The 72,089-nt window shown below is 41.9% G+C and overlaps 1 long non-coding RNA gene across 1 annotated transcript; it reads left to right on the top strand.

Moving 5' to 3' along the window:
* The first annotated feature begins 25,010 nt into the window (after positions 1–25,010).
* LOC122448451 lies at positions 25,011–40,995 on the top strand. Its single transcript, XR_006271618.1, has 3 exons — positions 25,011–25,139; positions 37,349–37,359; positions 40,985–40,995. It is a non-coding gene; the product is annotated as an uncharacterized LOC122448451 (long non-coding RNA).
* Positions 40,996–72,089: the final 31,094 nt, after the last annotated feature.

The raw sequence follows: 72,089 nt of genomic DNA, 5'->3' as shown, positions 1-72,089 counted from the left end.
TGCTGGGAAAGATTGAAGGCAGGACGAGAAGGCGATGACAGAGGATGAGATGGCTGGATGGCGTCACCAACTTGATGGGCATGAGCTTGAGTAAGCTACGGGAGTTGGTGATGGACAGGGAGGCCTGGCGTGCTGCAGTCCATGGGGTCACAAAGAGTCAGACACGACTGAGCAACTGAACTGAACTGATAAGCACAAGAGAAAAAAATAATTAACTGACTGCTTTACTTTAATTATTATTTTAAAACAACCACTCGTTCATTAATTCACTATTTTTATGCAATGAATATTTATTTATTCAGGGATAGCTGTGTATCCAATAATATGATAAAGTTCCAGAAATAATTGACAGTTAAGAGCACCATTTGCCATTTGTTTGATTACATTTAACTCTTTGAACATTCTCTCTGAAACAGCTTAATGGACATGTAACCTGGGTGTCAGCCAAAATCTTCTAGCTCCTTAAGATCTCAGTAACACACACTCAAACCCTCTTTGCATGCTATGGAAATTTCCAAATCCCTACCACCTGAAAATGTACAAATGTCTGAGCTACATTTCTCTAGACTTTTCTGGCCACTATTTCCAGCCTCCAATGAATTAGATACCTTCTGCTATGTAACCTTGTGACTTTTTTTCAAAGCCAAGTATAAATTCATTTTCTTTCCCCGATCTCCAACTTGACTGCCCAAAAGTCCCATTTACACAAGACCTTGATATGTATGGCAGGCTTGGAGGAAGTAATGTTAACATCATAGCAACACAAACAACTTCAAAATGAATACTTGCCATCTGAGCTTAGAAATCCTTCTGTTCCCTTTCAGTGGGGCTCAGCCATTGCATCACCTCTTTTCCTATACCTGTTCGTTTTGGCCCTGTGTCCCCTAATTCATGTGTGTTCCTTTGCATATATAACAAAATAGTTAAGAAATGCGGATTTGGAGCTGGGCTCTGAACCCAGCCCTGCTCACTTGCGTTGGCAGGTGGGTTCTTTACCACTAGCACCACCTGGGCATCCAGTGCACCCAGCCCTGCCTTTTATAACCCAAGTGATCCAAGCCCTTCACCTCTGTGGGCCACAGTCTGCTCATCAGTAAAATGGAGGTCATCCCAGTTCACAGCATCATTGTAAGAATTAATGAGTCAAGATCCAACCAGTCCATCCTAAAGGAAATCAGTCCTGAATATTCATTGGAAGGACTGATGCTGAAGCTGAAACTTCAGTACTTTGGCCACCTGATGTGAAGAACTGACTCATTGGAAAAGACCCTGATGCTGGGGAAGATTGAAAGTGGGAGGAGAAGGGGACAATAGAGGATGAGATGGTTGGATGGCATCACCGACTCTATGGACTTGAGTTTGGGTAAACTCCAGGAGTCGGTAATGGACAGGGAGACCTGGCGTGCTACAGTCCATGTGGTTGCAAAGAGTTGGACTGACTGAGCGACTGAACTGACCTGAATTGATACATAGGTAGCCTCTGGCATGCGATGAATGTGTACAAGTGTTATTATGCAGAACAACTCAATTAACCTCTCTATTTGTCCCATCACCTGGACTAACCCATGTGTCATATTCTGACCTGAGAAGTATTTGAAACAAATTTCTCTTCCCTATGAGGAATTCTGTTTTCATGTGCTAAGATAATATTTGTTCTCAGCCTGAATGCAAAGTCTGATTCAATAATACAGAACAAGGACTAAGTACGTGGTTTTGAAGACAGATGATCTGGACAGAAGCCTGACACCACTTCTTATGACCCTTTTTTCTCCTCTTGGGCAACTTTATCACTTCTAGTGCCTCAGTTCCTTCATCTATTAAATGGGCCAATAATGCTACCTACTTCATAGGGATGTTCTAAGGATTAAATAAGTTAGCATCTTAAGAAAGTAAAAATTAGCTCAGACTAAGAAAGGAAAAAAGTCTGCCTGGCCTTTCATCAGTCTGGGGAAATAGACAAGAAAACCAGCTGTATATTTCATAGCAAACAATATTCCTCCCAAGAACACACTACAGTAGTAAAACATCATAAAATACTCCCCACTGGGTGACGACTGCTTTCTCACGAGTGAAAGGTCCCTGCTTGATGTACAAACCTCATGCTGATCTCTCACACAGCCTGCTTTGCTTTGAGCCCATCAAGATGCTGCTCCAGTTACATTTTGCCTACACTCCTCTCTTCTCCAAAATCCTATCATATCTGCACAATTTTCTTTTCACACTACACTTTCTCCAGTGCATGCTTCTTGTCAATGAAACAATAATCTGACTTAATGGAACCAGAAACTTGTCCCGGGGTGGTCTTAGCCTGCTCGGGCTAGAACAGCTTAAAATGCTTAAACGAGAGCCTGGCACATGAAAATACTTGATTTTATCTTGCCTGTAATAACAAATATAATAATCCTGGTGATTATTGTATCATAGACTCTGTGAGTAAATGCAATTAAAAGGGCAATGATGTGGTGCCAAACAATGCCGTGAAGAAAATGATTGGGGAAAACAACAACAACAACAAACAAACATGTCCCCATACACCGTTTCTGCAGAAACATAGAGATTTTCCAAAGGCAAATTTCCACTTCAGAGACCTCCCTTGCTGTCACGTGGGAGCACCCTTGGTGCTGGCAGAAGCTGTTCGGTCATTTGAAACAACTCTACAAAGTGCAGTCTGGCCCCACATTTACTTCCCTGGGACTGTGAGTCGGAACCATTAAGACACAGCAGGTTAAGACTTTCAACTTGCTTTGAAATCAGCACTATGACTGATATGAAGTGGAAAAGTAAGCTGACCTTAGAAATGCTTCTCCCTTTTTCCTATGAAAAATATTAAATGCTTATACTTTTAATAATAATCATGATAGTAAAAGTCAGTCGTGTCTGACTCTTTTCAACCCCACGACTGCAGCCCGCCAGGCTCCTCTGTCCATGGAATTCTCCAGGCAAAAATACTGGAGTGGGGTGCCATTTCCTTCTCCAATAATCATGATAATCTTGACATAATGTGAAAGGTTTGGGGGGAAGATTTTAGGAGCATACCAGGCACCAGTTTAGGGTTCAAGGATGACCTATTGAGCAAGGTCCTTCAGGCATCAGAAAGGGATCCTGGGAGCATCTCCATCTCTCTGGCTCACCTGAGCACCATCTCTCACTTGTGTAATTAATATTCATAAAAATAAATTCAAACAACATCCATCAAAAACTCAATTCAAGGTATTGGCATATCCCAATGATCTGTACTGTTCTAGGGTGTGATAGCTTAGGAGTAAAGGATGTGAACCTAATACATTTTTTTGAAAGGGCTATCTTATCTTGAAGATTGTGACTTTGGAGGAAACTAAGGTGATTGGCAATGGAAAGAATCAGAACATGTGAAATTCCTTAAAAATGTGTTGACTTAATTTTGCCTATGTTACACATAACAAAAACTTTACACTTAAAAAAAGACTCAATTTGAAAGATTTGAGTCAGTATCTAGCAATGTTTGGCATGTAATAAATTCTCAACAAATATCTGTTGAATAAACACATGTGTGCTTCAGACAGAACACAACCTTCTGGAAATGTGGACAGGAAAAAAAAAATGTTGATGAGGGCATGAGAAAGGGCGTCCAGACAGCAATGTAAAAATAGTTCAGATATAAATAGACAAAGCCTGCTCTAGGGGCACTGGAATAAAAGAGTCTGTAAAATTCGGGTTAGACCAAGCAATTGAGCTCACTGACTGGGAGCTCACATGTGCTTTCCTTAAGTCTATGAATGTTCCCCCGACACTGCAGACACAAACGTCCAGTATGTAGCTCACTTCCAACCTCAGCAGATCCTCAAACTCTAACCAGGTGTCTTTGTATAAACACACCTGATATTCAACTTACAAGGTCTTACTAAGTTAAGAAACAACTGTTTTTCACAGAAAATACATGAAAAAACAGTTGGTTCACTAACTTATTATTTGTTGCATTCTTGAGCTATTTGCTAATGTATTTTGGCTTAGGGGTAGTATTTATAGTACAGCAAAAGACACAAAGAACAGTAGAGGGAACACCCAATGTAAGAAATAAAGCAACTATCCAATCAAAATTTTGTCTCTGATTACAGACTCCTCTCTCCCCATCAGAGGAATCAACAATCCTGAACTTGGGGATTTTTATTTCCATATCATCCCTAAGCTTTTTAAACATTTGCACTGATCCCTCTTAAAGTATATACAATATGCATTGCATATTTTAGACTCTTTGCGACCCCATGGACTACAGCACACCAGGCCTCCCTGTCCATCACCAACTCATGGAGCTTACTCAAACTCATGTCCATTGAGTCAGTGATACCATCCAACCATCTCATCCTCTGTCGTCCCCTTCTCCTCCTGCCTTCAATCTTTCCCAGCAACAGGGTCTTTTCCAATGAGTCAGTTCTTTGCACCAGGTCACCAAAGTACTGCTGTTTCAGCTTCAGCATCAGTCCTTCCAATGAATATTCAGGACTGATCTCCTTTATGATGGACTGGTTGGATCTCCTTGCAGTCCAAGGGACTTGCAAGAGTCTTCTGCAACACCATAGTTCAAAAGCATCAATTCTTTGATGGTGCTCAGCTTTCATCACAGTCCAACTCTCACATCCATATATGACCACCAGAAAAACCAAAGCTTTGACTAGATGGACCTTTGTTGGCAAAGTAATATCTCTGCTTTTTAATGTGCTAAGTTGGTTGTAACTTTTCTTCCAAGGAGCGAGTGTCTTTTAATTTCATGGCAGTCACCATCTAAAGTGATTTTGGAGCCCCCCCCCCAAAAAAAAAAAACAAAGTCTGTCACTGTTTCCACTATTTCCCCCATCTATTTGCCATGAAGTGATGGGACCAGCTGCCATGACCTTAGTTTTTTGAATGTTGAGTTTTAAACCAACTTTTTCATTCTTCTCTTTCACTTTCATCAAGAGGCTCTTTACTTCTTCTTCGCTTTCTGCCATAAGTGTGGTATCATCGGCATATCTGAGGTTATTGATATTTCTCCTGGCAACACTGATTCCAACTTGTGCGTCATCCAGCCCGGCATTTCACATGATGTACTCTGCATATAAGTTAAATAAGCAGAGTGACAGTATACAGCCTTGATATACTCCTTTCCCGATTTGGAACCAGTCTGTTATTCCATGTCAGGTTTTAACTTTTGCTTCTTGAGCTGCATATAGATTTCTCAGGAGGCAGGTCAGGTGGTCTGGTATTCCCAGCTCTTGAAGAATTTTCCACAGTTTGTTGTGTGTGATACACACAGTCAAAGGCTTTGGCGTAGTAAATAAAGCAGAAGTAGATGTTTTTCTGGAACTCTGTTGCTTTTTCAATGATCCAGCAGATGTTGGCAATTTGATCCTTGGTTCCTCTGCCTAAATCCAGCTTGAACATCTGGAAGGTCACAGTTCATGTACTGTTGAAGCCCAGCTTGGAGAATTTTGAGCATTACTTTGCTAGCATGTGAGATGAATGCAATTGTGTGGTAGTTTGAGCATTCTTTGGGATTGCCTTTCCTTGGGATTGGAATGAAAACTGACCTTTTCCTGTCCTGTGGCCATTGCTGAGTTTTCCAAATTTGCTGGCATATTGAGTGGAGCACTTTCACAGCATCATCTTTTAGGATTTGAAATAGCTCAGCTGGAATTCCATCACCTCCACTAGCTTTGTTCACAGTGATGCTTCCTAAGGCCCACTTGACTTCACATTCCAGGATGTCTGGCTCCAGGTGAGTAATCACACCATCATGCTTATCTGGGTCATGAATATCTTTTTGTACAGTTCTTCTGTCTATTCTTGCCACCTCTTCTTAATATCTTCTGCTTCTGTTAGATCCATACAATTTCTGTGTTTTATTGCGCCCACCTTTGCATGAAATATTCCCTTGGTATCTCTAATTTTCTTGAAGACATCTCTAGTCTTTCCCATTCTATTGTTTTCCTCTATTTCTTTGTATTGATCACTGAGGAAGACTTTCTTATCTCTCCTTGCTATTCTTTGACACTCTGCATTCAAATGGGTATATCTTTCCTTTTTTCCTTTGCCTTTTGCTTCTCTTCTTTTCACAGCTATTTTTAAGGGCTTCTCAGACAACCATTTTGCCTTTTTGCATTTCTTTTCTTGGGGATGGTCTTGATCACTGCCTCCTGTGTAATGTCATGAACCTCTGTCCACAGTTCTTCAAGCACTCTGTCTATCAGATCTAATCCCTTGAATCTAGTTGTCACTTCCACTGTACAATTGTAAGGGATTTGATTTAGGTCAGACCTGAATGATTTAGTGGTTTTCCCTACTTTCTTCAATAAGAACAGCAGAGTTACTACTACCATTATTAAAACTATTACTATTAATGATATTAAGAACTAACTAACTTTTCTTAATCTGGCTCAGATCATGAACTCTGTATTGCAAATTCAGACTTAAATTGAAGCAAGTAGAGAAAACCAGTAGGCCATTCAGGTAAGACCTAAAATTGAATCACTTAAGATTACGCAGTGAAAGTGACAAATAGATTCAAGGAATTAGATCTGATAGAGCGCCTGAAGAACTATGGATGGAGTTCATAACATTATACAAGAGGCAGTGATCAAAACAATCCCCAAAAAAAGAAATGTAAAATGGCAAAATGATTGTCTGAGGAGGTCTTATAAATAGCTGAGAAAAAAAAAAAAGTGAAAGGCAAGGGAGAAAAGGAAAGATACACCCATCTGAATGCAGAGTTTCAAAGAATAGCAAGGAGAGATAAGAAAGTCTTCCTCAGTGATCAGTGCAAAGAAATAGAGGAAAACAACAGAATGGGAAAGACTAAAGGTCTCTTCAAGAAAATTAGAGATACCAAGGGAATGTTTCATACAAAGGTGGGCACAATAAAGGACAGAAACAGTATGAACCTAACAGAAGCAGAAGATATTAAGAAGAGGTGGCAAGAACTCACAGAAGAACTATACAAAAAAGATCTTAATGACCCAGACAACCACGGTGGTGTGGTCACTCACCTAGAGCCAGACATCCTGGAGTGTGAAGTTAAGAGAACTTTAGGAAGCATTATTACAAACAAAGCTAGTGAAGGTATTGGGACTTTAGCTGAGCTATTTCAAATCTTAAAAGATGATGCTGTTAAAGTGCTCCACTCAATATGCCAGCTAATTTGGGAAACTCAGCAGGTGGCCACAGGACTGGAAAAGGTCAGGTTTCATTCTAATCCAAAGGAAAAGCAATGCCAAATAATGTTTAAACTATTGTACAATTGCACTTATTTCACATACTAGCAAGGTTATGCTCAAAATCCTTCAAGCTAGGCTTCAACAGTATGTGAGCTAAGAACTTCCAAATCTGGATTTAGAAAAGGTAGAGGAACTAGAGATCAAACTGTCAACACCCATTAGATCATAGAAAAAGCAAGAGAATACCAGAAAAACATCTACTTGTGCTTCATCGGCTACACTAAAGCTTTTTACTCTGTGGATCACAACCAGACCACCTTATCTGCCTTCTGAGAAATCTGTATGCTGGTCAAGAAGCAAGAGTTAGAACCAGATATGGAACAAAGGACAGATTCCAAATAGAGAAAGGATTACATCAAGCCTGTATGTTGTCACCTTGGTTATTTAACTTATATGCAGAGTATATCATGCAAAATGCCTGGCTAGATGAAGCACAAACTGGAACCAAGATTGCGGGAGAAATATCAATAACCTCAGATGTGCAGATGACACCACCCTTATGGCAGAAAGTGAAGGGGAACTAAAGAGTGTCTTGATAAAAGTGAAAAGGAAGAGTGAAAAAGCTGGCTTAAAACTCAAAATTCATGAAACTAAGATCATGACATCTGGTCCCATCACTTCATGGCAAATAGATGGGAAAACAATGAAAGCAGTGATAGACTTTATTTGCTTGGGCTCCAAAATCACTGGGAACGGTGACTGCAGCCATGAAATTGCTTGTTACATTTCATGAAATTACATGAAAGATGCTTGTTCCTTGGAAGAAAAGCTATGACCAACCTAGACAGCTTATTAAAAAGCAGAGACTTTACTTTGCTGACAAAGGTCCATATAGTTAAGGTTATACTTTTTCCAGTAGTCATGTATGGATATGAGAACTGGACCATAAAGAAGGCTGAGCTCCAAAGAATTGATGCTTTTGAATGTGGTGTTGGAGAAGATTCTTGAGAGTCCTTTGGACAGCAAGGAGATCAAATGACTTAATCCTAAAGGAAATCACATTGAATGTTTATTAGAATGGCTGATGCTGAAGCTGAAGCTCCAATGCTTTGACCAACTGGTGTGAAGAGCCAACTCATTGGTAAGACTCTATCGCTGGGAAAGATTGAGGGCAGGAGGAGAAGGGCGACAACAGTGGATGTGATGATTGGATGGCATCACCAACTCAATGGGCATGAGTTGAGCAAACTCCAGGAGATAGTGAAGAACAGGAAGCAGTCCATGAGATTGCAAAGAATCAGACAGGGCTGAGCAACTGAACAACACCATCAGTCAGTTCAGTTGCTCAGCTGTGTTCAACTCTTTGCAACATAGTTACTAATCATTAAATGTTAAGAATTCTGTGAAGTAGATAACTTATTAACTCCATTCATCAATTTAAAAGACATTAGAGGGGAATTCAACCAGTTACACATTGCAGATTTTTTACCTTATAGTATGGTAGCAAATTGTAAAAATTTATATTCCTATCAGGCACATGTAAAAGTTTCTGTTTCTCTGCATTCTCATCAAAACTTGGTACTATCAGATTTAAAATTTGTTTTCAAATGTGTATATAGATTGATAATATTGTGGACTCCCTGGTGGTCCAGTGGTTAAGGGTCCACCTTTCAATGCAGGGGATGCTGGTTTGATCCCTGGTCAGTGAACTAAGATCCTACACACCCCTGGGCAACTAAGACCGCACTCTGGAGCAAATGCTCCATGACCAGAAAGAAGTCTTCATGTGGCAGCAAAAGATTTCATGTGCCACAGCTAAGACCTGATGCCGCCAAAAATAAATAAGTGAATATTAGGAAATAAAGCATCACTTTCTCTATTGAAGAAAAAAAAAAGGATTGATAATGCAAAGGCTATACACATTGACTGTTTGAAATATTTTGAAAGATCAAGAATGAGAGATAGAGACAGAGAGAAATCAGAGTAAAGATGAATCTATTTAACCAAAAAGGAAATGCAGCCAAATAAGTTAGGAGTTGAAAACGCAGTGCAAACACCCTAACTGAAGCAACAAGCCTAACTGATAGTCTTTCACATGCCCTTTCAGCAATAGAGTCATGCATATGCTAATTCTTCTGTGACTCAGTGCTTGTTTGGCCCCCAAAGTGGGGGTTCTGAATTAGAAATCTGAGAATGGAAAATTTATTTTATCTCTAACTCTCAATCCTTCCCTGCTTTTAACCTTATGACTTTTCCATAAACGTTGTGTCCCTAAGCACCTCTGCTTTCTCCTTCTTGTTATGAATAATGTACACAGCACAGAGCAAATCAATAATACTCTTTTTTTAATCCTAAAGTCACCAGCATTCATTCGTTTTCTTTTGTCTCCTTTAGGAGAAAGTAACATTTATTATGTATGCTTGATTGATGGGAAAACACACCCAAACTATGAACATACGAAGATTAAGAAGTCTTTAGTGCAAATTAGACCATACTTTCCCCCTCTCTTCCATCACACCCTCTCCAAAACATCACAATTTTACAACCTTCTAGGCAATATTGTTATTGTTGTTCAGTCACTAAGTCGTGTCTGACTCTTTTGCAACCCCATGGACTGTAGCCCATAAAAGGCATTTCTGTGGCTTGTATGTTGTAGAAATGTGAGCATTTTTGCAAGATAACCATAAAAACATGCTTGACTGGATAAAAGGATTTGCCTTGTTTTACTAAAAAACAAATGCAAGCCATAAAAAGTTAAGTTAGGCACTAACAACAAAATAAATTATATTTTAGTTACACATTCAATGTTTTTATAGCAAATTCCTTTCTCCACAGAAAACCTTCAAGGTATGATCACCGCCATAAAACACTACATACTATTTCTCAAAGGGAGAATTGCAGAACGCTGAAAATCCAAGATCCCTATTAAATTTAATTTATGAATTTTTACTGGCTAAGAACTATCTCCTCTGATCTGGCTCTAGATCCCCCTTTTAATGTCTCTCAGTCCCATCCATTTGGAAACAACCCGAGTTTTCTAAAATACCAACCTGAGCTATCCAATGGGAAAAACTGAGAGAAATCAATACCTCTCCCTGGCATTTCAGTTTCAGACAGAAGCCCAGGCGTGGTGTCACTGACAAAACCACTTAGCCTCGAGGATGGAAAAATAACCCTCCCCTTTTCCTGAAGCAAAGTACATATTTCATGGTAGATTGTGGTTATTGAAAAGATTTTCAAGTGATTTAACTGTTATAAGCTAGGCTTTATTCTTGCGTGAAACCTCTTAAAGGTAGATGGGATCTGCCATGATTAACACACACACACACAAAGAGTCTTTGTACATTTTAAAGACTTTTTATCTTTTAAAGACATTCACTCTTGATCAAACCAAGTTTTATCTATTCGGCATTAGGAAATTAGGAAGCCTTTAAAGTTACTAAAGGCTTACAACAAAGACCCATGATTCTAAGCCCACTCAACAACTTTTAAATAATATTCCAACTAGCAGTACTTGCACTCTTTTTTCAATAGATAATTTTGCAAGAGGTGAAGGTACAGAGGTAAAGAATCCATCTGCCAATGCCGGATATACAGGAGGCTCAGGTTCAACCCCTGGGTCAGGAGGGGCGCCTGGAGGAGGAAATGGCAACCCACTGCAGAGTTCTTGCGTGGAGAAGTCATGGACAGAGGAGCCTGGCGGGCTGCAGTCCATGGGGTCACAAAGAGGCCGAACCCGACTGAGCTCACAGCACACAAAGACGCAGAGGAACGTTATTGTGCAGAAACGCCTTAGCCCTGAGGCAGGCGTCTGTTGGTGCCATCCGAAGCTTGGCTTTGAAACTAACACGGCATTGTAAAGCCGTCATACTCCAGTACAATTTAATTTAAAAATAATAAATAAACAAGAAGCCAAGCTTCATCTATTTATTTGTTTTTACTGATTACAATGCTGTGTTAGTTTCAGGAGTCCAGCAAAGTGCCTCAGTTTACACACATACATGTACACAAATCTACGCCTTCTCAGATTACTTCCCATTACAGGGTATTACAATATACTGAGCAAAGTAATCTGTATTACACAGTAGGACCTTATTGGTTATCTGTTGTATATATAATAGTGTGTCTCTGTTAATCCCAAATTCCTAATTTATTCCTCCCCCAACCTTTCCCCTCTGGTAACCATAAGTTTGTTTGTCTGTGAGTCTGTTTTGTAAATAAATTCATTTGTGTCCATTTTTTAGACACACACAAGTGATAGGTATGATATTTGTCTTTCTCTGACTTAACTCATTAGCATTCTAACGTGTCTATGGGAGGTGGGAGAGGTCCAGAAAAGACCACATACAGGGAAGGAATGGAAGGCAATGGAAGGAAGGAAGAGGGACAGGAGGAGAAGGAACGATGGAGAGCAGAACAAATACCGGTTCTGTTTTTATTTCCTGTAACATCACAGTTCCCCCTGATAAATGAACTCAGTAATAAATCTGACAGTTGTCTTTAAGGAAACACACAGATCTTTTTTTCTTTAACCTATTTTACATTTGTTTCTTTAGAGCTACACTAAACTCCAGAATATCAGCATAGATATATCACTGTTTAGAATATCAGTAAGGAAAAATGAAATCACTACACCTGCTGAATTTTAGCCTAAGTTGGAGAAGATTCACTTTAAAATCAGGGAAGATTCTAGTTAAAGTTGTCTTTAAGACTTCTAAAAATATTTATAAAGTATGTGATATTTCCAAAGATATAGAAAACTAAAAATACACAGTGTAAACAAAATTTGTTTCAACAAATAAAGGCATCTACATCAACAGTATCTAAATCGGTTCTTAAACTGCAATAGCCTGGAATTTAAACTAGAGAACTTTGGCTGATATTGCTTTAAAATTAAATATCCAGGCAGACTGATTTTTTCTTCCTTATTTTTTCCTTCCTTATTATAAGTATCCCACCCCCTGATACTTCCTTATAGTATCATAGTACTCTCCACTTGGCACAGTGCTAAAGAATCCACCTGCCAATGAAGCAGACACAGGAGACAGAGGTTCAGTCCCTGGGTCAGGAAGATCCCCGGCAGGAGGAAAGGACAACCCACTCCAGTATTCTTGCCTGGGAAATTCTAGACAGAGGGCCCTGGGGGGCTACAGTCCATGGGGTCGCAGAGTCAGATGAGACAGCAACGGAGCGTGAGCATGGTGGTATCACAGTCGTTGTATTTGGGGAGCTTCCAAGTTCATTGATTCGTATTCCTCTCTCTTTAGAAAAAGCATGCTTTTGCTCACACTAATCTTAAATGTATGGGAAAAAATAACTCATTTTAAAATTTCTTTATAATGGACTTTGTATTTCTCACAACCTGCTTGTGTGTGTTTGTGTGTCTGTGTTGCAAGGAGAAAGCCAATTCTGACTCATTTTGGAAATGTTTCTTTGACTTGCTTTTCATTGCTTTTGTTATTACAGTCTTACAGAATGGCCTGCCTCAGAGAATCCTGCCCCTCTGCTTGACCATTAAATGACTTTGTTCAGAACCCTGTCCACCTGTAGATGGCAGGAAGGAAGAAATTAACACATCCCCTGCCTGAGGTTTGCCATTCTAGGAGATGTTTGCAAGATTAATGGTCTTTTTACTTTGCTTCCTCACCTCCCCATTACTCTGATCTGTAAAAGAACCTGGCATCCAGACCCAGATAAGACGGTTATTTTGAGACTATCCTGTCATCTTCTCAGTTTCCAGCTCCCCGATTAAAGTCTCTTCCTTGCCTCAGCACCTCGTCTGTCAGATTCATTGGCCTGTCATGCAGTGAGCAGAACAAGCTTGGACTCAGTAACATGTGTGTGCACATATGAGTGTATGATTTAATTTTGTGGGATACAGTGCAGATGATGTGTATAGATTTTTAACATCGTTTTCTTCTGAAGTGTAATTTACAACAGAAATACATACAAATCATAAATGCATAGCTGGGTAACCTTTCTCAAAATTCCCTGTAACCTGAGCTCAGATCCAGAAATAGAAGAAACCCGTTAGCTCAGAGTCTCGGCTGGTAAACTGCAGGGACTCTCACGGAATTCTGGGTCACGTGCTCACTTTGCAGCCCTCACCGACTGCAAAGTCGGTGCTTTGCAGTGCCCCACCACATCCTCTATCAGGACCCTTTGCCATTCTGCCAAATATTTCTCTTTCCCCTCTTTGGGGAGGAGGGTAAGGGAGATGGGAAAACTCAGGTCCCATCCATGTGTCAGCTTAGAGTTATGTTTTATTCAGTGGCAATTTTTAGGGCAGCAGCAGTCAGGTTATATAGAAGTTTGCAACGAACGGCAGGTAGTCTGAACATTAAAAGCATTTTGAGGAATTAAAGAAAACCAGATATATCAAGTTAAGGAATTTAGTGCTTTGGGGAAGATCTAAGAGCCTGGGCTCACTGAAATCATTCCTTTCATATGCATCGCAGCTACAGCAGCCAGTATCCTGCCTTTTTTTTTTTTTTTTTTTTTAGCACCCTGAGTTCCTCAGTGCTCACCAGGAGTGGCTGCAGCCTAATGGCTGCTGGATCACAGGTATTGTTCTCCTTTCTGGTTGTCCTTAGGGCTCAGAAATTCACACTTGGAGAGCCAAAATTGTTGATGATTGTCATATCCTTATTTACTGATGTGATAGGAAATACTCCATCTCTCACATGCCATTACCAACTCAACGTCTTCCTACCTAAAAAGACAGCACCAGGAAAATGCCATCAGTGAGACGGCACCAGGCTAGAGCAAGGGCATTCTGAGAGGCAGCTGCTGGTCTTGGAAGGAAGGTCAGAGGCCCATGTCTGCCCCTCCCCTCTTTCCGCCCCTGAGGCCAGCACCATTGCCCACTGTCAAGTGTTCAGTGACCATATGCAGAAATAAGGGCTTGCAAGCTCCATGCAGTGTAGCCGTGGAGGCCGCCTAGCCCCAGTGCTCCTGGACTGCTGCACACCCAGCTGAATGAGGTTAAGGAAAGCTGGCCCCTCCAGGAGATCCAACTTAAACTCAGGAAGTGATCTCCAGCACCTAACCTAGTACTCCCGTCAACTACAAACTGGCACTTACCAAGAGCATTGCCAGTGATCTCACAGCAACAACAAGTGTGCTTGCCTCTGCCTCTGCAGAGACTGAACTCTGTGCTGCTGCAGTTGCCGCCCTTCAACAGCCCCTGAAGGAAATTCAGGGGGGACAATGAGGCACTTTGTGCTCCAGGGAAACTGGTGGAACAGGTCTTGAGATAGTTAGACACTCTTAGGAACTGATTTCATGATCCCAATCCTTGCATCTCCTCATATCTAAGTGAAGTGAAGTGAAAGTCATTCAGTCATGTCCAACTCTTTGAGATCCCATGGATTATACAGTCCATGGAATTCTCCAGGCAGAATACTGGAGTGGGTAGCCTTTCCCTTCTCCAGGGGGTCTTCCCAACCTAGGGATCAAACCCAGGTCTCCTGCATTGCAGGCAGATTCTTTACCAGCTGAGCCTCATATCTAGAAAAGCACTAAATCCTTTCATGGTGACATCGGCTCCTGGTGACTAACAGAAAACCTCTTGTAAAGTAAGCACTTGATTGTACTGAACTCCCTGTTCACCAAAATGTTTTATATTGACCTTCTGGCATGGCCTCTTTAGAGCAGTCTCTCAGAGCTATCTGAGGTGCTGTCTTCTAGGTTGCAATCCTCACATTGCCCCAAATAAAACTTAATTCGCTAGTCTCACTTTGTGCATCTTTTTAGTCGACACTTTACTTCCATCATGGGAAATAGATGGGGAGACAGTGGAAACAGTGTCAGACTTCATTTTTCTGGGCTCCCAAATCACTGCAGATGGTGATTGCAGCCATGAAATTAAAAGACGCTTACTCCTTGGAAGGAAAGTGATGACCAACCTAGATAGCATATTAAAAAGCAGAGACATTACTTTGCCAACAAAGGTCCATCTGGTCAAGGCTATGGTTTTTCCAGTGGTCATGTATGGATGTTAGAGCTGGACTATAAAGAAACCTGAGCACTGAAGAATTGATGCTTTTGAACTGTGGTGTTGGAGAAGAGTCTTGAGAGTCCCTTGGACTGCAAGGAGATCCAACCAGTCCATCCTAAAGGAGATCAGCCCTGGGTGTTCATTGGAAGGACTGGTGCTGAAGCTGAAACTCCAGTATTTTGGCCACCTCATGCAAAGAGCTGACTCATTGGAAAAAGCCCTGATGCTGGGAGGGATTGGGGGCAGAAGGAGAAAGGGATGACAGAGGATGAGATGGTTGGATGGCATCACCAACTGAATGGACCTGGGTTTGAGTAAACTCTGGGAGTTGGTGATAGACAGGGAGGCCTGGCGTGTTGCGATTCATGGGGTCGCAAAGAGTCGGACACGACTGAGCGACTGAACTGAACTGAACTGAACTGACTTACTTCCATCTCTCCTTGCTTCCACACCATACCCTTCTCCTCCAGAACATTAACTCTTCTAGCTGACCTTTCCCTTCCTTCATTGTGAATTCTCTACATCCTATCCCAGCGGTCATTAAAAAAAAGAAGGTCACTGCTCTATGGTAGAAGAAAATTAGAGTCCTTTAAAGATAGAAAATACTTTCTGACCCTCAAAATCCTGATTTTCAAGATGCTTGGCCCAACTTGCAGCCCAGGAGACTGGGCTGTAGCCCTCATTTTGCCCCAAATAAAACTTAACTGGCAAATCTCAAGTTGTACATCTTTTTGAAGTCCACAGTTATGGCGACCATGAAGGGACCCAGAGTGGACTTCCTTCCTTCGACTGGACTCCATGAGGAGCCGGAGCTTTGCTACCAGCAGTGGCCCCTTGCACCCATCTGCCTCCTCAGGGAATGCAGACGAATTTGGGTAAGTCTCTCCTGATTCTCGAATCTCCCATGTTGGTTGAGATTCTGCTTTATTTGATGGTGGAGCAGGTTACCTGCCCCCTCCCAGCAGGAAAGACACTGGGGCCAGAGGTCCCAGGTAAAACATCCAGGGTATACCCACTAACGGTCTAGACACTGAGTGGGGTTCAGTTGAAAGATACTGAGAAACTCCCACCCAGTCAAAAGATACTGGCTAGGAGACTGGCTGAAAGATGCCCAGGGAATTACCCACCCAGTGGAAAGGTACTGGGTGGGGCGGGGGGGGGGGGTCTCAATTGGGAAAAAATCAAGAAATACCCAGGGCTCAGCTGAAAGATGCCGAGTTTGCTCCGTTGCAGGGGACTAAACGGTCTTGGCTGAGTGGTTAAGGAAGAGGCTGATCTGACACTTTTCCTCAGTTTGACTGCCATTACAGAACTTGTCAGGGTAAAAGTGAGGAGAATATATGAGAGTTTTGCTCTGAAGAAAAGGGACAAGACTCCTCCAGGCCGGTTTCACTTTTCCCAGGTGACTGAGAAATTTACGGGAGAGGTGGACGCCCAGTCCTCATAGCGTGCAGTGGTCCCACAGGGAAACCCACTCATTAATTAATACACTTGTTCATCCGGGGGTCGCGCATAAGAACTGGCCATTCAGCCACCGGAGCAGCCACGATGGTCTTAGACCCCTGGAGGCAGAATCCGAGACTCATAGAGGAGCTGAAACGACTCAGGGGTGACTCCTGGAGGAGTGAAGCTCACAAGCAGCACATGGGCCCACTACACACGTTCACTAGTGATTTTTATCCCTGACAAATCCAGCTTCAAATGGGAAACAGAATCTCTCAAAAACAGAAACAAAGGAGGTGTCAGAAAGCCAGCCTCTGACCAACACTCCAGCCAGGTTCATATACAATACATATGGAGCTCATCCTTGCAAGTACTTAGTTAACTGGAGAAATTATACTAAAAGAGATCTCAACCGAACATGGCCAAATTGGGTTTCTTTTGATATTACAAAATTGATATTTTTGTGTGCACAATTAGAAAAGGCCGGCCATGCTTGCTTTGACTGGTATCTAGAAGCTTCTAAAACTGCAAATGACAGAGTAACAGAAAACCAACTGTTGGTTGCAGAAAACCAGCAAGAAGTTGCTTAAAACTATCAAAACTAAAACAGACTGCTAGCGCTGACTGTGCCAGGTCGCAGGTCTAGTGGAACTGGGCAGTCACATTTGGCATTTATGCCACTTGACTTTTGATTTCTGGGCATCTCTTTGCCTTTTGTTTCATGTGCAGTGTGACTCCTGGCAGGTGAAGTTCTGGTTCGGCTTGGTTTTGTGGGTTTGGTTTGAGCACACAGACGTCTGGTACAAACTGCTCGAGCTAATAGGGAATTGCTCACTTTGAGGTTCCACACTCCATCTGGGAAGCCCTTGAGAAAAAAAAATTGGGGGGGTGGGGAGCAGGGCTGGTCCATCTATAGCTATGATCCAGTGACAAGAAAAATGGCCTTAAAATATTAAATCTTTATTGACATAAGATAGGGAAATGGACAGAAGTCCCCTTATGTCAAGGATTTCCTCCTCTAATCAACAGCCTGGGGCTGATCAGACTAAGACCCCTACTTCCCCAGAGGGACAATCCCTGCTGGGACAAATCTGCCCTTGCTTTCAGGGCCAAGTTGAGCACTATCTGGTCTAAATTTTGGTTATAAAACTATGATCACACACACACAAAAAAAAACTATGATCACAGAGAAATATGACTTTTCACAATGCGGTCACAATATTCTTTAGACTCCAGAGAAAGATTAAAGAAGAAAATTATCTCTTTAAAAATTCTTGCCCTAAGGAAATAATTCCTTCTATACCTTTAGACCAGAAGCTCTCTGGATCACTTATCTAGACCATCTCTAATTCCTGAAACCAAAAGAAAGAAAAAAGAGGACAAAGTCATTTAAAATCTTATTCCAACCATTGTTTACAACTAGTGAGTTTTGTTCTGTGATATCTGATTCATAAGTTTGGAAAACAAAGCTATAGGCTCTCTTGTGTCTATTTGGGTATCTGTATGTCTCAGTGTGTGTGTTTGTTTTTTGGATAATATTGCGGATTACTGAGACCAGTTTGTAAATGAGTTCTAATCTAATTGGCCTTAAAAAAAAAATGAAGCACTAGCAAATCAAATAATTCTAAATACAAGAGAAATTAAACTAAATGAATTTCAGGTTCACATGAACTGGGAAAGATTCAGTATTAAATACCTGATATTAATGTTTGTTTGTTGATCTAACTAGTGTGGACATGTCTAAGAGTAGTTAACATTAAGCAGAATATTTTCATTGTACCTAAGTTTAATATAGTTAAATATTATTGTATCTGTTACAAGTTTGTCAGCAAGGGAATCACCTCAAGTGAAGAAACTTTAAAAATGTGTGATATGAGCCTTTAGATAAACTCTATTAAGAATAATTTTGCTTTAGGAATGTCTATCTAAAATACTCTCTCCAGATTGTGGTAACTTTAACTTCTAAGGGTTGTGCTAAACTAAGTGTTGGAAGTCTATTGAATAGCTAAGTCACTTCCAAATAAAATAAGATTTTGAAACATTTACTACTAAACACTAATTACCTCTTACAGAGAAATGAAAGAGATTTGGGATTAAAAATAAATGATGTTTGGTGCCATCCTAAAATGTTCTGAGAAAGCCAAGTTTTTAGAAATTATCACTGATATTTTTGCTCACCAATCTATAAAATGCTGATATAAAAGTCATTTCTTGGTTGCTTAAGGAAAGTAGGAAGTGTGTTCTCAGTAAAGAAGGAATGAAAAATGGTATTGCATTTTGTGAAGGGAAAAGGAAGTAAGCCTGACTTACAGGTGGCTTTTCAGGACGGAAGAACACAGTAATAGGTACAGAAAGTGATAAGGTTTGTGGAAAGTGAACCATGAGAAGTTTTGTACATGGTTTAAAATAAGCTTAAAATAAATTTAATTAAGCTTACCTTTTAAATAAAGTGAAAGTGTCCAACTCTTTGCAACCCCATGGACTGTAGACTACCAGGCTCCTCCATCCATGGGATTTTCCAGGCAAGAGTACTGGAGTGGGTTGCCATTTCCTTCTCCAGAGGATCTTCTCGACCCAGGGATTGAACCCAGGTATCCTGCATTGTAGACAGATACTTTACCATCTGAGCCACTAGGAAAGTCCTTAAATAAAGTAAGCTGGTGCAAAAACTTGAATTTAGCTTTTCTCTCTTAAGATGACACCTTTTCTTCAGATGTTGAACTGCCTTTGATAATAGATTTAAGTTTCTTTATCTCTTAAATGATCTGTTCTGAAATCCTTTTGTTACTTTGGTTAAGTGAATAGCTATTGTTTCACAGTGACCTATAACCATATCTGACTGAGTGTTCTAAACCTTTTTGATATTCGTTGACAAAACTTCCTAAATCGTTCCAATGAAGAAGATTTCTAGCTAACTTTGGGATGCTTCAGAGCGCCCCCAAAACATCTCAAAGAGAGATATTACACTAATTAGGTTCATTTTGTGTACAGAATTACTTGGGGAGTATTGTCAAGTGAGTAATAAGTCTCAGGCTATATCCTATGGTAAATGTTACTAATATAGATATCCTAGAAACTGGATGGAGTTCCTAAAATTCTCATATGTTTGGGTAAAATGTTATCAGGCATAATTCTAGTTACTATCTCACAATATTGTCCTAGCACAAACCAAGTTTTGCAAAACTGCATCCTCTTCAAGAAGATTTATAGAAAAGACTTTTGCATAAAAACAAGTTTCTGAACTGGGTAAAGATTCAAATGGAAAAACCTAATGACTTCACAAAGGTTAGCAAAAGGACTAAATAAGCTGGTGAATATGCTTATGACTTTTATGGTTTCTATCCGAAAAGTTACTGATTTGAATCTGTGTTTTCCAGGTTTAAGAAAAAAAACTTTCCCCTCAAACTAATTATGACACTAATTTGGTGACATTATATTTTATAAACAAATTGAAGCATTTATCTTTTCTCTCTATGTGAACCCTCCAGAGATTGGAAGCTCTTAGTTTCCAGTTACTTTATCAAATAAGTTAGAAAGGTTATCTCACTAAAGTGAAAGTGAAGTCGCTCAGTCACGTCCGACTCTTTGCGACTCCATGGACTGTAGCCTACCACGCTCCTCTGTCCAAGGAATTCTCCAGGCAAGAGTACTGGAGTGGGTTGCCATTTCCTTCTTCAGAGGATCTTCCCAACCCAGGGATTGAACCTGGGTCTCCTGCATTGTAGGTAGACACTTTACCATCTGAGCCACCAGGGAAGTCCTTATCTCACTAACAGGTACAGAAATCTCAAGGAATTTTGGAGACCTTGAGAAGGAAGGAATTTACTTAGATCTGGTAGGCAAAATCTGTGATAAGATTTTTTCTAACCCTGAAAGGTTTTATTTTGAAACTTCAGTTTGAGATTTTATAAAAGTTTCAGCAAAGCAAAAGATCTATGATAAATTATAGTTATATAAATCATCAGACCAAGTTTATTGAGACCATACCTATATTACAAACAAGTCTTAATTTGGTTATATTTGGTAAAAATGATGGTGATTTTAGGGGGAAAAAGATGTTTCAATGAATGTTAAATCCCAGTTTGTTAATGGAGGTCTGTATCTACTAAGACTCATTTCCTGGATAGTTCTATGCTGTTAGGGTATATTAATGTAAAATTTAATTGAATTGTTCAAGGTCACTCTAAGGTTGTTTCTGAAGCTTATCTCAGTAATCTGTCTTTGGATGAAGATCAGATGCCTCATCCATGACCTGCAAGAAGTCGAGTACTTCTTCCAGGACTGGAAGAAGACATAATTTAAGGAACTGTCTCCAACCTGGATTGAGGTACTATCAGGTACTCTTAGCTAGCTCATACCCAGTGAAATTGAAGGGAAATTGACTCTTGTGTTAACTCCCACTTTAAAGGCCCCTAAGCTGTACTGATCTATAGAGAGGTCTACTGACCTCAAACTCACCTTAAAGCAATGCTCAGAGGAAACTACACTACACTAGGATGAGAAGATGATGACATTAGAAGTAGACGACTTGCTCAAGATGCTGGTCTGACTTGTAAGATCATTTATGATGTTTTCTTGATTGCTTGGACCTATGTGCCGGGAGCCAACACACGAGACTCTACCCCTAAAAAGACCATAAGGGAGAAAACCTAACGGGCAAGGCGGATCAGGTTTTCAGGGGGTTCAAAAAAGTCACCTCACGAGACCCTACCCCTAACAAGGCCATAAGGGAGAAAACCTGATGGGCAAGGTGGATCAGGTTTTCAGGGGTTTCGAAAAGGCCAGCTCATGAGATCCCACCCATGACAAGTTCACGAGGAGAAAGCCTGACAGGCAAGGCAGATCAGGTTTTCAGGGATTTTGAAAAGCTGCCCCCAGCACTCACCTTAAAGATGATATCTGTCTTTCTGATGCCTGCCTCAATGGACTACTCCCTAATTTCTCTGACACAGGCAGGAAGGCCTTCCCCGATCTCTTCCCAAATAAGAATCAATTTAGAACTTTAATCAATAAGTTTCCCAGGTGGTGGTATTTTATGAGATTATTCAGGGTGAAAGGAGTCTTTTAATTTAAACTCCTTTGCTGGTAGTTTGTTAGCCAAATGCATTTATGCCCTTGGTACTAATATGCATGATTGCTTATAATATCCTAATCATAAAATAGCATAAAGAACCTGATTATATAAAAGCCCTAATAGATATAGAGCCCTTTTAAGGGGTAAAGGAGTCCTATTAGAAAACATTAGAAAAATTATTCTATAGGTGGTTATTGGGTTGTGATTTGCTTGCTGTTTATGCTTGCTGTATTTTTGCCTTTAATGTGCTAAGGCTGTGTTATAAAAACCATTGTTAATATAGTTAAAGATCTAGAGAAATAAGAACTTAGCCCTAGTGTGGTAACAATGAGATGGTTGTTAATTGTCAGTCAGGAGTGCTAGGCAGAAGCTGCCTCACTAAAGTCGCAGAGTCAGTATGGGGTAAACGTCTTAGATAAACGCAACTGACAACTTTTGCAGAAAGATTAATTTTTGTATTAACAAGAATATAATTCTACTCTGTACTATTTCCCTATGAGACTGCTACCATTCAGTTAAGGTCACCATAAAAACGGAAAACAGGTTTACATTCACCTGACCTGCATAAAATGTTAATGGCCCCAAGGCCAGATCATGTGCTAAGAATTACTATAGAATTAGAAAGCAAAAAAATCCTGCTTTTCCTAAAAATCAAAATGATGTAATGCTAATCCTGCGTAATCATGAGTAAGCATCTTGTACCTTAAAAACGTTCTGTGAAAGGGTATAAAACCGGTTGTCAAAAAGTAAAACACAGACTTGGCCCTATCAAGGCTAGTCTCACGTGTCTTCTCTCTCTCTCGCCGACGCCGTTCATCCTGAGGGTACCCCCTGGATCCTGCCGAGGCTGGACCCCGGCACCTATGCCTGTCAATCATGATTCTATGCTAGTTTGAAACTCAATCCAATTGTTGAGTTGTGGCCAATTACCTGTGTCTAGTACTTCTGGGTTACCTGGTGGATTTCTGTCTCTAGGGCTCTGGTTGGTTACCCCCTAGGAAATTTATTTTAGGTGAGTGTTCAGTCCTGTTCTATCTATTAATGATATTACTAGATGGGATCTCCTCACCTGACCAGGATCATTCAAACTAAATCAGAGTGATGAGCTAAGTCTCAATAACAAAAATTAACCTCTCATCTATTAAAAGGAAAACTTCCACAATCATGGGGAGAGTCTACATGGTTAACACCAGGCTATGGTCATTCAAGTTTAAAGGCTCCTCTATGTTGGGAAGGGTTAAATCATACTAAAAATGATCAACCTGATAATTATGAGACAAGGCTGGGTGCTTTATGAACTACGCCTATTATTACCCTTCAGTTCAGTTCAGTTGCTCAGTCGTGTCTGACTCTTTGTGACCCCATGAACCGCAGCATGCCAGGCCTCCCTGTCCATCACCAACTCCCAGAGTCCACCCAAATCCATGTCCATCGAATCGGTGATGCCATCCAACCATCTCATCATCTGTCGTCCCCTCCTCCTCCTGCCCTCTATCTTTCCAAGCATCAGGGTCTTTTCAAATGAGTCAGCTCTTCGCATGAGGTGGCCAAAGTATTGGAGTTACAGCTTCAGCATCAGTCCTTCCAATGAACACCCAGGACTGATCTCCTTTAGGATGGACTGGTTGGATCTCCCTGCAGTCCAAGGGACTCTCAAGAGTCTTCTCCAACACCACAGTTCAAAAGCATCAATTCTTCAGCTTTCTTCATAGTCTAACTCTCACATAGCCTTGACTGGAAAAACCATAGCCTTGACTAGACAGACCTTTGTTGACAAAGTAATGTCTGTACTTTTTAATATGCTGTCTAGGTTGGTCATAATTTTCCTTCCAAAGAGTAAGCGTCTTTTAATTTCATGGCTGCAATCACCATCTGCAGTGATTTTGGAGCCCAGAAAAATAAAGTCAGCCACTGTTTCCACTGTCTCCCCATCTACTTGCCATGAAGTGATGGGACCAGATGCCATGATCTTAGTTTTCTGAATGTTGAGCTTTAAGCCAACTTTTTCACTCTCCTCTTCCACTTTCATTAAGAGGCTCTTTAGTTCTTCTTCACTATTATTCATTATTACCCATAGGGAGAGTGATTGGTATGGAACTCAGGGGATTTGTGGCACTAATTTATGGCCTTGACATCTACAGGGATGGATACAAAGGTGTAGCCTGGGAGTCCCATGAATTTAAGGTCATACACGTTAACAAATTAGAGGTAACCCTAACCAATCTACCATTGGTCTGATTCCAATGGGTCAAAGATCTGTATTCTACTGGCATAGCCATTTAGCAGTGTGTGTGTGTGTGTGTGTGTGTGTGTGCACCTTCATTGGGGTTAGAGGATGTAATTGGCCATATTGAAGCTTTAACAACTTTCATAAGCTTTAAATGATAGTAACCAGCCTATTAGCCTATTGGCATGGCCATTTAGCAGTGTGTGTGTGTGTGTGTGTGTGTGTGTGTGTGTGTGTGTGTGTGTGTGTGTGTGTGTGCACCTTCATTGGGGTTAGAGGATGTAATTGGCCATATTGAAGCTTTAACAACTTTCATAAGCTTTAAATGATAGTAACCAGCCTATTAGCCTATTGAATTCTGAGATCTCTATGATGAGAAAGGCAGTGCTACAAAACTGCAAGGCCCTTGACACCTCACAGCATTTCAGGGAGATACCTGTGCTATAATTCAAAGTGAATGCTATATTTTCATTCCTGATAAATTCTTTAATGTAACACATTTGATGAACCACATGAAAAATCAGATTTCTGCTTTAAGTGACACATTCCCTAGTCTTGGTGATCTTTAAAAAAGAAATTACTGGTTTGGTGTGAGAGGTTCATGGCTAAAGTATTTACTTTTAATTCCACTTATGTCATTAACTATACCATTTGTATTTTGCTTGTTTTACAAGATTATTATTTCTTGTATTACCAAGCGTATGACTGAGCCTCCAAGGGAAAAAATGATGACTAGACTTGAAGCAGATGATCAAGTGTATAGCTTGATATATGATCAATGATTGTAATACTGTAACTCTGGATATGGGTAGATGCAAAGAAAGGGGAATACTTTCCTCCTGGACCATAATTAGAAGACAGATGCCCAGGGATCTTTGACTAATAAGACCTAGTCCAGGAACAGCATGTTGAGTGGCCTATCAATAAAAACCTTCTTCAGAGCTGGGAACTAGCCTTCCCAGCAATGTGGGACAAAATGGTAATGAAATGTCCCCCAAAGTATGGTTGGATTTGTGACCACAAGGGGGCCATGTCAGCTACAAATTGGCACTTACCAAGAGCATTGCCAACGTCTGAACAACAAAGGCATCTGCCACCTGCCTCTACGGAGATTGAGCCCCATGCTGCTACAGCTGGTGACCTTCAGCAACCCCTGAGGGAGTTCAAGGTGGAGTGAGGCACTCTGTGCTCCAGGGAAACTGGTGGGACAGGTCTTTAGATAGTTGGATGGTCTCAGGAACAGATTTTATGATCTCAATCCTTGTGTCTCCTCATATCTAGAGAAGCAATAAATCCCTTCCTGGTGACATCAGATCCTCACGACTAACAAAAACCTTCTGTAAAATGAGTGCTTCATGGTATTGAACTCCCCCTTCACCAAGACCTTATACATTGACTTTCCCCACTGCCGCTTTGGAGCAGTCTCTCAGAGCTATCTGAGGTGCTGCCTCCTGGGCTGCATTTTGCCCCAAATAAGACTTAACTCACAGCTCTCAAGTTGTACACCTTTTTTTAGTTGACACTTGCTGCATTAGAAGGGTGAGGGGGACACTGTATTTCATGTCAAGAATTGAATTTTTTCCCCTTAAAATATTTGCTATTATAATCCTAATCCTAATCTGTTTTCCTATCCCCTCCCCCCACCCCAGCAATTTATCCATTTTGTAAGGTACAGTTCCAGCGAGGCAGAAAAGGAAAGACGACCTCAACAGAAGTAGGTTACCTTTATTCAGGCAAGGAGGGGCGACAGTCGGCCTAACGACCAGGCTGAGCGCCGAAAGGGATCAGGGAGGCTTCATACTTATAGGGAGGTTTGTGGAAGCGATAAGGGAAACGTCAATCAAGTGGGATATTTTGAGTATTCTTTTGTTGAGATGACACTTGTAGTTGGGCAGGGGGTGATAAGTCTTCTGGGCGGGTGTAGGGGGTGGTAGGTTTCCGGACAGGGGGTGATAAGTCTCAGATAGATGCAGCTGGCCTGGAGCATCAGGATGGAACTAAAGTTATGCTTTGTTTTCTCCGAAGTTAGATGATTCAGCAAGGGGCCTTTGAGACTGTTGTTCACTTTTCTAGGCCCAAAAGACTCCTTCACATTTCCCTGCTTTGAAGCCAAAAAAAAAAAAAAAGACAGAAAGAAAAAGTACTTCAAGAAGAGGAAGAAGTCACAAACACAGAAACATAGACTCAAAAAGCATGTTCTTATGTTTCAAAATATTACTCTCAAGAGATACAAAAATATATTAGCATAAAACACACCAAAAGTAATTTTGGCACATTTCCCAATTTGCCAGCATGTAACAGAAACTACACTTGGTGATTAACGAATCATAATTCATCAACTTCAGAAGACCTGGGTCAAGTAATTCTGAAAATAAAAGAGGGACATTAGTAGCTTGCATGTACATAGTGTTGTATTGTTTGCAAGACACTTTTGAATACTTGCCTTAATGTAACCCTATAACACCCTTGTGGGTTCTGTTTGGCTATCTTCAGTTAGAGGCCTAGAGCAGTTCATCTATTTGCCACCAACCAACGTGGTTTAATGGCTAAGTCGTGTCTGACTCTTGTGACCAACCAATGTGGAGCTAGAATTTGAGAACAAAAACAAAACACCTTTTAAGACTGTCTTTCTTGTGGATTTAGAGGTAGAAATGAAATGTGTACTGGGGGCAAACTCTTTTTGCTTTCATAGGAGACACTTTAGGAAAGCCATTCAGATGGTAACCAAACATTCTAGTGCCCTGGAGAAACACTCAGCAGATGAAGAAACTGAATGAGATGTGCTACTGAGAAAGAAGTGTATTGTTCAGAAATAAAAAACCACTATCTCCCCAGAACAGAGCTCTCCTTAGCGGCTACTATGATGTGAATTGATACTTCGTTTCCTGGGCAGGCATCAGAGACAGGGGCTGGGGTTTTGTACTCTGGAGGATCTTAAAAACTTGGACTCTTGAAATGGGAGACAGAGAGAGTCCCAGAGCAGAGATAAATTGCTGAAATTCTAGGAAAAGTGTACCTAGTATTGTAAGTTTACCCTTTTCTGCATTGTGATTTCCTTCCGGCATCTTTAAGCACCAGTAAGTTCTGTTGAACTCAAAAGGAACATGCAAATGGTTCTTTGAGGAACATATCAGCCCAGATAGATGTCAACCCAAAATAGTAACAATGATAATAATGCAGTAAGCTGCAAACAAAAGACTTACTTGGTGCTTTAAGACTTTCAGCTCAAGAGACATAGATTCAGGTAAAACCAAGAGTGTTCCAAGGAAGTGAAATAGTCCAGGTTTAAAATAAAAAAGGCCCCAAAAGTTGCCTGATAAAAATCATGATTGACTCTGACCCCAGTCAGAAGATACTTGTCCTTAAGGAATCATGAGTTACTTATAGAGAAAAGGTCTGATAAGTAGATAGGCTGTCAGATGTTCTGGATGATGTCATCAGGTCAAAGCCATCCAGACTCCTTCATGGTCTTGGGGCTTAATTTCAGAGCAATACTGACTCCATCTTAATTTCCCTTTCATAGAGAATAGCTGCATACAAAGTGGGGGGGGGGGGGGGCGCAGCAGAGACTTGAAGAGGCAGAGAGGGAGGGGAGTGGGGAGAGATGAGCCTCCATATGGTACACGAGCTGCTGAAGGCACAAGTGGACCAGTGAAACACTCCCATGCTCCCCAGCAGTCTCAGAATACCTGCTCACGTCCAAAGGGAGCTCCAACTTAGGACCACCAGATAATAATAGAAAGAGGTCATCCCACAGTGCAGGACACCTGGGTACAACTCTTACCCCAACACTGAGGTTTGCAGTGGAAAGAGTGTTTATTCACAAGGCAGCCAGCGAGGAGATGGGAGAACCAATCTCAAATCTGCCTCCCTGAAGGTGAGGGGCTCAGGGTATTTATGGGATAAAGAATAAAGAAGCAGTGTAGTCTGAAGTGTGGCAGGCACAGGAAAAGTTGATTGGGAAAAGGCACAGTCATCTTTGTGCCTAAGGATGAGAGGGGACCAATCATGAGGAGATGAAGAAGGAATTCATAGGGCCTGAACTCCATCTCAGGCCTGTCCGTGCTGGCTGTGCTCGACTGCCTCTCCAGTGGACTCTGAACTCTCTGCTTAGTGCCTGTGAGGACGACAATGGAAGGATAAGACCCCCTCCAGACAGAGGAATCCTGAAGATCACATCCAGGCTACTCATTGCCTAAGAGGAAGCATACTGTAATCACACCTGTCTCCGGACAGGTCATAAACTTTTTTTTGTATCTGTCAAGATGTAATCACAGGCTTATCAATTATTAACTGGTTGGAATGTAACTGCGGGCTTATTGACTATTGACTGTTTAAGACACGTACACATGGGGCAAGTGGTGGGTTAAGACACGTACACATGGGGCAAGTGGTGGGTTTAGACACGTACACATGGGGCAAGTGGTGGGTTTAGACACGTACGCATGGGATAGGAGGTGGGTTTAGACACGTACGCATGGGGTATAAAAGATTTTCACAAATGCTGGACGGGGTCCTTGGCTAAGAGGAGACTCTGCCTTGGGCCCGCCGGCATAATAAACTGCACTCCACTATCTGCATTGTCCTTCTGAGTGAGTCTGTTTCCCGGAAAGCGTGGCTATAACAGAGAGGGTTGGAAATTTCCACCCCAGTCTCTGATTTCCAGGAAGTAGAGAAGGGAGGAGATTGAGTTTCATCACTAATGACCAATGATTTATTCAGTGGTGCCTTTGTAATGAGATAGTCATAAAAATCCAGAAGGACAGGGTTCAGAGAGCTGCTGGGTTGGTGAACAAATAAAAATTGAGGGAAATGTCAGTCACAGAAGTTCCAAGACTTTTTCCCCATATTGTGCCCTGATGCATCTCTTTCTTTGGCTGTTGATTTATATCATCATTTATTTTGTATTAAACCAGTTGTCCAGTGAGCACACTGCTTTCCTGAGTTCTATGAACTGCTCTAGGAAATTAATGGAGCCCAAGGAAAAGAGGGGATTGTGGGGATTGTGGGAATCTATTGACCAGAAGCATTAAATGTACAGTTGGCATCTGAAGTGGGGGGCAGTCTAGTGGGACTGAGCCCTTCCCCTGGGAAATCTGATACCATCTCTGGGTAGGCATGTCAGAATTGAGTCGTAAGACACCCAGCGAGCGTCAGAGACCTGCTTGGTGCAGGAGGAAATCCACCACATTGGAATTGGGTGCATAATCTTACTGGCCCTTAGTAAGCACCATGAGTATCCATCTAGGCTGATGACAAATATCGTATGTATACCAGCTAATGGTCCGGTGGTTTTCAAATTTATTCTAGGAAAAATGAAAACTGCAAGTTATTTAGAATTAAAATGTTCTAGCCCCTTTCATTTTGGCATTTTAAAAATATTGTTTTTCAAAACAATAGGGAAAAAACCCTTCTGTGTTCTTTGGGTTTGGTTTCCAGCTCCTCACAGGTGGTGTTTGCATTGGTCTGACAGTAAATCAGTCCAGGATGCTGAATAAACAATAGTTTGCCTCCAGTTGGATTTTCAATTATACCAGACATGTCATCTGATGTCTGGAAGCCTGAGGCTGCTGAAGACAAGACTGTCTTTGCAAGGTTATTTAAAGGAGATCTTTGTTTACAGGCCCCAAGATGTCCTCACCTCATATATCTCTTCCAGTCTGACATGCTCTTTTTAAATCCCAAAGGCTTTCTGTGTTCAGAAGCTCCTTATATATTATAATATGAATGTCTCTGGGGGAAAAAAAAATAATTCTTTTATCAACTCATATTTCAAAGAGGACCAAAGCATCAAAGGCTAACAATTTCTTGCAACCCAGGGCGATGGGAGAGATGTATGGGCTAGGGAGGAAGGCGTGGGGGCAGGACAACTGAGGATGAGTTATCTCTAAGAGTAGAGGCAGGTGAGAAGGATGGACTCTGGGAACAGGACAAGGTTCGGATACCCACACAACTAGCGTCCATGTCTCTCAGCTTCTACTTCCTCATTTAAAAAAGAGCAGAATAGTGTGTCCCTTACAGGATGGTCTCAAACAAGTGAGGTAAGTGGACCCTGCTATCACCCCGCCCATTAGAAGAAAGTGACAGAACAAACTCCACTCTGGGCTCTGGGGTCCTGGGGGTCAGGGATCAAGGCCTCCTCCACCACGTGTGTGACCTTGGGCATCCATGGATATAAAGTGCATGGATATATCCTCTATGGATATAAAGTGCAGACACAGCCTACCCATAAAGAAGGTTATATACGAGGCATATATATTTTTTTAACTTCTAGTTAGAAAACCATACAAATCATTCAAGTCTATTGCATTATGTTAACCATTTAAAGGAAGTCATCAATTGATACTAGGTTGATGGCTTATTTATTATTCATCTGAACCAGAACTAACCATACTAGTTAGTCAGAAATGTTTGTTTGTAGTCATTATAGCTGAAATACTATCTTTCTGATGTGTTAGTAGGTAAGTCTGGTCCGACTCTCTGCGAATCCATGGACTGTAGCTCACCAGGCTCCTCTGTCCATGGGATTCTCCAGGCAAGAATACCGGGAAGCCATTCCCTTCTCCACGGGATCTGCCCCACCCAGGATCTTCCCCATTGCGGGCAAATGCTTTACTGTCTGAGCCAAAAGGGAAGACCATCTGTCTCATAGCTCCACTGAAAAATACCATTGAGGAACTATGACACCTAATAAAAAGGAAAGTGGAGAAAAAGTGAGGATGAAATGTAAAAGGTTCAAGTTTCTTGCTTTCAGACCCCACTCCCTACCCCCACCCCCGTGCCCCAACTGCTCCGTTCATTTCTCAGTGAAACGCCTTTTTCCGTCTCAGCCACAGGGTGTCAGTCTAAGCGTAGCCGTTGTCTCTTTTTTCCGGAGCCTGAACAGACTTCTTTCGTCCCGTCCCTTCCTCTTCACTCCCGGCAGATGGAGCGTCTCTGGCTCTCCCGCACCGCCATCCTCTGCTAGAGCTCCGAGCACTTCACAGGCCTCCGCTCGGCTGGGCGTGCAGCCTCGGGAGGAGCCGCCTGGGGAGCGCGGGGTTCCCGGGCGAGCGCGCGCATCCGCCGCGCTTCCTGCGCGGGGACCGAACCCCGGCCTGACTCGCGGGGAAGACGCAGTGTACCTGCCTCCCAGCGGGCCGGGGAGACAGCGCAGGCCTGGCTCAGCATCTCCGCGGTGCGCTCCTGGATGAAAATGGCTTTGCCTCCTGTAACTTGTCCTCCTCAAAGTTGTCATCAGAACCTTCCCTGGGGGTGAGAAATAAATTCGGGAGCTTCTAGAATCACGTTCTCTCCACGCATCAGAGAAAAAAAACAAGCAAAGAAAAATGCAGTTTTTCTTTGCCTTGGGTATGAGGAGCCTCTAGCTTCCTTGAAAACAATGTTTAGTGTCAGAGATCAATGATTCAGGCTGAATTCTAGAGCCTGGAGTGATGGATTTGAACTTAGGTCACTTGCCTGTCTGCTAGGGGCTGGGTGAAAAAAAAAAAGGTCCAGTTGTGACTCAGAGAGGACCGAAGAGCTTCTGTGAGATGGAGCAAGGAAAGTATCACTTTAGCTGCTGCCTCTTGCTGGAGGGAGAGAGCTATAGACACTTCTCTAAAGAAGACATCCTGATGACCAACAAGCACATGGAAAGTTGCTCAACATCACTGATTACTAGAGAAATGTAAATCAAAATTACAGTAAGGTACCAACTCATACTATTTAGAATGACCATCTTCAGAAAGTCTACAGTAATAAATGCTGGAGAGGAGGTGGAGGAAAAGGAACCCTCCTACACTGTTGGTGGGAAGGTAAATTGGTGCAGCCACTATGGAGAACAGCACTGGAGTTCCTCAAAATACTAAAAATAGGCTTACTGTGTGATCCAGCAGTTCCATCCCAGAGCATGTATCCTCGAAAGATGAAAACTCTGATTTGAAAAAATACATGCAACACTGCTCACAAGAGCCTGGACATGGAAGCAACCAAAGTGTCCATTAAGAGAAGAACTGATATAGAAAATGTGGTGTATATACAATGGAATATTACTCAGCCATAAAAAAGAATGAAATAATACCATTTGCAGCAACCTGGGTGGACCTAGAGATGATCATACTAAGAAAAGTGAGTCGTAAAGAGATAGACAAATGTCACATGATATCACTTATATGTGGAAGATAAAAAATAATACACATGAACTTATATACAAAACAGAAATAGACTCATAGACATAGAATACAAGCTTACAGTTACCAAAGGGGAAAGTAGGAGAGGGATAAATTAGGAGTTTGGGATGAAAATATACACACTTCTATATATAAAATAGATAAACAATAAGGACATATTGTACAGTACAGGAAACTAAGGGACATGAATTTGAGCAGACTTCAGGAGATAGTGAAGGACAGGGAAGCTTGGCATGCTATAGTCCATGGGGTCACAAAGAGTCAGACACAACTTAACAACTGAACAACAACTGTGTATATATACATATATATCACTTTGTGTTTACTTGAAACTAGCACAACACTGTAACTCAGCTATAGTTCAGTTTAAAAGCACTTACATAAGCCTGCTGGCACCTGCCTAGGCCCCAGCATCAGGGCAGGTGCAGGGAGCCCTGGGGCATGTGTAGGAACCAGGAACTCTGAGATTCGCTCTGCTGAGACTATAAGAACTTGGGAATGTGCCTCTGCAGTCTGGGCCTAGTTTCTTCCTGAAAGGCAGTCTGTTGCTTCTAGCAGTGCACAAAACCAGTCTGGGCCATGGTCCCTCTGCCAGGAAAAACAGCCCAGGCTCCTGCTTGTCTCTTGTTCTGCCCTTGGGCCACCAGAATGAAGGCCACCAGTAATTTCCATCCAAATGAACTGCTCTGCTTGTGGAAACTTCAGAGAACATGATCCAATGGAAACATTCTCGGCCCTTTCCTGCAGCTGATCTGTGGGGATCAAGTATCCAGACACAAAAGTAGGGCATCCTCTTTCTGACTGACTTCACTCCGTATGACATTCTCCAGGTCCAACCACATCTCTGCAAGTGGTACAATTTCATTCCTTTTTATGGCCAAGTAATATTCCGTTGTATATATGTACCACTACTTCTTCATCTACCCCTCCATCGATGGACATTTAAGTTGCTTCCATGTCCTGGCTGTTGTAAACACTGCTGCTATGAACACTGGAGTACAAATTATGGTTTTCTCTAAATATATGCCCAGTAGTGGGATTGCCTGGTCCTATGGTAGTGCTATTTTTGCTATTGAAAACAATACAACACTGTAAAGCAACTATACTCCAATAAAAAAATTTTTTTTTTTTAAGTAGGACATTCTAAGTAAGTGGGCCTGGGAAGGTGCTTGATGTGCATGCCTGTAAAATGGGAAACATGTTGGTATATTGTTCACTGGACAGGGTTGTGTAAAGAAGCATTCAAATGCCACGCCCTAGCGTGCACACCTTCAAGATCATGGTCAACTCCGAGGAAGGGGAAAAGGGAGACAGCAACGAGGATTGGATTTTGGTTATATGTGCTATATTTTTCTGTGTAAAACACGTTTTTTTTTGTTTTTTAACAGAGAAAAACATGTTTCCTGTTAGGATGCAGATGGCGCTTGAATAGTCTCTGCAGCCTGGGTGCATCTTCCACTGGAGACTCAGGGCCTCAGGAGACACTAAAACCCACAGGAGCAGGCTGCTGCTGCTCCAGGAGTCAACTCCAGGTAACTTCCGCGGACAGCGAAGGGAAGGGACTGCATGAGGCTTCTTCAGCTTCCCCTGGGAGCAGAAGGCTCAGAGGGTGAGAAACTCAGCTATGGTCAGAGCAGCTCCAGGCCCCACCCAGAACAAGTCAGGCCTGTGAGCTGCCTTTCGCCTCTCCTCTCAGAACTGTGTGCAAAAGAGAACTTGACATCCAGGAGGAATGTCGTGTTTTGAAGGAGGCTTTGCCGAGGTTGGACAGACAATCTGCCAGGCCAGTCTCTGCCTTCTTGTCCCAAGAGAAAAATGCCATAGGGGAAGTGGCTGTGAAGCAGGCTGAGAGTTCTGCGGAGGGAGAGGGAAGGGCCAGCTTCTTGCCGGGGTGCAGGGTGTGGTGTGTAAGTCAGTGGACCCTGTGCACAAGCCCCCGCTCCCAGCTCAGCCCCCTGGTGCAAGTTCCTTGCATATGTCTGTAACTCAGTAATAGAACCCACCTCTGGTTGTTAGGAGGTTAAAACCCCAAGATTCTAAACAGTGCCCACCTACAGTGCTCCGTAGGTGTTAGTTCTGGTCATCTTTACTGTGATTTACTAACCACCCTGATTATGAACAGATGATTTCTCTGAGCCTTAAAGGTCCCACCTAACTCCAAGCCCCAGAGAGATAATAGGTGAAGTTTCTATAAGGACTGCCTACTGCAAAGTTGTAATGAAATCCAGACTCTCCTCAACTGGGTCCCATTGACATGGACAAGGAACCCCCAACCTGAGCTCTGCATCAGAATCATGTGAGCCTTGATAAATAAAAATATTTTTAAAGGGTGCATGCTAAGTCGCCTCAGTCATGTCTGACTCTTTGCAACCCTCTGGACTAACCTGCCAGGCTCCTCTGTCTTTGGGATTCTCCAGGAAAGAATACTGGAGTGTGTTCCCATGCCCTCCTCCAGGAGATCCTCCTGAGCCAAGGATCGAACCCGAGTCTCTTATGTCTCTTGCATTGGCAGGCAGGTTCTTTAACACTAGCGCCACCTGGGAAGCCCCCAAAAATGTTAATGTTAACTATTGACATAAACAAATGCAGTCACCTCTTGGTATCCTTGGGGGACTGGTCCTGGGACCCCACGGATGCTCAAGTCCCTTTCATAATATAGTGGAGTACTTGCATATAACCTACACACATCCTCTTACACACTTTGTTATCTCTAAGTTATTTACAATACCTAATACTGTGTAAATGCTTGTACAGTTGACCTCTGAAAATGCAGAGGTTAGGGACACTAACCTCCCCCCACCACCACAGTCAAATATCTGAGTATAATTTTACAGTCAGCTCTCCATGTCTGTGAATGCCTCTGGTACTATAGTCAATATTGGGTTGGCCAAAAATTTCATTCAAGTCTTTCTGTAAGCTATTACAAACTTTTGGTCAACCCAATATTTGACAAGTCTATGTTGCTGAAGGGTATTTAAATACAACGTGTAAAGGCTATAAAATAGTTGTCAGCATGCTGCAAATTCAAACTTTGCCTTTTAAAGTTTCCTGGAACTTATTTCCAATATTTTCAACCCATGTCTAGCTGAATCCATGGATGTGAAACCCACGACTGCAGAGGGCTGACTCAGTAAAATAAGCAGTTCCATCAGTGGAAGGTCACAACTTGACCTTGTGACTTGAAATTATCTTCTTTGATGGTAATTCCAGTTTCTGTTTAGACCACAGTACTTAAACGTCTGTCTCTAACCCAGGTTTCCAGGGACACACCCCTAAAGAGTTCTTTATTCTACATTGTCAGTGCTCTCCAGCCAGTGACCACAAGGAACAGATCTGTGGTTGAATAAGGTGGTTTATAACTTATTAAAACAAGGGAAACACCGTGGAGAACTTTGGGGTCTCTCCTTAAGAGCAAGATAAAGCTTGCAAGTCTCTAGACTATAGGATCTGGGCTTGAGTTAGGTGGTCTAGAGGAAAGTTCAAGGAACTGAAGCTTTGCTCTGCACTGGATGCTGCCAGGAAGTGGAGTTGATTATATGATGGGGTGACTTTAAAAACCTTATCTAAATTTTAGGAGGCTTTTCTTCTTCAGGCTCCCCTGTTGAGTTGGAGCCGGGCAGGGAGGAGCCATACTGAGACCTGTGAGCAGAGGCCAAACCCGGCTGTGGAACAGACTGTCCCAGAGCCACTGAGGAGCCGACTCCATGGTCCTCATGGTGCTCAGCGTGGGTGGCACCTAGGGGCTGCATCTCCATGACCGCAACGCAAGATTTCTGGACTGCCCGGGGCACCTGTCAGTAAGGCCCTGCATCCCGTTAGAGAAGGAGCCACAACCATCAACAGATTTTGGAAGTCTCCTGAGAAATTGTCAGCACTGCCAACTGTTGGAGAAATCTTTTCTGCTCCTTTGATGGAGAGAAATGAGCAAATCCAATCCAACAGTAGGCTCCCAAGGACAGTCATCAGAGTCTGCGAGGAAACACTCAATGAAATGTGTGATTCACTGCTTGTCACCTTGAACGATGGTCACTCAATGCCAGGAAGGCATTGAATCTTGTACAGTGAGGGATCAGAATAAATAGTGTGCGGCTCAGAATGGACTCTGAAGGGGCAGCCGAGATGGTGGAGGAGGACGGCCCTGAGCTCACTTCCTCCTGTGAGCTCACCCAAAATGCAACTGCTTACAGTGAGAGCACGCTAAAGATGAGAAGAAAATATCTCTTACAACTAAAGATGTAAAGAGAGAACCACAATGAGATGGGGAAGAGGGACCAAGCTTAGTCGCAGGCTGTTTTACTCACCTGGAGTAAGTCGCTGCAGCAGGAAATGTTTGCTACAGTGGAAACTCCCCCTTGGCTGGTTAAGAGGAAGTTCACATGTTGTGATTATTCATGTCAACTCTGGCCAATAAATTTAAACTGGTTTGCTGGGTTTCCAAAGAAGAAATGGTGTCATCCACAACATCTGCTAGGGTCAGAAATAAGTCTTGAACTCAATGCAGTTTTTCCAGTTGCATTATCCCTCCAGTGGGGGTCACTATTCCCAGTGTATATGTGAAGGGTTATGTTATCCCTCTTGGAATTCTCGTAAGTGTTTGCCTCTTTCTGGAGGTTTCTGGATATTTATTCCTCAGGGAAACATGGTCTCCTAGAGAGATGGTAGTTTTAAATATCCGGAAGTCTAATAATTGTCCTGAATATGCAGGATTCGTATGAGGCAGACAATACACACCAAGCTATGCTTGTATTCGGGATCATCCTGAGAGCCATGTAATCGGCAGAGCCTAGTGGGGTGTGAACTCTACTGGGATTATTAGACATTAGTTTGCAACAGTACTGACCCAATATTTTATCCCTCAAGGGATTAAACAGTTCCTGTAAAGCAGCCTGGAGTATATCTGACTGTTGGACCAGTCTGATCTTAGTCTCCACTGGGGCAGGCTTTTTTGAGAGGGCTGTAACAGCTTTTAGCAGAAGCGCTGTGTTGACCTAAGTCAAGGTTCAGTTCTGATAGTCTGCATTTGGATCAGTTATGTGAGATAAACTTATGTACCAGAAATATCTGTAGGAGAAAATTTACCTTAAATTTTTGCAAGAACAGTTATTAAATTTTCATCCAGAAACTATTGCCTGAGAAAAATACACCAGAGTGGTTTAATTTTTCCCAAGCAGCAGGAAATCGGGCATGGGGTGGAGAGGTCAGAAGTGACAGGTTGAAGATAATGTTAAGATGTTGTCATAGGATCAGGAATGATTTTTTTTTTAGTAGTTTTTTTTAATGTATTTGTTTTCTAATTGAAGGATAATTTTTTACAGGATTTTGTTGTTTTTTGTCAAACATCAACATGAATCAGCCATGATTTCACTCCAAGGAGAGGAGAGAAAGGGGAAGGATGCTGAAGAACAGAATGTATCTTGTCCTGACACCTTGGGTGAAAGCTATCTCGTGGGCTCTCTTTCTTTGATGAAAGAAAGGAAAGCAGCAGGACCATGGCTACCAGATGGGTGTTACTCCACTGTTTTTTATTTAATACCAAGTCCTTTGTGAGGCATCCATGGGACACGTGTTACTAGGCTGTGTTTACCCAGCCTCCGAAAATAGAAGAGACTCAAAGCAGACAGAGGTTATCAATGTGTTTTATTGTCTTCAATGTCTGAGAAAGAAAAAGAGGCATGTGCCTCTACTGCCGGGTAGAGAATGTTGAAAAATGAATGATGAAGGAGAAAAGACAAGCTCTCAAAGAGCTGGGTTTCTGGGTGCAGGTGAGCACCTTCACACAATGGTCGTTATGTACAGTTAGGGGTAAGCGGTAACCAGCACCCAGCCCTGACCTCGGGGGCGGCCTCGGAGGGTAGATCACTAAGACTGCTCCCTGTGGCCAAGAGCTTCGGTGCTGACACAGGGGCCACCGTCAGCTGAGCCCGTGTGCCCACGCCACCGAAGGCTGGGGCATGTGCGTGATGCTTAGGCTGGTGCAGTCAGGGTGATGCCGCCGGTGCTTCTCTGGGGACGGTGCTTCCTGCTGGCTCTCTGCTGTACTGATTAGATTTCACAGGTCTCTTGTCTCAGATGCTGTCCCTTTAAAACTGCTGTGCCTATTCAATAAAGATGGACAGCGATAAGAACTGGCTGATGGGAATTCAGACCGTCTGTATGGGATTATATTGTTTCTTCTGGAAATCCTAAAGTTGTTCTTCCCATCAACTGAGCATTGACGCATTCATACATTTTAAAATTATTCCGTGGACAAATTGTAACCAATTTTGAACATAGAAGTAAATTTAAACATATGTTTGGAGGACTCAGTTTTGTTTCTGTTGTGTCATCGTATTTTAGATGTCTTCTGATATTTGGGTTATTTCATTTTTCTTCTCACCTCCCCTGTAACTGTATTTTTGAAGCACCATGTGGGATTCTAATTAAAACATTATAATCTGGTCATGTTAAAAATTGCTTGAATTTCTAGTCAGATGTTACTTATATTGCCTTTAATACCAAATCCTTTGTGAAGGTTTTTTGAGAAATTGTTTCTGAGAAACTTCTTATCTTCTCTTTATAAAGAGCAGATAAAACAGGAGTAACTGTGTGCTGCTAAGTCTTCTTCTGTGAGACATATCTATTCATTTTCCAGAGATTGACATTTTCCTCTTACAAGCAACCTTTTTGTACTATAAGACTAATGCTGATTTGGGGAAGATTTTACTTAAAGTTCATTTAGAACCACTGAAAAGCATGTAATAGTTCCAAACAGATCAAAATTATAATAAAATATAAGGAATGAGCTGCAACTGCTAACACATAATATAGTACAAGCATATCCCGTTTTATTGGGCTTCACAGATACTGTGGGTTTTTGTTTTGTTTGTTTATTTGTGCAAATCAAAGGTATGTAGCAACTCTGCATTGAGTAAGTCTCTCTGCACCATTTTCCCAACACCATTTGCTCACTTCATGTCTTTGGGTCATGCTTTGATAATTCTTAAAATATTTCAAACTCTTTCATTACTATTATTGCATTTGTTTTGGCGATCTGTTATAAGTGATCTTTGATGTAACTTTTGCAACAAGATAAAGACTTGCTCAAGGTCAATGGTAAATGATTAGCATTTTTTAGGAAAAAGTATTTTGGGTATGTACATTGCTTTTTAGATGTAATGCTATTTTACACTTAGTAGACAGGGTCACCAGATTGAATTATATCAATCACTGCCCACCCCCCACTCTAGGTTTTGTAGCAGGGAGTGGCCTGAGGGGGTGTTGGGAGTGCTGGTAATGTTCCCTTTCTTGATCTGGGTGCTCACTCCATGGGTGTGTTTTTGGAAAATCTCAAAGCTGAACACTTAGATACTTGCACATTTTGTTATGTATATTTTCCTTCAACAAAAATGTTTGCTTGAAAATTCTGGTGCATCTGAACTCCCATACACAGTCACAGGCACACAGACAACCCAGTAGGTGGCACCTGTGATATAAAATAAGTCAATTTTAGAGAAATAAAGATGCCATCTTTTCCCACACACCCGAATGCAGTGTGAGTAAATGTGTGCATTTATTTTATCCAGGCGATCTTTCTGACCCAGGGATCAAACCCATGTCTCCTGCATTGTGTACTTAGGCACTTTAAGAAAGGACTTGAAATCAGGTCTCCCCAAGCTGTCCTCAGTTCCTGTGTGGTATGGGTGGGACCTGGAACCTCCTATATCTCCCTTCAGAGGAGAAATAGAGAAACCCAGGAGCAAGGTCAAGGGTCTTGCCTGAAGCTCACTGTGGTAGAGAAAGAAGCATCATTGTGGAACCGTTTGGGCCAAGATCATGGCCTTATACCAAAAGGCATTCACAGTGTCCTCCAGAACTGATGCGCTGATGGGGGCCCCGTTAGCAGAAGCAGTAACCAGGTACTGCTCAACTATGCAGTACCTGAGTGACAGACAGCAGAAGCTGAGGACAGCAGAGTGAGCACTGACTCTTTTCCCAGAACCAGTGTGGATTCTGAATGCAGATCTGAGACCCTCCTGCTTTCAGATCATGACAACACTTCTGCCCCACAGCCTCCATAATCAGACACTGTGCTGAGCACAGAAAAGGGGGGAAGGGTATGTATAATGTGACGGATTGAGCATGTTACATACAGGACAATTTTATACACAGTTTAAAATATTGATATTATATCCCACCCAGGGCAGTAACCTTTCTACTGTTTGTCCATTCACCCTTCTCCTAGTGGCCATAGATGGGAGAGGTAAAGAAAAATCTATGATCCAAGACTCCAGGTCCACATTTTTCATCTGTTCAGTGGGACCACAGGAATTTTAGAAGATTCTTTCGCACCTAACAAAGTCCGACTCTCAAGACTCTGATTTAAAAACAACAGCAACAATTATTTTATATAACAGGTTATCTTATATACTCTTTCCATTTCTGCTAGAACAATTCTCATCTCTCCCCATCCTCCCAAACCCTCACTTTACCCATCTGCCCAAGGAGACAAGGTTCTTCAGGTAACTACAGAGAAGGCCATATATACAAAAACCTAAAATAGAAGAGCATATTCATTTATTTCAAAATGCCAATCCTAATATACAGAAATGAATTAATGTAACACAGATGAAGAATAATTTTAGCATTTCCTGCCAGTAGTGCTGCACTAACACAGAATCATACATTGTAAACTCTTATTTACCAGCTTCAAAAGTATTAAGACTTGAAAATTTTAAAATGTATATTTATTTTCTAGAATATTGTTTATGCAATGCTTTCACATAAATTATCTCATCTTATTCTTACTCAGTGAGGTATGCATGACTGCCCTTATTTGGAGGTCTGGGGAAGTAAAACTCTTTGTCATTAGCATATAGTAAGATAAGGAGATGAAACCATGCTTCTATATTAAAACCCATCTTTCAGTTCAGTTCAGTTCACTCACTCAGTTGTGTGCAACTCTTTGTGACCCCATGGACTGCAGAATGCCAGGGTTCCCTATCCATCACCAACTCCCAGAGCTTGCTCAAACCCACATCCACTGAGTCAGTGATGCCATCCAACCATCTTATCCTCTGTTGTCCCCTTCTCCTCTTGCCTTCAATCTTTCCCAGCATCAGGGTCTTTTCCAATGAGTTGACTCTTCACATCAGGTGGTCAAAGTATTGGAGCTTCTGCTTCAGCATCAGTCCTTCCAATGAATATTCAGGACTGATTTCCTTTAGGATTGATTGATTTGGTCTCCTTTCAGTCCAAGGGACTCTCAAAGAGTCTTCTCCAACGTCACAGTTCAAAAGCATCAATTTTTCGGCGCTCAGCTTTCTTTATAGTCCAACTCTCACATCCACACTTGACTACTGGAAAAAACATGGCTTTGACTAGACAGACATTTGTTGGCAAAGTAATGTCTCTGCGTTTTAATATGCTGTCTAGGTTGGTCATGGCTTTTCTTCCAAGGAGCAAGCATCTTTTAATTTCATGGCTGCAGTCACCATCTGCAGTGATTTTTGGAGCCCAAGAAAATAAAGTTTGTCACTGTTTCCATTGTTTCCCCATCTATTTGCCATGAAGTGATGGGACCAGATGCCATAATCTTAGTTTCTGAATGTTGAATTTTAAACCAACTTTTTCACTCTCCTCTTTCACTTTCATCAAAAGGCTCTTTAGTGCTTCGCTTTCTGCCATAAGGGTGGTGTCATCTGTGTATCTGAGGAAACAATGCTTCTCTATTAAAACCCGTCTTTCATGTAGCCCTGAAGGTAAAAGTTAAAAATAGCAATCAGGATAGACTCACTTGTTTTTTAGAAGAACTATCTCTCTGAGCCAGTTTTGTCATGAAATGTGTAATGAGCAAGGGCCCATTATTTTGGGAGAAATTGAACATTGGCAAGGTAGTCTGAGTGCTTGCTTCCCAAAGAGGAGACAGTGGTCCTACTTAAATATGTGCTGGGCTGCAGGGGTACACAACCTCAGAGCTGAGTGTGATGTGATGTGGTTTCATGTTTTGCTTCATCAGAAAAGGACTAGAGTCAGTTCTCTGGTTCTTTCATTCTGAAAGACACTAAAAATCTGTGCTTTTCTTGGGACAAAGCACATAGCCCAGTATATGGCATCAGGCCAGGAGCTTTGTAGGGCCAGCAGAGAAATCAAAGGGAAAAGGCAACTCATGAATTCTCAGAAAACAGAATTTTAAATTTTCCCTGTGGGCATGCTGGTTCGTAGATGTTATCCAAGTGTCAGGAGAGTAGAATTCACACCCCTTCTGTGAGTTATGATTGGAGGGTCATCTTTGTCCATGTTCTTTGTCAGAACAGACTTGAGAGAAGAACTCCGGAATGGGAAAGGGGTCAAAGACCTGCAGGAGGAGACTGAGCCTGCAGCTTGAGGTGGGAGGGCCCAGGTGGGTTTGAGAAACTTGCTAGCTCCTCTGGGTTCTCAGATGTAACTGTCAGGCCCCGCGGGGCTGCTGGGGAGGGAGCGGAGGGTTAGGGTGGGGCTCAGAGCAAGGACAAGTGAACAATAAAAGAGGGCCTCCTCCCATTAATTGGGTGCAGAACTAGTCATTTTTGTGTTTAGTTAAGTTACTAAGTCATGTCCGACACACTGCGATCCCATGGTCTGTAGCCTGCCAGGCTCCTCTGTCCATGGGATTTCCCAGGCAAGAACACTGGAATGGGTTGCCTTTTCCTTCTTCAGGGGATCTTCCTCATCCAAGGATCGAAACTGATGTTCCTCCATCTGCAGGCAGATTCTTTACCACTGAGCCACCAGGGAAGCCCAGAATTAGTCATGTTTGGACGTGTCATATTTGGAGGTAATTTTAACCTGTGGGTTAAAATTAGGTGGCTCAGTTGTATTAAAAAAAAAAAAAAATGCCTGCCAATGCAGGACTCAGAGGAGACTCGGGTTTGAGCCTGAGTCGGGAAGATCTCCTGGAGGAGAAAATGGCAGCCCACTTCAGTATTCTTGCCTGGAAAGTTCCATGGACAGAAGAGCTTGGTGAGCTATAGCCATGGGATTCAAAAGGTCACACACAACTAAGCACGCTTGCACTTAACCTGTGCCATTTGGATTAGCCAAAAACACAAAAATTGTCTTTCTCATATATACCCTTCAAATTCAATTAAGGAATATCGCCACACTATCCGGAAAAAAAGAAAAAAATTAGCTGGTTTTGATTTCTTTGTATTCCCAGGCCGCCTCCGCTCGCACCCACTCGCCAGTCGACAGGAGTCATTTGCGAGTGCCGCGGCTATTTCACGGTCAACCACGAGGTGTCAGCGCAAGCTCAGTCCTCGCAGCATTTCCCAGGCCCGCGGAATCCAGCTTGTTTTCTTTCTGTCCGGGAGGAGATGTGCAGACCCTCGGGGTCAGGTACGACGACCACAGAGCCCGCTGGGCGGTCTTCGTGGGTGAGACCCTGGGCCCGCGCGATCCCGAGCAGACGGCGGGATCTGGCTCTCCCGCGGCGAGCCCACCGCCATGCTTCCCTTGAAGTCCGAGCACTTCACGGGGCCTGCGCCTCCCGGGTGCGCAGCCTCGGGGAGCCGCGGTTCCCCGCACCGCCCGCGGAGCGCGGAGCGCGAAGTGCCCGGGCCGGGCCAGCGCCTCCGCCAAGGAGGACGCGCTATACCTGCCTCCCCGCAGGCGCTCGGAGACAACCCCGGGGCGCGTCCAGGGGCTCTGAGACCGGTGAAAACGGCTTTTCCCCGGCTAGCCTGCCCTCGCCTGTCAGCAGAGCCTGCCCTGCGGTGCGGTTGCCTGTGGGCGCTCCTAGAATCACGTTTTTGCCACATATCAGCGAGGGCAGATTTTGTAAGGTGGGAATAGCCGCTTGCAGACACGCGCCATCGTCCGCAGGCGCTCGGCTCTCTCCCGGGCCAGCCTGGCGCTGGCGGTTTGGCGCTGAGCGTACGTACCCACGTGCGTACCACGTGCGTACGTACCACGTGCGTACGGAGGCGTGGGGCCCACGCCGGGGCACCACACCGCCCCAGACTCCCAGCGCCCCTCTCATCAAGGCTATCCGGGAGGCCGGGGGTGGCAGATTCTGCTTCACCGGATGAAAATCTGAACCAAAACAAACAAGGAAGTGGAGCTACCAAAAAGTCACATGAGAACACACCCTCTTCTCAGGAAATCATTTCAAAGTGCATACACTGTGTGGGTAACGTAGTTTTCCCGTTAAAAAGTTCTGTGTAGTTATAGTGACTGCTTGAAGGGTGATTGGTGAAATTTTAATCATTTGGAATACATTTTTTTCTCCAATCATTAAATCTCAACATAATGGGATAAAAAGAAGAAAGACTTTCCTCTACTTCCCGCAGTATTGTTTTCCTTGGAGCTCAGCTGGATTTCCTTGTCTAGTCCCTTAGGTGCATATTCAGCAGAGTCCATGATATATAGTCACTTTAAATTCTAAGATTATATTCATTTAAAAATTTAATCTAAATGTCTATGTATATGCTATAAGCTCAAACACTCAGTTGTGTCCAACTTTTTGCAACCCTATGGACTATAGCTCACTAGTCTCCTCTGTCTGTGGGATTTTTCAAGCGAGAATACTGGAGAGGGTTGTCCTTACCTGCCAATTCAGGAGACGTGGGTTCCATCCCTAAGTTGGAGAAGGAAATGGCAACCCACTCCAGTATTCTTGCCTGAAAAATCCCATGGACAGAGGAGCCTGGTGGGTTACTGTCTGTGGGGTTCTCAAAAGAGTCAGACATGACTTAGTGACTAAACAACCCCCCCCACCTCTGTATATATATATATATATATATATATATATATATGTCCTCTTTCCGCTTCTCCAAGCAAAGGTCCCCATTTCAGAGCAGATGAGACTGTGATCCTCTCTTCTGCTTCAGCAGCTTGGAGCTGGTAATCAGAAGACACAGTTAACCTCTGAGCTCGCTTTTGATCCCCTTCTGGCCTTGGGCTCTTCTGGTGTTGGTTGAGGAAGAAAGGTTCAGGGAAAATAGTAAAAGCCTTTTTCCTGGGTGAGTTTGTCATTTTTTTTTCTCTGGTGGCTGCTGCTTCTGAGCTCCCACGGACTGGCCACCAAACCCTCCAAGTGAAAGACACTTTCAGACACTGGCCCTCCCCAGATTTCATGCACAAAATCTTTCAAAGGTCTTACTGGGGTCTCCCTGCTACACAATTTGCTGATGTGTAACACCATCCCCTCTCCAGTTTCCTTTGTATTCCCTTCCTGGTGGAGACTCCCGCACACTAGTTCTTGGTAAGCAGGCTTTGCTTTTAAGCAGCCGTCTCCTGTGAAAAGTTGATGTATCTGCATGCCTCAGTCATACCCAGCTCTTTGCAAACCCCTGACTGTAACCCACCAGGATCCTCTATCTGTGGAATTTTCTAGGCAAGAATACAGGAGTGAGTTGCCATTTCCTCTTCCAAGGGAGCTTCCCAACCCAGTGATTGAACCCCAGTCTCCTGCATCTCCTGTGCTGACAGGAGAATTCTTTACCACTGTGCCACTTGGGAAGATAAAATGATGCAAAACTGGCTCTTTTCTGTGATGTCACTGTAGCCAACTCTGCATTCCAACCGTGGGTGTGCAAATATCTCCACCACTGGTCCTTGCTCTCTACCCTGCTCCCTTGTCTTTTCTCTCCATCTTCAGTTAGGCTAGGGCAGATGCATGAACCTACAGGCCTGGGGAGATGTCCATCTGGGGAAGAGGTCCAGCTTTTCCCCTTTGCAGGCACCTCCATCTTTATGAGTGATTTTGTTAGAAATGTCATCATTTGGTTTTGGAGACGAAAGCGCATCAATATTATGAGCACCCACTTCCCCAGGCTGATACCCACACTTCTTCTGAATTCCCCTACCTCTCTAGGCACTTCTGTATTTGGCTGACCTTGATGAATAGTAGAGATGATGCATTTCATTGTGGGAAGCCTGGAGCTGGGCCTAGTCCTATTGATTTTAAGAAGATGGGTGTGTAACTCACTTTGTCCTTAGGTCCGCTGTGTTAAAGAAAAGAAGAGAATGCTAATATGTTTTGAGTACTTGTAGTGTTTCAACTAATTATCACAAGAAGACAGTAAAGTAATATGATTCTCAATTGTTAAATGAGGAAAATTTAAGCTCTAAATATTCAGAGGTCTTACAAATAGCTGAGAGAAGAAGACAAGTGAAAGGAAAAGGAGAAAAGATATACCCATCTGAATGCAAAGTTACAAAGAATAGCAAGGAGAAATAAGAAAGACTTTAATTGGGCAATGCAAAGAAATAGAGGAAAACAATAGAATGGGAAAGACTAGGGATCACTTCTAGAAAATTAGAGATACCAAGGGACTATTTTGGGCACAATAAAGGACAGTAAAGGACAGGAGTGGTATGAACCTAACAGGAGCAGAAGATATTAAGAACAGGTGGCAAGAATACACAGAAGAGCTATACAAAACATATCTTAATGACCCAGATAACCAGGATGGTGTGATCACTCACCTAGAGCCAGATACCCTGGAGTGTGAAGTCAAGTTGGCCTGAGGAAGCATCACAACAAACAAAGCTAGTGGAGGTGAATGAGCTAGTGGAATTCCAGTGAGCTATTTCAAATTCTAAAAGATGATGCTGTTAAAGTGCTGCACTCAATATGCCAGCAAACTTGGAAAACTCACAGGACTGGAAAAAGTCAGTTTTCATTCCAATCCCAAAGAAGCGCCATACCAAAAAATGTTCAAGCTACTGCACAATTGAACTCATTTCACATGCCAGCAAAGTAATGCTCAAAACTCTTCAAGCTAGGCTTTAGCAGTATGTGAACTGAGAACTTTCAGATGTATAAATTGGACTTTAAAAAGACAGAGGAACCAGTTTATTGTGATCTACACAGACAAAGGCTTTGGCGTAGTCAATAAAGCAGAAGTAGATGTTTTTCTGGAACTCTCTTGCTTTTTCAATGATTCAGCGATTGTTGGCAATTTGATCTCTGGTTTCTATGCCTTTTCTAAATCTAATTTGTACAAGCCTTTGACTGTATGGATCACCACAAACTGTGGAAAATTCTTAAAGAATGGGAATACCAGACCACCTGACTTGCCTCCTGAGAAATCTGTATGCAGGTCAAAAAGCAACAGTTAGAACTGGACATGGAACGACAGACTGGTTCCAAATTGGGAAAGGAGTACATTAAGGCTGTATATTATCACCCTTTTTATTAAACTTATATGCAGAGTACATCATATGAAATGCCAGGCTGGATGAAGCTCAAGCTGAAATCAAGGTTGCCGGGAAAAATATCAATAACCTCTGATATGCAGATGACACCACCCTTATGGCAGAAAGCAAGGAAGAAATAAAGAGCCTCTTGATGAAAGTGAAAGAGGAGAGTGAAAAAGTTGGCTTAAAGCTCAACATTCAGAAAACAAAGATAATGGCATCTGGTCCCATCACTTCATGGTAAATAGATGAGGAAACAGTGGAAACAGTGACAGGCTATTTTGGGGGGCTTCAAAATCACTGCAGATGGTGACTACAGCCATGAAATTAAAAGATGCTTGCTCCTCAGAAGAAAAGCTATAACCAACTTCCACAGCATATTAAAAAGCAGAGACATTAATTTGCCAACAAAGGTCCGTCTAGTCAAAGCTGTGGTTTTGTAATTATATATGGATGTGAGAGTTGGACTATAAAGAAAGCTGAGCATCGAAGAATCAATGCTTTTGAACTGTGACATTGGAGAAGACTCTTGAGAGTTCCTTGGACTGCAAAGAGATCAAACCATTCAGTCCTAGGAAGGAAATCAGTCCTGAATATTCATTGGAAGGATTGATGCTGAAGCTGAAACTCCAACACTTTGGCCACCTGATGTGAAGAACCAACTCATTGGAAAAGACCCTGATGCTGGGAAAGATTGAAGGCAGGAGGAGAAGGGGACAGCAGAGAATAAGATGGTTGGATGGCATCACTGGCTTGATGGACATGAGTTTGAGTTGGCTGTGAGAGTTGGTGATGGACAGGGAAGCCTGGCATGCTACAGTCCATGGGGTCACGGAGAATCGGACATGACTGAGCAACTGAACTGAACTGAGGAACCAGAGATCAAATTGTCAATATCCGTTGGATCATACAAAAAGCAAGGTAATTCCAGAAAAACATCTACTTCTGCTTCATTGACTACACTAAAGCCTTTGACTGTGTGGACCACAACAAACTGTGGAAAATTCTTAAGAGAGGGGAATACCAGACCACCTTATCTGCCTCCTGAGAACCTGTATGCAGGTCAAGAAGCAATGGTTAGAACCAGATATGGAGCAATGGACTGATTCAAAATTGGGAAAGGAGTGTGTCAAGGATGTATATTGAAGTACTTCTCAGCCATAAAAAACGACTTTTACTATCTGTAGCAACATGGATGGACTTGGAGGGTATTATCCTAAGCAAGATAAATCAGATATAAAAAGGCAAATACTGAATGATATCGCTTATATATGGAAGCTAAAGAATACAACAAGCTTGTGAATATAAGAAAGCAAGAAGCACATTCACAGACTTTAGAGAACAAACTAGTGGTTACCGTAGCAAGAGAGAAGGGGAAGGGTTAACATGGTAAGAGAAGGAAGTACAAGCTACTAGATATAAAATAAACTGCAGGGATATATTGTACAACACAGGGAATATAGCCAATATTTCATAGTAACTATAAATAGAATATAACTTTTAAATTGTGAATCACTATATTGTATACCTATAGCATATAATACTGTACATCAGCTACATTTCAATGTAAATGTCAAAACGATTTTAAAAAGAGTTGTTGAGGGCTTACTGTGAACAGAGAAGAAATGGAATGTGATTTGTTCTCATCTTTAAACTAGTTTGTAACTGGGAAAGGGCCGAAAGGCATAGAGAAAATGAACTATAATCAAAAGTGAAAGTGAAAGATCCTATAACAAAGGTAAACGTCAAATTCTAAAGGGATTCTGAAGTTCAGGTACAGGTTTGGGGGAGTGGATGTCTTACAAAGTTACAGTCTGAGCTGAATCCTGGGGGATGGACAGTCCACGGAGATAAGAGATGTCAGGGACAACTTGAGGGTGGAGAACAAACAGCAGGAAGAAAAACAGAGAGGCAAGAACTCTTTTAGCACATTTGGGAAAGCTAGTTTGGCTGGAATGTCAAGTGTAGAATTTATGTAGTTGAGATTGGGAGATAAAGTCAGAAACTTCAGTAAGGGTTGGATCACAGAGAATCTTCACTGTCAGGCTGAGGTTGTGACTGGGATACCATTCAAAGAATTTAAGCTGAAAATCATTTCACTGGTGCTGAGCCTGAGGGCAGTGATCCATTAGAGTGGGAGAAACTGAAAAAGTGAAAATAAAAGGTGGAAGAATCAAGCAATCATTACAATTATCGCAGGATGTATTATAAGAGGAAATATTGGCAAGGAAGTGTAGCAACTGGAATCCTGCTACACTGATGGTTGGAGTATAAAGTGGAACAACCATTTTTCAGAGTTGTTGGGTAAATTTCTTATAACGTTTAACCCTATCTTAAGGCCCAGCAATTTCACTCTTAGGTACTTACCCAAAAGAATGAAAATATATGTCCACAAAACACTAGTTAGGGAGTTTGGGATGGACATATACACACTGCTATATTTAAAATGGATAACTAACAAGGACCTCCTGCATAGCCCAGGGAGTTCTGCTCAGCGCCATGCGGCAGCCTGGCTGGGAGGGGAGTTTGGGGGAGGATGGATACATGAACAGGTGCGGCTGGGTCCCTTTGCTGTCCACCTGAATCTATCACAACATTGTTACTTGGCTATGCCTGTCAGTCACGCAGCCATGTCTGACTCTGTGTGACCCCGTGGACTTTAACCCATGAGGCTCCTCTGTCCATGGGGTTCTCCAGGCAAGAATACTGGAGTGGGTTGCCATTCCCTTCTCCAGCTGATCTTCCCAACCCAGGGATTGAACCCCAGTCTCCTGCATTGCAAGCAGATTCTCTACCATCTGAGTCACCAGGGAATAAATACCCCAATACAAAATTAAAAGTTAAAAAGAAGAATATTTCCAGCAGCCTTACTCAAAATATGGTTGGTCCGTCAACAGAACAAATTAGATGAACAAATTGCAGTGTATTTATGTGACGAACTGCTATTTAACAATTAAAAAGAGGATGGACTATTGACATACTGAATAACATCGCTGAATCTCAAAAATATAATGTTTAGGACATCAAGATAGGAGTCTGTGCCTTGTGATGTCATTTACATGAAGTCTAAATTCAGGGAAGTTCATCTATGGCAATAGAAATAAAAAACATAGTGGATGTTAAGGGGGAAAAGAAAGGAATAGATGGAGAATGGGTTGGAAAGCTGTGTGAGGGAACTTCTTAACAGGTGCAAATGTTCTGCATCCTATTTTTGGTGGTGGTTACACATATAATATAATTGTTCAAAACATCATCTGAACATGTGACAACTCTGCACTTTATTTTATGTTAATAACATCTCAGTTAAAAAAAAACAAAAACCTAGGACATTGATAATGTAGTAACCCCTCAACCTCCCTGAGAAAAACACCTAACCAGTCAAAACACTCAAATTTATTGTCTGAGGAATGAATCAAAATAAAATGGCAGAAACAATGGTTGAACAAGACCTAAGTGTGAGAGATAAAACCAGTAAAAAAAAAAAAAAAACTGTAGTATATATGAAATAACATGCTCAGGTTTAAAAACTGAATGTAATTATTTTTGTAAGAGATAGTGAATGCTACAAAATTAATACTTTAATAGTCACCTATATCTCAAATGCTAAATTACAGCCCCAAATTCTGAAGTCACTGGGAAAAGATAAAGCAGTGGTTTGTTCAAAGAAATCTATAATTAAAAAGACTAAACCCCTACTGTAGAAAAAGTATTGTGCTCAAATGTCATGAATATATAAATATATATTTATATTCATTTGTAAACTCTTTTTAAGGAATGTTTTTTCAATTAGGTTCATGGCTCATAAAAGTTGCTATAAAGATCAAACTGATTTGGCTGCCTATATTTCTCACCATGAGAAATAATATGGTGCTTACAAAAGTATGCCCTTCTATCTGTAGGGTAGATAGAGCTCATGTCCAAAAGACAGCATACAGCTTTATGTAATTAGCTTAGAAAGCAGAATTAAATTACTGTTCATTATCTTTTATCCAGATAAGCTCTATGAAGCATATACTTAAGATTACCTGTTTGGGAAGTCAAAAATTATATTTACTGTTCAAAAACAAGATAGAGACCTGTAGAATCTGTTGTTCTTGTGACTTACTTGGGGAATAAAAATGAGTTAAGGGCAATAGAAAATCCATTTGAGAAGAAAAATGTAGCCTTGCACTATGCATAACTCATGTACTTCTTCTTAGAAGGAAAGATAAGCTGTTACCTAGTGGTATATTTTCAGTGATAAGCAGGTAATATTCTGTGTAGAAATATCAGAATTCTGTGAAAATATTGTGTAAAGTTAAGAGTGTGAGAGAGTGAAGCAGAATGCAAACTCTGGAAATACACCAGGATAATCTGGGGCTCTCCATGTTCCCACTCTGGCTACTAGCTAATTCTCTCAGCCGCTACTGCTCCAAGAAACTGGCACAGGGTTACTGGAAATAAGTTGAATGACTCTTAATAGGCAAGTAGTTGAATAAATCATAGTAAATGTCTATAAAGAAATATTAGATAGTTAATATATGGAGTTAATTAGATCCATTTTGATGTTGTGTACTGTTTATGTGTTAAATGAGAAAAAGCAAAATTCAGAATAACGTGTATCAAAGTATTCACTGGCAAAAACAATTCATAAGGGGAAAAAATCCCCATATAAAGTATGGAAACATATTAACCAATGTCATACTGGAAGGGTTAATAATATTGTCCAGATTTAAGTGGGAAAACTTGACAGATCTGTTTACAATATGCATGTCAACTGCTATAATGAAATGGCTTAGAAAATATGAGGACTATATAGGAAAATTCAAGAAAGCTGGGTTAATATGGATGGATGAATGAGTGGATGGACAGAAAAAAGATGGAAGAAAAGAAAGGGGGAAGAAAACTTATTTTTCTTCAAAAATATGAAGGTATTGTTCCATTATTATTCTAATATTTGAGGTTCCCAATGATAATTCTATTACCAAGATTTTTTTTTTATCTTTATTGTTCTGATATTTCACAATCAGGATCTAAATGTAAGTCTTTCTATTTAAAGAATTTGGTTCATGATTTTCCCTGTTATGAAAATCTTCACTATTATGGGTTGCAATTCCAGCACTGTCACTTATCATCTAGATGATCATAAATATTTTACTTAATTCATAATTTTCACTACTATTTAATAGTTCTTTACCAAAAGACCAGCACTTCCCAACAGAACATTCTATGATAATGGAAATATTCCATGTCTCTAATAGTCAGTATGGAAGCCACTAGCCACACATGGCTTTTGAGTCCATGAAATACAGTTCATGTGATTAAAGAAAAGAATTTTTATTTTAATTTCCTTTTAACTGCTCCACATTCCAATAGCCACATGTAGCTAGTGGCTACCATGTTAAACCACAAATGTGTAGACCTTTATTCATCCATATAGAAGTGCTTTTATGAGGTATAATTATTAGAATCATAAATCAGGAGATGAAATTTTTAGTTATGTGATTCAGAATGCCATAATCAAAGGAAAAATAGCATATAAGACGTTTAAAAGGGATCCAGTCTTCTTCCTGAAGATACTAAGCTTCTGAACTCTTTTCTTTTCTTTCTTTCTTTCCTTTTTTCTTCTCATTTTTTCATGCAGAAGAATTCCAGATGTGTGGTATAGACCTGTCTACATCACAGCAAAGGAAGTAGCATAGTTTATTGGATTGCACAAGCCAAAAAAAAAAAAAAAATCAGCAGTGCAGGAAATGCATGAGGCACTCCCCAAAAGGTTTCATTAGGACGAATCTTATCTCACCTGTAATGATCTTGCCCACCAGTCCTAATGAGTGACTAACTCACGCTGGGTCTTGAGTTCGTGCCAAAACAGTACGTATTCACAGCTGAGCTCTCACTGAGCAATTCGTGGCCCTGGACATCTCCTTGGACATCAGGTAAGTGTCCATTTCAGCAGTAGACCCACCCATAGAGGGACTTCTCCCAAAGTTATCGCCACTAAATACAAAACATTTTAAGAATATGGATGGATATTTCAACTATTTCTTCAGATTATATTCTGCATAGGATAGGCATAGTCTTGTGAAAAGAGTTCTGGACATGGTTTCGGGAGGAATGGTCTCTAACCCCAGTTCTGCCATTAGCCAGTGTGTTCTTCCTATCATGGACACTCAACTGCACTAAGCCCCAGTTCCCCCACCTGCAGAGGGGGTGGGGGGATCTTCTGCGACATCAACATTAGCATCTCTTACTGCTTTCTAGGTGGAAAGCTTGTGTCCCCCAGAACTGACCCAGGTAAATAGGTAGGGAGTGGGACAGACTGAGGGTTCTGTTTCCATGTTGCTGGACCCTCAGAACAGGTCATCCTGGTGGAAGGAAAAGTAACCTGCTGCCTGGTGACTGGATGATGTTAGGGACTTCCAGGGCACATTTCTGTGTCCAGATGAGGTCATTTCTCACCGTCCGTCTGGAGACTCCTCAGTCACACGTGGACTAGGACGGTAGGAGCCTGGCAGCCCAACGGGGACTCCGCAGGTAAGCGTTCCTTCCCCGCCGCAGCTCGAGTCTCTCAGCCCGGCTGCAGGCAGGGGTAGTTTGGAGCTCTCAGCATCAGTATTGGCATCTTGCTTCCACACTCATAATCACTAACACTATTTGTCTCGGGGCTTTCTTGCTTTATCTTTAATGGCCTGCTTTCTACTTTAGGAAAGCAGTTCCTGAGAGTGTTTTGGGGTCGTTATGGGTGGTTCGTGCCCCTTCTGTAAGGACTGCATTTTACTTCCCTTTAATATGCATTTCACTTTCATAAATGAAAGTCTACAGGCTATCTACAAAGGTGGAATCCATAGAATAAACCTATTTAAAACAGCATGCCAGTTTCATTTTCAAATAATGGGCATTACTTTTAAAACAATGGACATAACTGTTGGAAAAAAAATATACCATGAAGTGTTCAAAAGTCTGGAAACATGGGGAAAAAATGGTATATTTATTGCTTCATCTACTCAATGGACATGAGTTTGAGCAAACCCCAGAAGACAGTGAGGGACAGGGAAGTTCTGCGGTCCCTGAGGTCACAAAGAGTCAGACATGACTAAGCCACTGAACAATGACAATTGTACATTATACAGATGGGAAAATTGAGTCTCTGAATGGCTGAGAGCTCAGAGTGGGTAAGGAGTAGATCAGATCCAGAATCCAAGCCCATATTGGTTTGTGTATCTTGTCCCACATTAGGTATAACCATCTTAAATTAGAACATATCTGTATATTTTTTTTCTCACTGAAAGCTTATAAATACCAAGACACCAACCAATTCACCTTGAAAGTGATTCAAGACTTTTTAAAAAATTCATTATCTTTTCATTAATTTACTTAAAGAATGTTATGAAAATTTTCATGTACTTTTAAAGAGAAAACTTTTTATCCTGAAGCCCATTTTTGTGTATAATGAATGTGTTATCTTTCTGTGACATTAAATATATGTGCATATCAATGTTCCTCGCTAAAAGTAGAAAGCTTAATTGTAGGGTGCATCATGTCTAACCTGTTTATACCACATATAGCCCAATATCCTGAGCAGCTACAATAATAAAGACCTAAGCAACCTTCAAATGCTTGGGCTGAATAAGAGATTGTAACAGGCTCTGCCAACCTCCTCACTTCACAGATGAATAAACTGAGGCTCATTCATTCACTCAGCACACCTTTGTTGGACATCTGCTGTGTGCCTTTCATAGGATCCAGATCAGTAGGTTAGAAAAAGATGAATCAGCCCAGAGAAGTCAAGTGATTGCCCAAGAGCACACACAGTTGCATGCCACATCTAGGATAACGACAGTTGGGGCACGGTGATCAGAACACCTAGGACTGAGGTGAGCTGGCACCTGTCTGACATTATTTATGAAGACGCTAGTGGTAAGAGGACCAATGGATACAAGTATCCATGGTATGGAAGGAAAAGTCTGAGGAACATTTTTAAAATATTAAAGCCTAAGAACTTCACAATACTCTAATTACCTATAAGGGAAAATAATCTTAAAAAAAAAAAAGAACATATATGTGTATGTATGACAGATTGAGAGAGTTAGGGTGAGTGCTGAAGAATTGATGCTTTCGAATTATGGTGCTGGAGAAGACTCTGAGAATCCCTTGGACATCAGGTGATCAAACCAGTCAATCCTAAAGAAAATGAACCCTGAATACTTATTGGAAGGACTGATGCTGAAACTGAAGCTACAATACTTTGGCCACCTGATTCAGACAGCCAACACATTAGCAAAGACCCTAAGGCTGGGAAAGATTGAAGGAAAAGAAGGGGGCAGCAGAAGATGAGATGGTTGGATAAGATCACCGATTCAAAGGACGTGAACTCAGGCAAACTCTGGGAGATAATGAGGGACAGGGAGGCCTGGTGTGCTACAGTCCATGGGGTTGCAAAGAGTTGGACATCTCTTAGCAAATGAACAACAACAGCATAACATGTTCACTTTGATGTGCACCTAAAACTAACACAACATTGTAAATCAACTATACCCCAGTAAAATTTTTTTTAAAAACTGAAAGCATCACAGAAATATTTCCAGGCTCATCTAGCCATGTCACTTGGATTGAAGAGACGTGGCCTGATGGACAGTTGAACATTTAACAGTGGATTCTTCAGAGAAACCCAGGCTTTGGGGTGGTGTGACCTCATGTGAGAGTTGACTCATTGGAAAAGACCCTGATGCTGGGAGGGATTGGAGGCAGGAGGAGAAGGGGATGACAGGGGATGAGATGGCTGGATGGCATCACCAACTCGATGGACATGAGTTTGGGTAAACTCCAGGAGTTGGTGATGGACAGGGAGGCCTGGCGTGCTGCGATTCATGGGGTCGCAGAGTCAGACACGACTGAGCAACTGAACTAAACTGAACTGAGACTCAAAAGGTATAAGGTGAACCCCATTAGACTCTCAAGCAGTCATTTCTGCCATGGGTGGAAACAGATGCTTCAGACACACATGTTTCTCTCCTCCACTCTACTCTCCAAGTGAAACCTAAGAGCATGCCTGCCTAAATGGATACCAAATTACAGATAGAATCAGGCCTCTTTGGGAAAACTAGGAGGCTAAGAGGAAAGTAGCAAAAGCAAATCCATTTCTATATCACTCCCCCACCAAGGAACCCACCCACAATAGGAGCATAGAACACTGAAAGTTGTAATGAAAACCTCCCACACTTGTTCTAGAAAAGATTAGAAGAGACATTCCAGGCCACCGTGACTCCCAAACCATTGCTGATGCCTACACCAGATCCTTGGCCTCTGGACAGACCCAATTTACCTTCAAGAACAATGAGATCATAAAAAGACTAACACACCGTTGCTTATGCCTCCAAAGCCTACTCAGTCTTAACTCTGTGGGAGAGGGCCTCCATCTGGGAAACTTCCTTTAGATTATTTCTGGCCTCAAGAAGGCTGCCTTTGGAACTAGAATGCTTCCAATGACTGAGAATCTTGCTAAGGTACAAGGGGCATGTTTCTCTATGCACCCTAAGTGTGTATAGCATTTTGTAATGATTTACAAAATCAATATTATTTTTGTTGTTGTTCAGTCACTAAATTGTGTCTGACTCTTTGGTGACCCCATGGGGTGTAGACAAGCAGGCTCCTCTGTCCATGGGATTTTCCAGGCAAGGATACTGGAGAGGGTTGCCGTTTCCTTCTCCAGGGGATCTTCTCAATCCAGGGATTGAACCTACATCTCTTGAATTGGCAGGCAGATTCTTTACTACTAAGCCACCAAGAAAGCCCAAATGTTATTCTTAAAAGTCTTCAATCTCTTTTTCTCATTTAACAATCATAAATGAGTGTTCCTCCAAGCCAGTCTTGGAGATCTAAGGCCTTCCTTATCATAGCTGCAAAGCTGTTCATTCTATGGATGTACCACAATTTGCCCAAACATTGCACAGCTAATGGACATTCAGGTTGTGTCCAGGGTCTTTTGTTTGAGGCCATTTATTTTTCTATTAAAAGCAATGCTGCAAACAACTTGATACATGTGATACACATATCTTTGAGTCCTAGTACTTTTATTATATAGGATAGATTCCTACAAGCAAAATCTTTGGATCAAATTGCACAAGCATTTTTATTTTACCAGTTAAAGCTTGTTAATTTCTCAAAGTTAGCAACAATTGACACTCACTATTGGACTTCCCAGGTGGTGTGAGTGGTGAAGAACTCACCTGCCAATCCAGGAGACTTAAGAGACGTTTGTTTAATCCCTGGTTCGGGAAGATCCCCTCGAGGAGGGCATGGGAACCCACTCCAGTATTCTTGCCCAGACAATTCCATGGATAGAGGAGCCTGGTGGGCTACAGTCCATAGGATTGCAAAGAGGTGGATATGAGTGAAGCGACGTGGCACACATGGCATGCACGCATCAATGTATCAAAGTACTTATTTCCTTGAATCATTGCCAACATTGAAGGTCGCTATGCTCTAGCTTTTTGTCATTCTTACTGCTATTGGTGGACTTCTATACTTAAAAAGATAGATTTGTAGTTTTTCATCTCTTTATCCTTTAAAAGTGCTCATGTGCTGTTATAAAATGTCCATTTTTAAAATCAAAAAGTTTGCATGTTCCTATTTTGCCTATCAGATTTTTATTACAATAACAGTTTTAGAAGGTAACAGATAAAGAAAGTAACCGTCATCTCTCATAAATATTTTCTAGTTCTTGTCCATATGCATTTGAATTTTATAAAGATATAATTCTAGCATAGTGCAATTTTGTACTTCCAATTTTTTACTATATATTACAAAATAAATACTGTCCTTGTCTTACCTTTTACCAGTTGCTTAATGTTTCACAGTTTTTAATCTGTGAACTAATTAATGATTCATCCATTGTTGACTGTCTGAGCTACTTTCTGGTTTAACACTTACAGATAACTATAAAGTTAAAATATTTATAAATATCAAATCATCCTTTTATAGCAGGTTTTCCTTGGAAAATGTTCAAGGACAGAGTCGAATAAATGTGTTAAGAGATCTTGAGATAGAGTGACAACTATTTTCCATTAGGAAGGGATTCTTAGATGAGGAAATGGTTAGAAGACAATGTAAGAGGAAATTCCACGGCCTTGTTTATGTTCTATTTCTTGAACTGGAAACTGATTAGCCAGATGTGTTCGGTTTGTGAGAGCTAGGAGAGATTGGGGCACTTTTCTCTATGTGTGTAGTACATCAATAAATGTTTAAGAAACATGCTGCTGGACTTTCATGGGAGTGTCTGTCACATTGCAGAAAGACTCTGGAATCCTTTGCCAAGCATCACTTTGGACTGATCGTATATTTTGCGCCACACACCATCAAGAATGTTCCAAAGTCCTGCGGGGATTAGGAAATCGCCCCAAATCCCAGATGACCAAACATTCTTTGTTTCCTAAACTTAGGCAGCAAGCTGAATGTGGCACCGTCTGGAGAACCAGATCTGTCAACCTAGAGCTTACTCTTTCTCAAATTAAACTTTGGGAAACTTATCTGGCGACCAAGCCCAGAAAGGTTCGATAAAGTTCTGAGATACGCAGCCAGCTAGTGAAAGAACTAGAACTAATCCCAGGCCTCCAGGTTCCCGGAATGGGTTTTTTCCCAGCTTCTCTCCAGCCTGAGACCAGCACTAGCCACGTGGCTGTTGCTCCAGCTCCGGCCAGGCCTGGAGTGAGCTCTCTGGTGTGTCTTTAGTCCTTCCCCAAACCGTTCTCGGCCTCGCCTCTTTGGTACTCTGGGACAGACAGTCTTCTCCTGGGAGAACCGTGGCCTTTTTTTTTTTTTAATTGTAGTATAATTGCTTTGCGATGTTGTTAGTTTCAGCTGTATAACCGAGTGAGTCAGCCACGTGAGTACACACATCCCTTCCCCCCTGAGCCCCTCTCCCCCTCACCCCTCCCTATCACGGGGCTCCGAGCCGAGCTCCTCTGTTACGCAGTGGCTCCCTCTAGCGGTCTATTTTACACACGGTCGTGTATGCGTGCCAAAGCTACCCTCCCAGTTCATCCCACCCCGCCTCCCCCTGCGCGCACACGCCCCTTCTCCACATCTGCACCTCTGTTCCTGCCCTGCACAGAGGTGCCTCTGTACCATTTTTCTGGATTTGATACACATATGTTAATATGTGGTATTTGTTTTTCTGTTTCTGACCCACTTTACTCTGTATGATAGACTCTTGGTCCATTCACATCACTACAAATGATCCAACTTTGTCCCTTTCTATGATTTAATGATATTCCATTGTATCACAAGTACCACATCTTCTCCATTCATCTGTTGATGGACATTTAGGTTGCTTCCATGTCCTGGCTGTTGTAAATAGTGATGCGATGTCCGTTTGAGTACAAAGAAGACATGCAGATGGCCGAAAAGCACATGAAAAAATGCTCAGTATCACTAATTATTAGGGAAATCCAACTCGAAAGTGAAATGAGGTATCTCCTCAATAAATTTTTAAACATTAACAATTCATAAATGCCTTGAATTTTAAGAATAAAGTTCAATGGCACCAACAGCCCAAATGGAAAAGAAAAACAGGTAAATTAGACTTCATCAAAATTTTAAAATTTTGTGTTTCAAAGAATACTACCAAAAAAGTAAAAAGATAACCTACTGAATAGGAGAAAATATTTGCAAATCATATATATGACAGACTATTTGTAACTAGAATATATAAAAAATTCTTACAACTTAATAATAAAAAGACAAATAACCCAATTTAAAAATAGAGGCGTTGAATAGAATCCTTCTTGCATAGACGATATGCACATAATCAACAAGCTTATGAAACCACACTCAATATTACTATTAATAAGAGAAATGCAAATCAAAACCCTAGTGAGATACTACCTCATGCCTGCTAGAATAACTGTAATAAGAAAAAAAGATAATTACAACTGCTAATAAATAATATTAATAAAACATTAATATTAATAAAATATTAATAATATTATTAAAATTTTGTTTTATTTTAGTGTGGATGTAGAGAAATCGGAATGCTCCATCTGTTGCTGCATGCAATGAAAATGATACAATCACCTTGGAAAACAGTCTGGCCGTTCCTCAAATGTTAGAGCTAATACTCTTGTTGCTGCTCTGTCATGCAGTCACGTCTCTTTGTGACCCCATGGACTGTAGCACACCAGGCTTCCCTGTCCTTCACTGTCTCCCGAGTTTGTTCAAACTCATATTCATTGACTTAGTGATGCTGTCCAACCATTTCATCTTCTGTTGCCCTCTTTTCCTCCTGCCCTCAATTATTCACAGCACCAGGATGTTTTCCAATGAGTCAACTCTTCACATCAGGTGACCGAAGTACTGGAGCTTCAGCTTTAGTATCAGTCCTTCCAATGAATATTCAGGGTTGATTTCCTTTGGGATTGACTGGTTTGATTTCCTGCTGTTCAAGGGACTCTCAAGTGTCTTCTCCAGCACCACAGTTCAAAAGCATCAATTCTTCATCACTCAGCTTTCTTTATAGTCCAACTCTCACATACGTACATGACTACTGGAAAAACCATAGCCTTGACTAAATCCACCTTTATCAGTAAAGTGATATCTCTGCTTTTTAAGGTGCTGTCTAGGTTTGTCATAGCCTTTCTTCCAAGGAGCAAATGCCATTTAATTCCCTGGCTACAGTCACCATCCACAGTGATTCTGTTTCCTAAGAAAATACAGTCTGCCACTGTTTCCATTTTCCCCACTTGTTTGCAATGAAGTGATGGGACCAGATGCCCTGATCTCAGATTTTTTAATGTTGAGTTGTAAGGCAGCTTTTGCACTCTCCTCTTTCACCTTCATCAAAAGGCTCTTTAGTTCTTCTTCACTTTCTGCCATAAGGGTGGTGTCATCTGCATATATGAGGTTATTGATATTTCTCCCAGCAATCTTGATTCTATCTTGTGCTTAATCCTACTTGGCATTTCTCATGAGGTACTCTGCATATAAGTTAAATAAACAGGGTGACAATATACAGCCTTTATCTACTCCTTTCCCAATTTGGAACCAGTCCATTGTTCCATGTCCCATTCTAACTGTTGCTTCTTGACCTGCATGCAGATTTCTCAAGAGACAGGTAAAGTGCTCTGGTAGTCCCATCTCTTTCAAGAATTTTCCACAGTTTGTTGTGATCCACACCATCAAAGTCTTTGGCATAGTCAATAAAGCAGAAGTAGATGTTTTTCTGGAACTCTCTTGCTCTTTCCATGATCCAATGGATGTTGGCAATTTGATCTCTGGTTCTTCTGCCTTTTCTAAATCCAGCTTGTATATCTGGAACTTCTCAGTTCAGGTACTATTAAAGCCTAGCTTGAAGGATTTTGAGCATTACATTGCTAAATGTGAAATGAGAGCAATTATACAGTAGTTTGAACATTCTGTGGCATTGCCTTTCTTTGTGATTGGAATGAAAACTGACTTTTTCCAGTCCTGTGGCCACTGCAGAGTTTTCCAAATTTGCTGGCATATTGAGTGCATTACTTTAATAGCATCATCTTTTAGGATTTTAATATATGGTCTAGCAATTCCTCTCCTATGTGTATACTCAAAAGAAATAAAAATCTATATACAAATATTCACTGCAGCATTACTCATAATAACCAAAAAAAAAAGTGGACACAATCCAAATATCCATCAACTGATGTATGGATAAACAAAATGTGGTATGTCTATACAATGGGATAGTCAACCTTAAAAAAGGAATAGTGGAAAAAAAGCCATTCCCAAAAGAACACATATTGTATGATTCCATTGATAGGAAATGTTCAGAAAAGGTAAAACTGTAGAGACCAAAAATAGGTGAATAGATGTCTAACTAGGGGAAGATGGTGGGGAGGTAGGGGGAGAGAGAAACTGAGAAATGAACAGTAACTTCTGCGGGCTGTGGTTTCCTTTTAGAGTAATGAAGATGTTCTAACATTGATTTGGTGATGATTGAACAACTCTGAGTAGGGTGAAAAGTCATTTTCCCTTAAATAAAGGAACTCAGTGAACTGTGTGCTATTTAAATAAGTGAACTGTGTGCTATTCAGTTTCAAAAAACTAGAAGAAAATTGATGACCTACCTCTGCCTTCAAAAGATGCTAAGGTATAATTGATGTCCATGTTACTTGTGGTCTGTTTCTATGAATTTTTTCAGACTTCCCTATGTATGTGTAATTTCTTCATATTCATCATCATACTACTATGGCAAGAACTAGATATTAACTAGTTCAAAATGGAGTGAGGGAAAATTGTCAGGTTCCCAGAACTGGAAAAACAGGTTGAGTTTAGATTTGGTATGTTGCCAACTTAAGTTTCCTTCACTAGCTCAGTCACAGGAGGAAAAAGAAAAAAAAAAAGCAACCATTTGGAAAAGAAGATGATGTGTCAACCAATATCTTCTGGATGTTTAACCAATCTTGGTTACTGGGCAACCAACACCCTATTCAAAGGTCAAAACCCAGTTAATATACAACCTTACCTTCCCCACTTCCTTCCAGAGTAGAGTGAATTCATCACAGCCTGTTGTGTATGTTGTTGGTGCATGAGAGAAGACAAATCTGAGGAAGGAGACTTACTATGATAATAGGAGTAACAATTTTATGATTGTATACAATGAATGCTATCCAGCAAGAAGAATGAACAAATCACAGTTACATGCAACTGTATCCAAAAATCTCACAATCATAATGTTGAGTAAAAGAAGCAATCTCTGCTGCTAGAACTCAAGATAATGACTACCCTCGGGGAAGTTAAGACTGAATGGGGTCCAGGGCTAAACAATTGCCTTAGTCTACTTAGCCAATATATTTTCTCTATCTGGATGTTAAAGAAGAAATGCAGCTCTGCAAAATGTCATGAACCATGAGATCAGGGCAGGAAAAAAAACAATGAATACAAGCTAGTCTGAAGAAGGCAAGAATTCTTATATACGTTATAGGATACTTAATACGTTATACCACTACAGATACCATTTGACTTTGAATGACACCTTTCTTGGGGTTTGGCGTGGTGAGAAAAAGGAAAATAATCAGGATTGACTGATTGATTTTGAATCTGAATACCAAGCATTATCTTTTGTGCTTTTCTCTTTCCTCCGTAGAGAAGAACAATTCATTTCATCAGCAGTTACTCACTAACTGTGTTGTCATCTATTTCTTTTCTGAAAAAAATTTGTTTAGATCTTTTAAGCTGAAGGAATAAATTCTATTTTACATGTACATTCCTTGCCTTCACAGTTAGATTCTTAATTGCTGGCAAGCGGGCTAAGTCTTCAGTTGTGTCTGACTCTTTGCAACCCTGTGGACCATAGCCTGCCAGGTTCTTCTGTCTATGGGATTCTCGAGGCAAGAATACTGGGGTGGGTTGCCATTTCCCTCTCCAGGGGATCTTTCCAATTCAGGGATCAAACCCACATCTTTTGCAGCTCCTACATTGTAGGTGGTTTCTTTACCACTGAGCCACCAGGGAAACCGCTTGATTGCTAACCACTTAAATATTATATATTCCTTGATTCTTGCGAGTCCCTTGGACTGCAAGGAGATCAAACCAGTCAATCCTAAAGGAAATCAGTCCTGAATATTCATTGGAAGGACTGATGCTGAAGCTGAAACTCCAATTCTATAACCACCTGATGTGAAGAACCAACTCATTGGAAAAGACCCTGATGCTGGGAAAGATTGAAGATGGCAGGAGAAAGGCATGACAGAGAGTGAGAGGCTTGGACGGCATCACCGTTGCAATGGACATGAGTTTGAGCAAGCTCTGGAAGTTGGTGATGGACAGGGAAGCCTGGCATGCTGCAGTCCATGGCGTTACAGAGTCAGACATGACTGAGCGACTGAACTGAACTGAACTGATTCCTTGATTCAACTGACCTGCATTACCCAGCATCCTACAGGCATAAAGTAGATACAAACATTATTAGCTTAGCAGTCTTCATTTCTTACCAAATGTTGCTTTGAATTTAAATATCCAAAGTTAACAGTTTGCTTTTTCTTGAAAATACTTAAAATGAGGATCCTAAGGTCTTCCAATACTTTAAAGCTTACAGGAGGATTGTGTGTGTAATCCTAAGAAATTTTGACCTTAAAACTGTTCAGGGTAACAAGAGTCAAGGGGTTAAAAGCATGCTTGATACCTATTGAAAACACAGCTGTCTTACAGAGTGTGTTTTAACTTCCTGGGACCTACAATTAAACAAACCATTCTCTGAGCCTCCGTTTTTAACGTGCCAAATAGAAATTTCACTACCTATCATTGTGAAGATTATTTTGAAGACAAAATGAAATGTGGAAGAGCCCTGAGAAACCATCGGGAATATTGCTGACGGAGCAAAAGAGGATGAAAGTGGCGGTTTAGACACCAAAAAAACAGTGTTTATGACAAATGGCAATAATATAATCTTCAAAAGTGAAAAAGCTTAATTCTCAAACTTTCTTTTCAAATGAAATTTCATAAAATGAACACATCAAGGATTTTATTCATCATCAATAACCAACAGTAGTATGTTAAGTAGGTCAAAGGAGAATTTGAATAATGGACAAATATTGATGTAGATAGATATAAATAGATATTAATTTTCTAATAAGTATAAAATGAAGTAGTGTCTTCTAAGGTGATGCAATATAATGTTTGGGGTAATCTTTTCAAATTGGCAGAAATTGATTATCTCTACCAGTCAATGTTTATTTGCATTGTTAGCCACAAGAATCATCAGCCTTTGCTATCAGTTTTCTACCTATTGACTTCTATCCCTACAGAATTGTAAAATAGTGAACATAGAATCAATCAAAAAGCTTGCAGAATCAGATGATCTCCTCAGAATTCACAAACCCTGAAAGGACACTGCATAATTTTTCTCACTTATTTCCGAGTCATAAGCATTTTTTCCTTTCAAATTTATATACAGTATACTTCAGTGTATGTAGCTGAATGGAAACAATGTGAAATACACATCCATTTCAGATACTATAGTGGGACATTATGTTTGCTTGCTTTCTTTGTATGTATTAATTCGTTTCTATGTTGTAAGGTAGGCAGTGAATAAGTGTTGTAAAGTATTATTCTGATATATGTTATTCTAAAACATATGATTATTATTAGAATAATACATTAAGTAATGGGCATCATCACAGTCCTCCCCATCCCTCATCCTAACTGTTAAAATGTTCTATTGTCACTGAACTAGGAGGGAGAGTTTACAAAAAGAGAATGCAGAGGAATACAAAGAGTAAATAAATAAACTATTCTGGACTTCTGTGTTCCAAAAGGGAAGTGCTTAGGGGAACACAGAAACACTCACATGAATGACGGCAGCAGGTTTGGGGAGAGAGGGCTGCTCTGCGGGACTAGAGGAGAGATGCTTCCAGGCTGAGAAGAGGGTCATTAGAAGGGAAGTAAGGCGAGCGGGGGGCACAGATGGGTGGCAGTGGGAGGGGCCTGTCCGCACCCCAGGCGGTGCCGCTTAGCGGGAGACACTCCCTTGAGCAAGAACCTCGGCGAATGGGGCCCTGGACAAGTTTGTAAGGACGCCCGATTCCTGGCAGAGGGAGCAGAATGACTTCTTTGCCTTCCCACATAGCACAGGGAAAGCAGAGAGAAATCTGAAATCTGCCAGAATTGAAGTGGGCAGAAGGGCAGAATTAGAAGACACCCACTAGCATATATCAAGGACCACGTGAAACAGGAGGGAAGGGGGCAGTTCATGCATGTTTGCTAAGTCACTTCAGTTCAGTCTGACTGTGCGACCCTATAGACTGTAACCTGCCAGGTTCTTCTGTCCATGGGATTCTCCAGGTAAGAACACTGGAGTGGGTTGTGATGCCCTCCTCCAGGGGATCTTCCCAGCCCAGAGACTGAACCCGTGTCTGTTATGTCTCGTGCATTAGCAGGTGGGTTCTTTACCACTAGTGCCACCTGGGAAGCCCCGAAGACAGGACACAACTTCGAAAGAATGATATGGCTCAGGGACACAGAATAACCTGATTAGAACCAAATGGGTCCAAGATAGCAAGCAAGTTGACGTCCACTAGACCTTGAACCTGAGTATACGCTCATTGTAACACATCAGCAAGGTACATGACCACCCATAGGCACCATGAGAGTTCCGACCATCAAAGATCAAAACGTGGCTGGTGGCCCAATTCCTGGAAACCTCTGTCCCTTCCCCAAAGTAGTTTGAATGATCCTGCCACTCATTCAGCTCAGTTCAGTCACTCAGTCGTGTCTGACTCTTTGCGACTCCATTGGCGGCAGCATGCCAGGCCTCCCTGTCCATCACCAACTCCCAGAGTTTACCCAAACTCATGTCCATTGAGTCGGTGATGCCATCCAACCATCTCACCCTCTGTTGTCCCCTTCTCCTCTGCCTTCAATCTTTCCCAGCATCAGGGTCTTTTCCAGTGAGTCGGCTCTTTGCATCAGATGGCCGAAGGATTGGAGTCTCAGGCTGCTTCTTCCTTCTGCGATGGCCCACACTCTGTCTGTGGAGTGTGTTTCTCTCTAAATAAATCCACTTCTCGGCTATCACTTTGTCTCTCGCTGAACTCTTTCTGTGATGAGACAACCAGAACTCAAGAACCTGAGCCTCAGTAAGTCCAGATACCAGGTGGGTGGTTCTCGTTAAAATATTGTGGGTGAGAGTCCCAAGCAGCGTTTTGGCTGGGTACGAGTCCCAGCACATGAGTTCAAGTCCTAATCTGAGGTGAATGGTTTCACAAGGACCTTGACATTCTCGAAGTCTGCTGTCTCCATCGCAACCTGATCTCACGAAAGCTCCTCATAACTAGATTGCCAGACTGAGATTATCTTAACCACCTGATGCAAGGAGACAGTGCTCAAAATTAAAACTAAGTAGTAGGAAAAAGTTATATTCGGGCACAGCGGAGTCACGGGCTGTTATTTACGTGCGCTGTACATAAGCGGCTGTCACGCAGCGCAGCGAGCTCCGAGGTCTGCACGCCCGTCATTGCTGCGCATCATTGCTCCGCACCCTGTTACCAGGTAATGGGGTCCTGCTCAGCTGTTGGTCACCACCCACAAGCAACCAGCTTTTAAGAAACGACACTTAATAAAGGGACTCAGACCGCAGTGGAAGGGTGGTCATGAGGTGGAGAGTCAGGTAGGAGGCAGATCCTGGCCTTCTCCCCGAGACCCTCCAGCTCACCCAGCCTTGGGCCGGTGGGTAAGCTGAAGGGCCTGGGAAACAGACTGGGAATTACTCCCTGCAGGGCTTCAGAGCCCTTCCTAAGGCCCTCCACCAGCCTTGGCCCAGCCCTTGAGGCAGTGGTGAACCTCTCTCCAATTTGGGCACCCTGAGGAGACTGAGAGTCAGTTGGGCCGGATGGCTGACTCCCCCCGGGGGGATGACAGCTAGGCAGAGTGTGGGAACCGGGCCCTGAAGGAGCTGCCAGCAGAGATCTGCATCGTTTTAGCCAGGACTGGGAGCAGGGATATTGCGCATTGGGACCTTTGCCCTTCCTTGATAGAAATTTACAAGAACATTGTTACCTGACCCTGGCCTGACCTCAAGAACAAAGGATCTGACATCAAGAAGTCTGCAACACTGAATCCCGCCGCTGCCTCACGTTTTCCTTTTAAAGGGGCTTGCTGAGAGCTTTCAGCCACTTTGGTGTTCTTAGGGCGTGAGCCACCCATCTCCTTCTATGAACCTGTAGTCAATTCTTCTCTGTTCCAATCTCCAATGTTTTAGTATTGATTGGCCTCACCTGCATGGGGCCTTGCGATTTGGCAACAGCTGTGCTTAGAGTGGTTTAGCCCACCAAAAGGCCCAAAGCTCAATCTCCAAGGATCCACAGTCCTGAACCTCTTATTACCAGCATCAGAAAGGCTTAGCCACATGCCTCTTGGAAGCTTAGAAAATTTCTCCATCCCAAGGCATAGAATAACCTGGGGACTCACCTCCAGGGTCAGGCCACCAGAGAGTGGATTTATCCTTTGAGAGTCTGGAACCAGATACATTTTAGAAAAAAAAAAAAATTTTTTTAATTTTTATTGGAGGCTAATTACTTTACAATATTGTGGTGGTTTTTGCCATACATTCACATGAATCAGCCATGGGTGTACATATGGTCCCCATCCTGACCCTCCCTCTCACCTCCCTGGAACCAGATAGATTTTTTAAACTGCCCAGTAAGGGTGTAAAGTGACCCAGTCATACTTAGGAGTCCAAATATACTACCTAGGAGAGACAGGAGATGTAAATGCCTTTCACGGAGTCTTTGCATTCAAGAAGTTTGGAAATAGGTTTTAAACAACATGACTTAAAGTATTTTATGAACATTTTTAAGGGACTTCCCTAGTATTCCAGTGGTTATGACTCCAGGCCCCTAATGGGGCCCAGGTTCAATCCCTGGTCAAGGAACAAGATCATGCATGCTGAAATGAAGATCAGGCACAGCAAATTTTTTTTAAAAATGGCATTGACATATACCCACTGGTATATTTAAAATGAATAAGCAACAAGGTCCTACTGTATAGCACACATTGAGCTCTGTTCAGTGATGCGTGTCAGCCTGGCGGGGAGGGGACGCTGGGGGAGAGTGGATACACGTATATGTGTGACTGCGTCCCTTAGCTGAGCACCCGAAGCCCTCACAATGTTTAATCAGCTCTGTTTCAGAATAAAATTAAAAGTTAAAAAAAAAAATTTTTAAGAGCCTTTTATCTTTCCTGCATTGCTGCCACAGTGATGTGGGCAATGAGTATATTGCCATGATTGTGGGAAAGATTGCCCAGGGTCAGACTCTGGACCATCCATGGTGAGATGTCTAGCAGTCATCAAAATCTACCTTTCTGTCTTCTTCCCAGATGCACAGCGAGCTTCATGGCATTTCCCAGCCTCTGTTACCGTGAAGTATGGCCAGGTACGCCATGCCAAGTATGGCCCGAACTGCAGCCAGCGGAATTAGGACAACAAGATGTGTGTCACCGCCAGGCCTGACCCATAAAACTCTCCCAGGGACACTGTTCCTTCTCTGCCTTTTCTCCTATGGTCAAGGGAAGCGAGTGGATCACATGGCCTTGGAAGGCATAATCTGACATGGCCTGGGTCACTCCAGTGTGGACCTCACACTTGAGCTGAGTTATACAGTTCCTGTCGATGCCCAGGGCCCTTCCTGCTTTCCTGGGTAGTGGTGATGATTTGCAGTCACCGTCCCCAGTGGAGCCTTCATATCATTGGGTAAGCTTAGCTTGAGGTCTTTGGACCTTTTTTCCTTAACTCTGCGAATGTCATGATATTATCACTAATGTAATTTATGGTGGCTCAGTGGTAAAGAACCTGCCGGTCAATGCACAAGACTCAGGTCCAATCCCTGGGCTGGGAAGATCCCCTGGAGAAGGAAACGGCAACCCACTCCAGTATTCTTGCTTGAGAAATCCCATTGACAGAGGAGGCTGGTGGGTTACAGTCCATGGGGTCGCAAAGAATCAGACACGACTTAGTGACTTGAGCAACAACAGTGTTTGTGAATAAAGGAAGAAGAGAGACTCAAAACTTTTGTACCACATGCTTCGGTGTTCTCTCACATAATCCATGTAACAACAGCCCTGGAGGTTGTTATCATCTTTTATAGATGGAAACAGACAAGATTCAGAGAAAGGCATTCGCTCAATCCCAGCAATGCTAGTTATCTAGGCCACCCAGCCTTCACAAGATACATATAACTAAAATAAAAGTTGAGGCTATTTCACTGGACAGAGAACATTCAGGTCACTGTTTATTCACAGACATTCTATTCTCTACCTTCTTGACTTGCAGGTAAAACAAAACTACATGGCACATTTGCTATAATGTGAAACATCAATACCACTGTGTGCCAGGAGCATGCATCCTGTATTTTAACAATGACATAACTACCTTCTCATGCAAGAATGTGACAAGAGCTGAAAAAAAGGAGACTGCTTTGAATTCTGAATGCTCTTGAGCTAATTCTTATCGCTTACTTGTGGTTTGGCACCATATCCAAGAGCTTGGAGACAAATAGGCAAACTCTCCTGATGCCTGGTTACTATGTAATGTTTCTGAGTCTCTGCCTTCCCTTTTCTAGGACAAGTGTCCCCTCAGGTCTGAAGGTAAATGGCCTGTGAAATGACTAACATGTTCTGACTCAGTCAGTCCAATGGTTCATAAGCTTGATTGGATGCTTGCTTGTGCCTTTATATTACAGTTAGCACTAGAAGGAGTGGGTTAAGAGCTTAAAGTAAACACAGTTTTCCCTCTTCAATCACAAGAGATTTAATTCCCCCAGAATCCTCTTGATAGAAAAACACACAAATTGGAATCTTAAAGTTCAAACAAGCTTGCATGCAGTCGCTCAGTCGTGTCTGACTCTTTGCAACCCTATGGACTGCAGCCCACCAGGCTTCTCTGTCCAGGGGATTTCCCAGGCAAGAATACTGGAGAGGGTTTCCATTTTCTTCTCCAGGGAATCTTTCTGACCCAGGGATCAAACCCATATTTCCTGCATCTCCTGCATTGGTAGGCAGATTCTTTTCCACTGAACCACCCAGGAAGCCCTTCAGACAAGTTTAGAGTTTGATAAAATTCATTGAATTCATTGAATTGTTCAAACAAGCTTAGAGTTTGAAAAAAAATCATTCAAACCCTTAAGATCTGTGTATTTAGCTATCTGTAAATTCTACCTTATAAAAAAGAGAACAACAGCAAACAAATAAATCTTAATGAGCTATCACTATACACTCACCCGCAAGGTTAACATATTTAAAAGACTGACAATACCAAGTGTTGCTAAGGATGTAGAACAACGAGAATGCTCATGGCCCAAACACCTGGAACACTTGTCAATATCGTTCAAAGATGAGTATGTGCACACTTTATGTCCCAGTGGTTCCATCCCATAGATACCCAACATTAATGTATATGTGTGTGGTTACAGAGAGATACACTGGAAAATTCATGGTGGCAACTTTAGTTAAAAGCTAGAAACAATCCAAATGGCCACCATGTAATGGATAACTAAATGGTGATATGTTCATAAAGTGGAAACTCTATACAAGTGAGAATGAACAAGTTATTGGTACAACAGGAAAATCTCTTAAGGCAAGAAATGACTGAAGGAAGCCAGACACCAAAGGATATATTCTGTATAATTCTCTCTGTGTCAGATTTAGAGGCAGAACGAATCTGTGATACAGAAATCGAGATACTAGTTTCTGGGAGAGAGCAGGGAATGTGAGTGAGCAGGGCAGAGCATGAGGAGAGTTCCGTATGCTAGACATGTCCTATTTCTTGATCTGATTGTAGTTTCCAGAGAAGTTCACTTGTTGAAGTGTTCTTTGGTCTATGAATATTAGATTGCAATAAAAAAAAAAATCCCAAAAGTCGTTTGGGATAGTCAATTTGAGAATGAACCTATGAAAGCCTTTAAAAATATGCATTTACTGTATTCCTTCAAAACTAAAAACAATAAACTAAAGATACACTCTGTGATCTTTTTTGAAATCTATTTCAAGTTAGTAGTTATAGGTACTGTGGTAGGCAGCATAATGGCCACCCAAAGATGTCCACACCATCATCCCAGGAACTTGTAAATATGTTATTGAACATGGCAAAAAGGATTTTATGAAGTGATTGAAATTATTCTGACATTATCTCGGAGTATCCAGATCATCACAATCTAATCACATGACTTCTTGAAAGCAGAGAACCTTCCCAGCTGGAGTCAGTCAGAGATGCCATATTGCTGGCTTTGCGGTGGAGGAAGGGGGCCATAAGCCAAGGAACACGGATGGCCCCCAGAAGCTCGAAAAGCCAATGAAACAGATCCTCCCCTAGAGCCTCTAGAAAGGGATGTAACACATGATACCTTTT

Source organism: Cervus canadensis, chromosome 10, assembly GCF_019320065.1.
Source record: "Cervus canadensis isolate Bull #8, Minnesota chromosome 10, ASM1932006v1, whole genome shotgun sequence".
NCBI lineage: Eukaryota > Metazoa > Chordata > Mammalia > Artiodactyla > Cervidae > Cervus > Cervus canadensis.
The sequence above is the reverse complement of the archived record's forward strand: the minus strand, read 5'-3'. Positions and strand labels throughout refer to the sequence as shown.